We start from the raw sequence: 72,089 nt of genomic DNA on the forward strand, positions 1-72,089 counted from the left end.
TCATAAAAACAAAAAGTGGTGACAAATTTAGATATGAAGTAGTAAAAGATGTGTTGTATAGAATATTTGAGACGGTGAAAGGTGATTTAAAGTCTGAAACAAGACAAATAGTTTTTCCTAGTAAATATCACAAAAGAGTTATTAGCTCATGAATCTATAGTGGGTGGGCATTTGTATGCACGCAAGACTTAAGACGGGATACAATCTAGTTTTCACTTGCCATGTATTTCTAGTGATATTACTAGATTTTGTCGTTCCTGTGATATTTGTCAGAAGACGGTGCCGAGGGGTAGACTTCAGAAAACTCCTTTAGGTGAAATGCCTAATATTGACACTCAGTTCCAGAGAATTGCTGTTGATATGATAGGGCCGATAACGCCTATATCGAAAAAGGAAAATAGGTACATATTAACAGTAGTTGATTATGCTACACGTTATCCAGAAGCTGTTGCTTTACCAAGAATTGAGACTGAAAATATAGCTGAAGCATTGTTAGATATTTTTGCAAGAGTAGGTTTCCCATCGGAAATACTGAGTGATAGAGGTAGTCAGCTCACATCACAACTTATTGTAGACTTTTTCCCTGAAACAGTATTTAACTACCCCTTACAATCAAAAATGTAATGGTCTTTGTGAGAGAACGAATGATATTTTAAAAACCATGTTGAAGAAAATGTGCCAAGAAAGACCTAAGGGTTGGGACATATATTTGTCTGCGGTTTGCATACAGAGAAGTCCCTCAGTCAGGTACAGGGTTCTTACCATTTTAACTTCTATATGGAAGAACTTTTAGAGGTCCCATGCAATAGAATAGATGAATACAGAATCCCTAAAGAAAGCCCAACACGGCAAAATTGAAAATGTTGCAGGCTCGGTTTGATTGAGCCTGTTCATGGACGGTACTGGAAAGTGCAAGTTACCGTCCACGCCCCCTAGCACCGCCTTAAGCAGAATTCAACATTTAAACATGAAATAGTAAAATTTTGAATTTAGAAACGTGAGAAAGGGGACAAACTTTTATTGCTCCTGCCGTCAACTCACAATAAACTAATTCCCTCTAGATCATTGCAAACTGTTTGCAAAGTGACAAATGAAAGAAACGAACATAAATATTTCAAATTGTTTAATCTGTTGTAAGTGACTTTGGATATGCCGACTGTTTCACAATACTTTTACTTAAAGTACAAACATTTATAGAATACAAATGTAACGTCAAAATATAAGCGTTATCATCTTCATTTCCAACATCATTAACAACATAAACATATGTAATACAAAAATCTTATTAACTTGGCGCAACTTTATCTCTAACGATTAGTTATTAGCTAATAGAATTAGAATTTTCTTAACTCATTATCGTCGGCTGTCCTAGCGCTGAATGACCACGTTGTACATTATACCCGAAAAATTCGTGCGCTACACAGCGCCACCTATTGCAAACAATTACAACGAAACAGGGGGAAATAATTATCTTCTAATTCACTGCGTTCAAACGCAGAAAATTATATGTTACAATGGAAAGATCCATTTGTTGTAAGTGAAGCAGTTAACAAGTTTGACTACAAAGTTAAAGAAGGTGACAGAATTGGAATGTACCACATAAATCTTCTGAAGAAATACGAAGAACGAGAAGATAGAATTTGTGAAAGTGTAGCTGTAATAGAAGCTGAAAATAATGATGATACTGGGGTAGTTGAGGATGAAAGTCTTTTAGAACTAGTAGACACACAGGGTGAAGAGACGTACAAAGATGTTAATGTTAATGATCAATTAACACTTGAACAAAAATCAGAAGTAAATGCGTTGCTTCAAGAATTTGAGGATATTTTTACTGATGTTCCTGGAACTACAGATCTTGAATTTCACAAGATTGAGTTGACTGACAAAACACCGATTCGTGTTAGACAATATACGATACCCTATGCAAAATTAAGAAAATGCTTGGATATGGTATCATCGAACCAGCAAATTCTGATTATTATTCTCCAATTGGTTTGGTGAAGAAAAAGGATAATATAAAATTCTGGAAACAAAGTGATCCCTCGGAAGCATTAATCACAACAAAATTACATAAGAAATGCAGACTCGATTTTGTATTGGCTTCAGACGACTCAACTCTGTAACAAAGTTTGATACAGAACCAATGGGTAATGTTGAGGATGTGATGACGAAACTAGGAGTCAAAGAAGCAACTGATATTGGTTGTAAGCTGGATACTACAGAAAATTCATTGCTTCATTTTCAGAAATTGCTTCACCCTTGACTGATCTTACGAAGAAAGGACAGCCAAATAAATTCTTATTGAAACCATAACTAAACCAGAAATATGGAAAAAGCTCTTACGACATTGAAGCAAGTATTTACAAGATCACCAATACTACGACTTCCAGACTTTGCAAAGTCATTTGTTTTGCAATGTGGTGCTTCAGATATCGGAGTTGGGGCTGCATTTCTTCAAAAGTTTGATGATGGTCTGCTTCCAATAGCTTACGCGAGTAAGAAATTGCTGAATAGAGAAAGAAACTACCCGGTTATCGAAAGGGAATGGTATTTGGAATAAAGAAGTTCAACAAATATTTGTACGGGAAAGAATTTGAGCTGCATACAGACCATGCTCCTTTAATGTGTATTCAGAAATGTAAAGTTGAAAGTGGCCGCTTATGAGATGGGCATTATATCTACAGAACTATAAGTTTAGAATAGTAGCTGCGAAAGGAAAGGACAACGTGTGTGCAGATTACCTAAGTAGACTCGATACTTGAAAATAGACATTATAGATTATTCATTTTCTTTGAAAACAGTGGAGTGTTTTTTTGAGTAGGGGGCTGTCAGAATAATCATACAGTTTTACTGTAGATTTTTTTTTACAACGAGTCAGCGATACACGGAAGTGTATCAGATTTCAACGTACAGTTTCATTTATAAACCTGTTGCTGGGAGTAAAAAATATACCTACATTTAAAGGTCAAATCGTTTAAGCTTGCAAATATGCTAGGTTTAAGAGCGAGGTTTGGTGCACCATTAACCGGTTTAAACTCCCCAGCAGTCATTATTATGCTGCTGACCGTTCCAAGGCGGCGCCCCACTGTGTTCCTCAGATGTGTGTCTATATTGTTTCATACATTTTGGTGACACTTTTGCTTGTGTCCCTTGTTGTTTTCTCGTCTACGGTAAGTATCTTCCCCATTGCATTTAGTTTTTATTTCTTTGATTAACCCCGGTCTCCTGTCCACTTCCCCTTTGTGGGCCTATTATTATTTTCTTTGAATTCCTAATCAGTTACAAATTATTTATCATTTAATGATTAACCTGTCCGTGCTCTGTCTTTGCCCTGTCTTGTTTTTGTTTGGAGTCCGCCTGGGCTCCTTGCCATTGGATCTTGTTGCTGGGTCGTATGGGGGTTGTGTTCATTGAACGCCGCCTTTCCTTGTTGATCTTGTTTATCATATTTTGAGATTTTACATCAGTTAGTTTAGGAGAGACACGCTGATAGTGTGTAGCGTTTATTTATTATTTTGTTGAGAAGAGAATTTTGTTGTTTTGAAGGGAGTTTTGTTGACTTGTTGAAGTTGGTGGAATATAATTGTGGTGATCTTAATTGATCAGGGTTTATTGGTTGTAATTAGCTGTTTTGGTTGTTGAGTTATACTTGTTTGTGAAGATATAACTGGTTGATATTGGTTGAATGTTTGTCTGGTCAATATTATATTTGTTGATGCTTTTTTTCGGGGATATATGTAAATATTGGGTGCTTTAGTTTAATTTGTTTTCTGATGCTGATTAGATTGTGTGAAGTTAATATTGTTGGATGAATGTTTGTGGTCATTATTGTTGTGCTTGTAGCAACATTTACAGTTTTGTCGTGTTGGGCTTTCTTTAGGGATTCTGTATTTATCTATTTTATACTGTATCTTAGAGTTGTAAAAATATTCATTTTTGTGTTCTTCATTTTGTGGTGATTTTATTGTTTTGTTTGGTCATTAGTTGTTTAGAGCTTGGGCTCGCAAGATGTCTAGTATTGTTTCGTATAAAAGACGTATACGTGAAAAGATATTTCGTATAAGTGGCTGATAAATGATGTGTATTTGTTTTGGGTGTAAATAATGATCTGAGTTCTTTGTTTTTGGGTGTAAATAATAGTTGTTTGTTGTTTAAATGTATATATCGATTTGAGATAGAAAAAGATATAATACCTAAAATATAGTGTTAACTAAACAATTACATGCTAGTTTTCCAAATGAGAATATTTCAATTTTATGTCAGGTGGTGCTGCCCAGCCTCCATATCTTGGAAATTGGTTTTAGTGTTTATTACTAAATCTTTCCTTAGATTAAATAACATCAAGGCAGTCGTTTCTCCTGACAATTTTGCATTTGAGTGGTGTGACTAGTGGGAAAGATAAAACAGGTTGAAAGTTGAAAAAAGGATGTCAGTCATACAGTCACAAGAACACAAAATGATTTTGTTTTCATTTATGTATTTTTCACGGTTATGAAGCCTGCATATCACAGATAGGACGTCAAAAGACAAATTTAAAAAGGAGGCCACATATCCTAAGGTTGATTATACAGTATTCAAGTGAGGAATACTGGAAACACCAAACAAGAAAAAGCCGAATAGAAAGAACTAAATAACCACAAGCACAACAATAATGTCGTGCTGAACGATTTTTAAGGATCGGAAATATAACATCTCTGATTAAATGGAGGACCCCAAACAAAAACAGGAAAGGGCACAAGGCAGAGCACGGGCAGGCAAACCATTACATAAAAATAAATAACAAGAATTTGTAACAGAGTTACCAACGTACCCCGCCTCGGGGAAGTTTTATATGAAGCACAAAATTGTGCAACATTTAATTGTATTTCAAAAGATTGAGGTATAGATTTGAGGACTTTCAGTCAAAAAATATGATCTATGTTAGATCTGCCAATGCAACAATAAATTTATGAAAGAAATACTAGTTAAATGAAACACAGAATTTAAAATTCTATTATGTTAACCTTTGACCTCTAAGTGTGACCTTGACCTTAGAGGAAGGGGTGCAGGTGTTGTGCATGTCATATTGTCTTATTAATATTACTATTTGTGCCAAGTATTTTCAAAATCCCTTGAACTATGTAGAAGTTATAGACGGGACACAAAATAAACCATATAACAGACTCAGTGTTAACCTGTCACCTCTAAGTGTGACCTTGACCTTGCCGGTAGGGGTGCAGGTGTTGTACCTGACATATTGTCTTATTATTGTGACTATTTGTGCCTAGATATTTCAAAATCCTGAAGAAGTTCTAGATCAGAGACAAAATATACCCTTAAACGGACTTTGATAACTTTTGACCTCTAAGGGTGACCTTGAACTTGAAGGTAGGTGTTGCGCATGACACAATGTCTTATTATAGTGACTATTTGTGGCAAGTATTTACAAAATTCTTTGATCTATGAAAAAGTTATTGACTGGACACAAAATATACCCGGTAAAAGACTATGTTAATCTTTGACCTCCAAGTGTGACCTAGACCTTGGAGATAGGTGACTGGTTGTTGCGCAAGACACATCGTCTTATTATTGTGAACAATTGTGGCAAGTATTTACAAAATCCCTTCAAAGATAAGAAAGTTATGGACCGGACACAACATATACCATCAAATAGACAATGTTGACCTTGAATGAGAAAGTGCGACCTTGAACCTGGAGGTAGGAGTCTGGTTGTTGCGCATGACACATCGTCTTATTATAACAAACATTTGTGCCAAGTTATTTCAGATTCCTTTGATAAATGAAAAAGTTATGGACCGGACACAAAATATACCCTGTAATAGACTATGTTAATCTTTGACCTCCAAGTGTGACCTTGACCTTTGAGGTAGGTGACAGTTTGTTGTGCATGACACATCGTCTCATTATCGTGAACAATTGTGGCAAGTATTTACAAAATCCCTTCAAAGATAAGAAAGTTATGGACCGGAAATCATCAAATTTTAAACAACCTTCCTGACAAATTTCCAGAATATTTGGATGAAAACTGCAGCCATTAATGTGTTAACAAGCTTTTCTACTTTTAGTTCCTGTGACCTAGTTTTTGACCGGAGATGACCCATCTTCAACCTTGACTTAGAAATCATCAAAACAACCTTCTTGATAAAATTTCCAGAATATTTATATGAAAACTGCAGCCACTAGAGTGTTAACAAGCTTTTTCTGTTTTTAGCTCCTGTGACCTAGTTTTTGACCGGAGTTAACCCATCTTCGAACTTGACCTAGATATCATCGAAACAACCTTCCTGACAAATTTCCAGGATATTTGGATGAAACTGAAGCCACAAGAGTGTTTACAAGCTTTTTCTATTTTTAGCTCCCGTGACCTTGTTTTTGACCCGAGATAACCCATCTTCGAACTCGATCTGTATTTCATTCAGACAAACATTCTGACACAGTTTGATGATGATCCAATCAAAACTGTGACTGCTAGACTGTTAACAACCTTATTGTTAGAGTGTTAACAAGCTTTTTCTATTTTTAGCTCCTGTGACCTAGTTTTTGATTGGAGATGACCCATCTTCGAACTTGTCCTAGATATCATTAAAACAACCTTTCTGACAAATTTCTAGAATATTTGGATGAAAACTGCAGCCTCTAGAGTGTAAACAAGCTTTTTCTATTTTTAGCTCCTGTGACCTAGTTTTTGACCCGAGATAACCCATCTTCGAACTCGATCTGTATTTTATTAAGACAAACATTCTGACAAAGTTTGATGATGATCCAATCAAAACTGTGACTGCTAGACTGTTAACATCCCAATTGTTGACGACGCACGACGCCGGACATAGCCCCATCACTATACCTCACCTTGACCACTTCGTGGTCAGGTGAGCTAAAAACAAGAGCTGTCACGCAAAATTGACGAATATCCCCGGAAAGGTTTCTTAATCATTGCAGAACTGTACTACGAAAAGAAAAGAGAAATGCAAATTTCTTTGTTTGAGAGTTGCGAATAAGAAGAAAAATTAATTTCCCTGAATGTAATGGATGACTGCTAGGTGTAGCTATTTGTATACTTTTTGCACGTGCAAAATTTTTGATTCAATAGTCATTCAGTCAGACTGACCTGTAAGCTTATTTTAAAACCGGTTTTGTTTACAACGTGTTATAGCTTCGGGCGATGAAACTAACAGTACCAGTATTAGAAATACAGGTATACAGTTAAATGTCATATTGTCTGAGCTGTCTAGATTGAAGAAAGAAGTGCACAATAACAACGTTTCTGTTTCTTCAGAAGTAAAACATTTAAAAGCTGAACACGAGATAAAGTGGAAGTTCGAAGGTAATCAGCAGCAGTACTGTTTCAACTGTGAACTTGCGGACTTTGTCAAACAGGCCTTGTGGGCTATTGAACACGGCATATTTGAATATTGTGGTGACCATCTGAAAGAGTTGGCTGAGAAGCTGCAGACATAAGGATAGCAGATAGTTCCCCTGCTGGGTGGGATACGGTGTGCCAGTATAAGTGCAATCCTGTAGATATTGATGGCGACGACGAAGTCAAGATCAATGAAGCTGAAAATCGTCCACTTAAACGCAAACGTTCTTCTTTTAAAGAACGTTGTGCATGTGAGACTGTGCGTCCTGTTGGTCCTAGTTTTCAGCAGTCATAATCTTCAGTAAAAAGCGGGATGTCGGGCCGGGGGCGTAATTTTCGTCTCTCATTTGCTCCAGTTTTGCCATACGAATACGGCTCCCGCATCGCTTATGGTACCGGAAGTGGCTTCTACGGCGGTCCTGTCACCCCAGGGCCATGTTTTCATTGCGAAGAGAACACCAACTTCCGAAGAGATTGTCCACGAGCGCAGTCATCAGCAACTTCCGATAGCAAGCAACAGCAAGGAAGTAGTTGTCAAGATACAGACATTTCTGTGAAAGATATGAGTATGATTGTTTAAGGTTTACACATAAATACCACGAATATGAACAAGGTCAAAATAATATTATTGTTAAGGGCAGTTAAAAGGTCATATTGATTTTTGGAAGAAAATTGGTGTTAATGATTTCATTAATAGATATTATTGACGAAGGATATAATATTCCAATGTATTCTCAACCAGATAATTCCATATGCAAAAACAATGAATCAGCATTATAAGAGCAAAATTTTGTCTCTGAGGCGATAAATGATTTTCTTGATAGACATTTGATAAAAAAATGTTCGAAAATTCCCTATGTAGTTAATTCCCTTACCGTATCAGTTCAGAATTCAGGTAAAAAAGTTTTATTCTTGACCTGAGAGAGGTTAACAAGCACCTGTGGAAGCAAAGTGTTAAATACGAAGATACAAAAATTGCTCTTTCCTTCATTAAAAAATGGTGTTATATGATAAAATTCGATTTAGCAAGTGCATATCATTTTGTTCGCATACAGAGTATTTGGGTTTAAGATGGAAAGACAAAGATGACAATTTCATATATTACAAGTTTTTAGTAATTCCTTTTGGTTTATCGTCTGCCTGTTATTTTTTCACGAAATTGTGTAGACCTCTGATCAATTAGTGGCGTGGAGAGGGATTCCTTGTTACAATGTTTTTAGATGATGGATTAGGGTGCGCGTATTATTTTAATAATAATGTGAGGTTAAAATAGAGAAAATAAGAATCCCTAAAGAAAACCCAACAAAGTCATATTATAAAAACAGATTTACTTAATTCGGGTTCCGTACCTTATGCTACCAAATGTATTTGGGAACCTACACAGATATTAAAGTATTGGATTTGATTTGAATACAATCAATGGTACTATTTCCATTCCTAATCGTAGATTGTTAAAAGCACAAGAAACTATTGATTTTTTAATTGGCCTTATTGACAAGAAGGTTAAAATTCAAGTAAGAAAAGTTGCTATTGCAGTTGGTCAGTTAATTTCTATGGCGACAGTCATTGGCCATATATCTCAAATTATGACTAGATATTTAACTTTAGATGTATTAAATGCACGGTATTGGAATGAGAGCATTTCACTCAGTGCAGATAGTTATTCTGGAAAGGTTACTTGTCGTGTATAGACAAGAAAGATCTTGAACGATCTCATATCTTAAAAGTCAATGTGTTAAGTGGTTTACCGATTATCAAGGGGTTAAGGCGATAATTTTAAAGGGTTCTATGAGGCAAGAACTGCAAGAAATTGCCTTATGCATTTTTTCAGTATTGCATGAAGAATGCGTTTGCCTTAGAAGTAGAGTGGGTCTTCGGAACCCAAAATGAAAAGGCAGATTTGTAGTCGATGTTGTCTGATTTTGATGACTGGCGAATTTTGTTCGATATATAATAAATGATAACTGATCGTTTCGGTCAATTAAATGTTGATTGGTTTGCGTCATATTATAATGCTAAACAGACAAAATTTAATTCAACATTTTGGAACCCAGATTGTTTTGGGATTGACGCCTTTTCGGAAAGCTGGGAAGGACAGTTTGGGTTATTTGTATCTTCTATATCTGTTATTCATATAGTAATTATGAAATCGGCTTGTGTTCACGCGCATGGAGTATAAGTTATTCCTTGTTGGAAGTCGTTTATATCTCCGAATCGGTGTTACATAAAAGAAATTATAGATTTGTTTGATTTACCGACGGAAAGACATTTTTATATTAAGTGTGAAAATGGAAAAGGAATCTTTGGAAACACTGATTTAAACTTTAGAATGTTAGCATTAAAATTACAGATTACCCAAGGGAAAAAATTAAGTTTGTATTTCTATTAAGTAATATCCGGATGATCTCCCCTGCAAAAGTTAAGTTTATCTTAAAAATGTAGAGACGCTTACACAAATATAGAATTTGTATTGCAACAAGTTGTTGTTTTCTATTAAAACAGTTTTAGGTATAGTCATATTCTTATGTAAGGGAAGGAATAGTTTAAGGGAATAAAAGTAACTAATTGTTTAATATTGTTCTTGTGAAATGAAGTGCTATTTATAGCAATCTAACCACATCGGGAAATGGGTCTTAGATGCGGCACATCATCATAAAAATTATGTGGTAGATGTTTATGCCAAATTATTTTATAAGTTCTTAAATGCATGACAATGTTACAGTTTCGAAACTTATGGGTACCTTCAAACTCTTATGAGCATAAGTATCTTCAATATATTAGAGTGACCTTGACATTGGAGGTAGGGACATGGATCAACACGTCGTTTTATATGGTAGACATTTGTTCGATGCATGACAAAGTTTCAGACCGGACACGAATGTGTATCTTTAAACTCTTCTTGAGAAAATGAATACACTCTAAATGTCAGAGTGACCTTAAAGGTAGGAACATAGGTCTAAAAGGCGACATGTTGTCTTCATATGGTAGAAGTATATGCTACGCTTTTTAAAAATACTTCCATGTCTAAACAGTTACAGTCCAGACATAAATGTGTGAACCTTTCAACTCTACTTGTGAGAATGCGAAACCATAAAACTGTATATGTGACTTTGACCTTGGAGGTAGAGACATGAGTCTAAGACTCGACACGTCGTCTTGATGTAATAAATATTTATTCCAAGTTGTTTTAAGATCCTTTGATGCATGACAAAGTTACAGGCTGGACACGAATATGTGTACCTAGTATCTCTAATTGCAATAGCTTGAACCTTCAAAATGTAAGTGTGACCTTGACCTTTGAAGAAGGGATGTTGTCCTTGGACGCGACACATTGTCTTGATGTGATAGACATCTATGTCAAGTTTTTTAAAATCACCCGATGCGTGACATAGTTACAGTCTGGAAACGGATGTGTTTACCTATTAACTCTAATTGGGATAATGTGAAACTTCAAAATGTTAGTGTGACATTGACCTTTGAGGAAGAGACGTGATTCTTGGACGCGGCGCGTCGTGATGTGAAAGACATATGTGCCTAGCTATTTCAAAATCTCTCAATGTATGACACAATTACAGTCCGGATACGAATAAAATGGGGATGCACAGACGGACAGACAGACGAACGGTACCATTAATATGCGGCCATTCGGTGGCATAAAATCGAAATGGAGAAATTGCCATAAAGAACAGAAAGCAAAGGAAGAATTTGACAATTGTAGACTCGCTTTAATTGAGTCTGTATATGATTTTTAATATCAAGTGCAACATCTACCGTGCTAGCACTCGTTAACCTGATAGACAAACTTCAACACTAAAAAAAGTATTGGAATTAAATAAACCGGAAAGAACATACATTGAAACATAACACTACCTGCATAAAAATTTAGAATTGAAAGACTTACTTCTTTCACACTTATCTTCTTGATAACCTGGCTTGCATCCATAAGTACATTTGGCGTAATTGCAATAACCATTTTTGCAATTGAAAGAACAATTTTCCTTGCAATCTGCACCAAACGTCAACGCTTGACATTCTATTAGTAATAACATTTAATGAATACAATCACTTTGACTTATTTCTTTGTTCAAATTTAAATTACATGTGATTATACATTTTAAATTATCCTTAAAATAAACTGGAGTATGACATTATTAAAACGTTATGTAAAGATTATTTTTTTCCTAATGAGTGATACAGGAATAATGAAACATACACAATGTAACAGAAGACATTATTTTTCCTAATGGGTGAAAGCAAGCAGCTATAAAACTAGAAATGCAAAGTTTCAGCCGATGTATCTACTTCTTGTAGGCGTCACGGTACGCTAATTTGGGCACATAAATAAGGTACTGATGAATGGCAGATCCAAGTGCCTGTCGGGACTTGTATTTCCACCCAGCAAGGAAGGATTTCAATTTCGGAAACAAAAAGAAATCACATGGGGCAAGGTCTGGAGAATATGGGGGATGAGGCAAAACAGTTACTTTTAATTTTCCTAAAAACGACGAAACTATTGCGGAGGTATGAGCGGGGGCATTGTCATGTAGAAGACGGATATGCTTAAAACCAGTGACATGGCGTCGTGTCTTATAATAATTTTCCAGTTTCCAACGTACTACGTCTTTGTAGTTATTCCCAGTGATACTTTTGCCCTTTTTTACCGGCCCGTAAATTGCGACTCCTTCACAAGAGAAGAAAATTGCATTCAAAACCTTCTTTGCACTCAAAGACCGTTTGGCAATTATTGGGCGTTTGTTGTGTATAGCGGCTCAGACTTTGTTGCTAACTTTTCTGACGGGCTCAAAATAATGTACCTAAGTTTTACCATCTGTGACGACATTGGCAAACTGTTTTTTTTTTTTTGTCATATTTTGGAAGCATTTAAAGCAGCTTTTTGGCCATATTAACCCGTTGCCTCTTTTGCTCATCGGTCAACAGATGTGGCACCCATCTAGCAGAAATCTTTCTGACTTTCAAATGCTTCTTCAAAATAAAGTTAACCGTTGATAGTGATACGCCTACCTTTCGTGCAATATCAGGAACTGTAAATCTGGCATCTCCTTAGTGATGTCCTTTATTTCGGAGACGATTTCGTTACGAGATGCAGATTTTGCCCTACCTGATTTTGGTGCATTTTTGATGCACTCTACGCCAGACTCAAATTTCTTTTTTCATCGCCTTACTGTGTCATAACACAGAGAAGAAGGCCCATAATCAATCGAGAGTTCAGTCATCAACTTCTTCAAAGAGCAACCCAGTTTTGCGCGAACTTTGAGGTAAGCCCGTATTTCATACTTTTCGTCGACGCTTCTATAAACCATTTTTAGTACAGTGGTCAATGACTGCGTGTATTCAAATGGCAAATTGTATGTCTTACACTTAGTCTAACATGATCATTTATACACCGTTGTACAGGTATGTATTGGTTTTAATCGTGTCCCACGTGGATCACGAGATTGAGGACAATAAGCATTTTTTTCGAACAGCCCCCGTAGAAAACAATAGTCTGTCTTGAAAAATTCATTTGATGTCAAGCTTAGGGCTTTATCTTTTGAATCCCGAGTCAGGCCAGGCCTTCAGCTTAACTTTTTAATATTTACGCGACAAGTATTCTATTTCACATTTTAAGTGATGTTATATAACTTCTAAATGATGTTAAATAGAAAGTACGAATAACGAGATTAAATATAAAATTTGTAAAGTACATCGTGTATATCGTAAAAAGTAATTAGCAAATTAGGACACAGAGAATAAAATACGACGTAAAAAATAAAACTCCAGCTTTAATATTGTAAGCTTATAAAATAAGTATTAATCGTTTTGCGTTAATACATTTTGCATTCAGATTTGTAAGACAAATGAAATTTGCCATATTATCCATTTAATGTACATGCAAGAACAAGTTCTTTACATAAATATATTTCACTTAACAAAGAAAGAATATGTCATTTACATGAAAGGAATTTTATTCACAAACAAGAATAAGTTATTTGCATGAATGGCATTTTACTTAAATATCCTTCCATTGTGGCGGATATCTCCTTCCATAGGTCTCACCGTGTGTTTATTATTGTTTAGTAAAAAGGACGTATACGTGTGAAGATATTTTGTATGAATGGTAAATGAATGGTGTGTTTTGTTTTATGTATAATAATTATAAATAATAATCAGAGACGTTTGTATTTTCACTGTTTTTTATGGATTTGAGGTACGAATACCTAAAACAGGAGTCATCTACACATAGCAATTTAATCGGGAAAATATACAAAATATAGAAGTTTCAAAACTAGCTTGTATCTGCATAATTAAACAATTAAAAATACTTACTTTCTTGACACTGATATCCTTGATAGCCCGGCTTGCATCCACCGGTACATGCGCCGTTGACGTGGTTGCAATATATACTCTTGCAATTAGACGGACAATTATTCAGACATTCTGCACCAAACTTTCCAACGCTACATCCTATCAAGTATAAACTGATATGTTTATTCACATTGCAGAATCTTTTTTCGAAAAAGCAAACATTATATCAAATAAATTCCTTATACAAGACGTGTATGTGTTTAACACAAATGTTAAATAAAGTTTACATTACAATTAACCGTAGAATTAAATAATAAAAATAAGAGCTGTCATGCAAAAGTGATAAATGCCCCCGAAAACTTTCTTCAACATTGCAGAAAGGTTTATGAAAAGAGAAGAAAATGATAGTAACTAATTGCTTAATATTGTTCTTTTTTATCAAACTGTAGGTGTGACCTTGACCTTGGAGATAGGGAGATGAGTTATAGTAAACATTTTATTTCTGATGTAGTAAACATTTATTTGAAGTTGTTTAAAATTCCTTTGATGCATGACGAGTTACAGACTAGACACGAATGTGTGTACATGGTATCTTTCAAGTGTGACCTCGACTTTTAAAGAAGGATCGTGGTTCTTAAACATTGAACATTGTCTTGATGTGATATACATCTATGCTAAGTTATTCTTAAATCCTTCGATGCATGACAAAGATACAGTCTGGACACGAATCTGTGTACGTATTAACTCTAATTGTGATACTGTGAAAATTCAAAATGATACTGTGACCTTGACACTTAAGGTAGGGACGTGATTTTTTCTTAGACGTGACACATCACCTTGATATGGTAGATATTTATGCCAAGTTATTATTTTTAAAAAGTGATGCATAGCAAAGTTACAGTCCGGACATAAATGTGTGTATCTAGCACTTCTTATTGTGATAATGTAAAACTTCAAAATGTTAGTGTGACATTAACCTTTGAGGTAGGGACGTGATACTTAGACGCGACACATTGTCTAGATGTGGTAGACATTGTGCCTAGTTATTTTAAAATCGCTCAATGTATGACAAAGTTACAGTCCAGACACGAATGAAACGGGGACACACAGACAGACGGACAGGCAGGCAGACGGTGCTATTATAATATGCCGCCTTTTGGCGGCATAAAAAAGGTAATTGAGCAATTACCAAATAGAACAGAAAGCAAAGAAAGAAGTTGACAATTGTAGACCCGGTTTTTTTGAGTCAGTTTATGATTACCAAGCACCGGTTAACCTGATAGTCAATCTTCAACACTAAAAAGTATTGGAATTGAATGATCCTGAGGGAACATAAATTAAAAAAAAAACTTCTGAGATGAAGATATATTTTACGGCTGTCACACATCACTGGAAACCTAAAAGTCTAGCAAAAGGGAGCTCTCTTGTTGTCATTAACATTAAGCAGATTGCAGTTTGTATTTTTTTTGTAGTTATTATTGTATTGAACCATTTTATCATAATGTGTTGTTTCTTATCTCTACTTCTGGCCTTATTTTTGTGGAAATGTCATTTCATTGAAGTAATGACATACCACATGAAGCAAATAACATTATAACAAATATTAAAGTCTTCATTGCAGATGCCTTCACAAAGGTGGTGGTGTTCTACCGTTTACGCCAGAAAAGAGCAGCCAAGTTGTGTTAGCTTGTATGAGGCTGCACAACGTTTGTAAAACTACACGAGTACAAGAGTCTGAGGAAATCATCACACAAAATGATGATGAGAATGATTTTCTGACAGAAGTAATAATAATAAAAGACAGTAATTAATTAATTTATTTTGAAGAATTGTTTTAAGACATACAAATTAAAATATGATTACTTGCTCTGGGCACTTGAATTATAACATTTCGATCTATTAAAATATTTTTTTATCTCAATTTAGCACTTCGGTATTACTTAAAATAATTACTTTGTACTTCACATAAACCAAAATTAGCACAATAGTTTACTTATTGTCAGAGTCAATAATACCTTTGATAAGAAAAAATAATATTTGTAATGAATAATAATCATTATAGGGATTAAAGTATTACCATCCTTATGCATTACCTCCGCTTGTATCTGCATAATTAAACAATTAAAAATACTTACTTTCTTGACACTGATATCCTTGATAGCCCGGCTTGCATCCACCGATACATGCACCGTTGACGTGGTTGCAATATATATTTTTGCAATTAGACGGACAATTCTTCAGACATTCTGCACCAAACTTTCCAATGCTACATCCTATCAAGTATAAACTGTTATGTTTATTCACATTGCAGAATATATTTTCGAAAAAGCAAACATAATATCAAATAAATTCCTTATACAAGACGTGTATGTGTTAAACACAAATGTTAATAGAAGTTTACATTACAATTAACCGTAGATATAATAAAAATAAGAGCTGTCACGCAAAAGTGACAAATGCCCCCGAAAACTTTCTTCAGCATTGCAGAAAGGTATTATGAAAGAAAAGAAAATGAAAGTAACTAACTGCTTAATAATGTTCTTGTGAAATGATGTGCTATTTATAGCAAACTAACTATGTTTTATCAAACTGTAGGTGTGACCTTGACCTTGGAGGTAGGGAGATGAGTTAAAGTAAACATTTTACTTCTGACGTAGTAAACATTTATTTGGAGTTGTTTAAAAATCCTTTGATGCATGACAAAGTTACAGACTGGACACGAATGTGTGTACATGGTATCTTTTATTGTGATAGCTTGAACCTTCAAACTGTAAGTGTGACCTTGACTGTTAACGTAGAATCATGGTTCTTAAACATGGAACATTGTCTTGATGTGATATACTTCTATACCAAGTTATTCTTAAATCCTTCGATGCATGACAAAGTTACAGTCTGGACATGAGTCTGTGTACGTATTAACTCTAATTGTGATACTTTGAAAATTCAAAATGGACGCTTAAGGTAGGGACGTGATTCTTAGACGTGACACATCACTTTCATATGGTAGATATTTATGCCAAGTTATTTTTTTTTAAATGCTGCATAACAAAGTTACAGTCCGGACATAAATGTGTGTATCTATCAACTCTTATTGTGATAATGTGAAACTTCAAAATGTTAGTGTGACATTAACCTTTGAGGTAGGGACGTGATACTTAGACGCGACACATCGTCTACATGTCGTAGACATTTGAGCCTAGTTATTTTAAAATCCGTCAATGTATGACAAAGTTACAGTCCAGACACGAATTAAACGGGGACACACAGACATACGGACAGGCAGACAGACGGTGCTTTTATAATATGCCGCCTTTTGGCGGCATAAAAAAGGTCATTGAGCAATCACCAAATAGAACAGAAAGCAAAGAAAGAAGTTGATAATTGTAGACTCGGTTTTATTGAGTCAGTTTATGATTACCAAGCACCGGTTAACCTGATAGTCAATCTTCAACACTAAAAAGTATTGGAATTAAATGATCCTGAAGGAACATAAATTAAAAAAAAAACTTCTGAGATGGAGATATTCTACGACTGTCACACATCACTGGAAACCTAAAAGTCTAGCAAAAGGGAGATCTCTCATTGTCAATAACATTAAGCAGATTGCAGTTTGTATTTATTTTTGTAGTTATTATTGTATTGAACCATTTTATCATAGTGTGTTGTTTTTGATCTCTACTTCTGGCCTTATTTTTGTGGAAATGTCAATTTATTGAAGTAATGACATACCGCATGAAGCAAATAACATTATAACAAATATTTATGTCTTCATTGCAGATGCCTTCACAAAGGTCGTGGTGTTCTACCGTTTACGCCAGAAAAGAGCAGCCAAGTTGTGTTAGCTTGTATGAGGCTGCACAACGTTTGTAAAACTACTGGAGTACAAGAGTCTGAGGAAATCATCACACAAGATGATAATGATAATGACTTTCTGACAGAAGTAATAATAATAAAAGACAGGAATTAATTAATTTATTTTGAAGAATTATTTAAAGACATACAAATTAAAATAATTATGATTACTTGCTCTGGGCACTTGAATTATAACATTTCGATCAATTAAAACAATTACATCTATTTTTAATCTCAATTAAGCACCCATGTATTACTTAAAATAATTACTTTGTATTTCACATAAACCAAAATTAGCACAGTAGTTTACTTATTGTCAGAGTCAATAATACCTTTGATAAGAAAAAATAATATTTGTAATGAATAATAAACATTAAAGGAATGAAGGTATTACCATCCTAATGCATTACCTCCGCTTGTATTGCATAATTAAACAATTAAAAATACTTACTTTCTTGACACTGATATCCTTGATAGCCCGGCTTGCATCCACCGATACATGCACCGTTGACGTGGTTGCAATATTTATTTTTGCAATTAGACGGACAATTCTTCAGACATTCTGCACCAAACTTTCCAATGCTACATCCTATCAAGTATAAACTGTTATGTTTATTCACATTGCAGAATATATTTTCGAAAAAGCAAACATTATATCAAATAAATTCGTTATACAAGACGTGTATGTGTTAAACACAAATGTTAATAAAAGTTTATGTAACAGATAACCGTAGAAATATTAAAAATAAGAGCTGTCACGCAAAAGTGACAAATGCCCCCGAAAACTTTCTTCAGCATTGCAGAAAGGTATTATGAAAAGAAAAGAGAATGAAAGAAATTTATTGACGAATTGTTTTAAGACATACAAATTAAAATAATTACTTGCTCTGTGCACTTGAATTATAACATTTCGATCAATTAAAACAATTACATCTATTTTTTAATCTCAATTTAGCACCCAGGTATTACTTAAAATAATTACATTGTATTTCACATTAACCAAAATTAGCACAGTAGTTAACTTATTGTCAGAGTCAATAATACCTTTGATAAGAAAAAATAATATTTGTAATGAATAATAAACATTTAAGGGATTAAGGTATTACCATCCTAATGCATTACCTCCGCTTTGAAGAGTTTTCAAATAGGCTAGAACTTCTGTTAACTACATTGAAAATGAGGACCGTGGGTTCAATCCCCAGAAGGGTCAAGTTTTTCTATCTTTATTTTTTTTCTTTTAACATTCTTCATGTATCTCTCATGTCGCATTTGGAAAGAAAAAAGTATTAAAGTTTGATTTTTTTTATTTATATAGGTATTTATTGGCTAAATTATGCTAAATCTAGTAATAAATAAGGTACCTGATATAATAAATAAAATAAATAAAATAATAAAATCAAAACTAGACGGTAAAAGTATTTCATATTTTACAAGATCAACCAAATTGAATATACTTCTTAAAAGATGTAGGGAAACTTTGAAAACAGACACTCATTTGGGTAAAGTTTTAGGAGTTTTTAAATTAGGCTCCCTAAGTAGGAAAATGGTCAGACACGTGGTAAAAATGGGTGGGGTAGGGTAACAGTTTTATACAGATTTCATAAATTTTAAGTAGAAACCATGATTTTGCATTTGTGGATTGTTAGCTGAATAGTACTTTTTGTTTCTTACCAAAAATAATGGGAAAACATTTTTCATTAGACTGTTATTGCAAATTATTTAAAGGTTCCTCATTACTAAAAAAGGGCCCTCATAACATCCTAGCTTGAATTCAGAAAAGTGGGCATAACTTGATTTCCGTACGGTAAGTTTTGTTTAAATTTTGCATACAGGTGTACTTTAAGGTATATATCTGACCTATGATGTCAATTGTTTAGTTCCTTATAGTGCCCATTAGGGTGGTAATACCTTAAGTACTAGTACAAAATAATATTAGTAAACTACACATGTAAAAGATTTTCAGTTAATGTGATGAATATTAATTTGTCATTTCCTAAAATAAATTACTTTATTAATTTATTGATAACAATAATTTTGAAAAACAGGACATAAATTACTTCTAAAAATAAAGCTTTCAGAAATATGACATTGTTTTACAACTTTGCCTGTTAAATATCAAAAATTCAAATACTGCACATTTTCTCACATCATTTTTCATTGGATTATCATGATGTTTAAATTTATGATTGGTAAAATATTTCATTCCTCCACAAAAAAGTAATTTGCTGTTTTATGAAATTGTTACAACGATTCCTGACAAGTTATATGGCAATTTTAAAAAAATGTTTGCAATATAACGCTCATCTTGTGACTGGGTAAGCAAACAACCATTTAAGCAGGGTCATATAAACCTTTCAATATTCCAAGTTTAAAAAGGACTTATAACTCCTGCAACTATCATAATGGCTCAACTTTTACTTCAAAACAAATATCCTTAAATCAATTTTGATGTCAAAATACAGATAGGACAGGAGATGTTCATTATAAAATTAGCCACCAATACTATGTTAAAGAGGGTGGGTGCTTAAATTTAAATTTTCACAATTGTTTAAATTTTAGAATAACTATAAAATAATGATTACAAAATAATATATCGTTAATAGTTATTTTAGTGTTAAATGAAATCTCTGTTTGGAGTCCGGATGCAAGTAATCACATCGGCATGGCCGAGTTGATTTAATGATGCACATATGAAAGACAAACAGTGAGTTTAATTTATCAATCGATAAAATTACTGATTGAGATATATTATTTCGATCCTAACAAGTGTCAACTAATAAAGCTGTCAAATCTGATATTAAGAGCTAATTTGCGCCTGTTATGTTTCCACATTAATATTCAGCGCGTAAAAATGTTAATGGTTTTATCACATGTCTAAATTAAGAATGTCAACATCGACTTTATTGCCATAATAACACACATTTTCGGTCCTTCTGAGTTCAAAAGGGAAAAATACGGCTCTTGATAGAATTTTAAATAAGTTTGTCTAATAAGTTTTCAATGCCATCTAGAGACGGATTTATTGTTTATAATGTTGAATTCGATTCTGTCTGTTGTTCAACAAGTTGATATATGTAATTCTCTGTTTTCTCTGAAAATGAAATAAAAATAAGTCAGGTTAAAAAATTTAAGTCTGAACAATTTTCATGTACTTACATAGTGGAACAAGTTTAAGATAAGGTCAATTTGCAAAAAGTGCATTTATGTGACAAGAAATAACTTCAAAAACACACTGAATTATGTTAACAGTTTTTAATAGTTTATATCAGTTTTTTAAAATTCTGATTCAATGTGCAAGCACTGTATTTCAATGTACTAATTATGCCTCGAGTCAAGTTCTGGGGTATTTGTGTCTGAGTAGTTAAGGTTGTTGTCTTCAAATCACCTATCCCACACAACTTTCTTTCTATTTGAGGAAACAATATGTATCTACATCCTATGGGGCATCTGTGGTTTTACTCAAGTGCGGGCTTTTCAAGACCTCAGTCCTCAATCACTAGTATTTTGTATCATGTAAGTTAATAAATGAATAATAAAATAATTGATGTAATCCTTTGACAGAATAAAACTTACTGTCATAGTTTGCCTTCTTTGGCACTGGCTCATTATCACCCATGTGTATCATTCCATTAATTCTAGCTTGAATAAGAAAAAAAAACGGCAGTAATTTATGTTAATGACGATATATTTTCATTTATATATATGTATATGTTTCCAGAAGATTTTAGAAAGCTTTTCTTTTTGATTTTTGGACTATTTTGGTACACTTTACCTCAGTTTAATTAAATGCTACAATCCTATCATTTTTTATAAAATGCGACATTGTGTGACTATAAATAATTTCAACAATACATGTCAACATATATTATTGATTACACATTATATACTTTGTTAAATTGCTGAATAAACATTTTGTTATTCTTACTTTCAAATTCTATATCCTTCAAAATTTCCTTTCTTCCCAAAGCTTAAATAAGTAGTATGTATTAGGTAATACATAACTTACAGTACTAATACATAACTAATAGTACAAGTCACATGTCCATAAACTGCATATTTTGCTAAATCTTAAGAATGTAGCCTTCTGGTATATAAATTTATGTAGTCTATGGATTGCTGCATAATTCACAATATTTGTGTGACTTTTCTATGTATATCTTTGCTCTTGTCTGTCTACCCTATATGTATATAGATATGTATACATCTACCTAGAAATGAAAATGACAGCTTAGCTTATGTTACATTATAATATTAATATGCTTTAAATCAGAGAAAGACAGATACACTTATCAACTACCATCCATAATAAATATCAATATACATAATAGCATGACTGAAAACATTGACTGTTTATAGCTTTACTTGTTTTAGAGACACGAAAGATATGCAGGATACTTTAAGTGGACAAAAAGCAATGATGATGATGATGATATCTGTTTGTACACAAAATTTAAAAAAAGATAAAATAAAGGGAAAAATCTCACATAAATTATAGGGAAAATGTTTCCATACTAGCCATTCTACAACAATTTTCCTTAATACATTTTTAACTATTAATTAACTTTACATATGAAATATTTGTACAAAAGATAATGTTGATGTTAAGAAACTTTCAATATTAATGTCAGAACAGTGTTGCAGAAAAAAATGCAATTATTAGCAATAATTTTGCAATGGGAAATATTATAAAAACTGGAAAAACAGTTTATGTATCTTCAGACAATGTTTACGTTTTCTATTATGGTTACACCATACTAACTATAAAATCAATTCATACCTTGCTCTCCCATGCCTCCAGGTCTCAGATAGGGGCTGGGCCACCACCTGTTTTCTGGTTTCCGCAATATGCTGTATAGTTTTCTTCTTGGCTTGTGACTGAAAAGATTATTAATCATATGTATCAGCCTTAAATAAATTCCATTTGTGTCTGTAATGAAGACAGAGTTAAACTAAAAGTATCTAGAAACTGTCAATACCTAATCTCACCGTCCTGAGATCTTGTTCTTGTTGTGTAATATAAAGTCACAACTTCGTGAAAATATGTAGTAGGGCAGGGTATTTAGTACTATTTACTGGTAAAAGGGTGAAATAAATTGCCTGCTTTTTTAGAAACAAGGTACATTGTTACCCTTTAGTATGAAATGAATAGTAACTAATAAATTTGATGTTTGTTGAAAACATATTGATAACAGCATAAACATTAACAATTTTGCAACATCTAAATTTTCACAAAATTGGGGTCAAAATGTCATGCAAGGAAGGATCTGTAGGTGTTGTAAAAATCAGCTTGACAGAAAGGTTGACATTCAATAAAAATACTTTATTTTGGTAAAAAAAAATCTAGTTTTGGTTAAATATTCAGCTTAACGAAGCTTTCACATTACAATTTATTAGATTTTGCTCTTAATATAGAATTATTTTCACATGTAATTTAAAAATACATGACAGTAAAATGAATTTAAAAAAATGATAGTATTAAAACACAAACCTTCAAGTCAATCCATTTCTATTTGACTTGTTCAAGTGTTCTTCAATAGTAAATACAGAATCCCTAAAGAAAGCCCAACACGGCAAAATTGAAAATGTTGCAGGCTCGGTTTGATTGAGCCTGTTCATGGACGGTACTGGAAAGTGCAAGTTACTTTCAACGCCCCCTAGCACCGGCTTAAGCAGAATTCAACATTTAAAAATGAAATAGTAAAATTTTGAATTTAGAAACATCCGCAGATGTGTTCATACGGCGGTTATCATGGAACCTTCAATGTAACACTTCCGTGCCATTCCATGAAAAGCGGCGTATGGTCCCCAAGAAATAAAAAGCGTGTGCTCTAAACGAGAAAACAATGGGCAGAACTAAATTAAATGGAATTTTGAAAGGGGATCAGAGGTTATGAAGCCTGCGTATCACAGATAAGACGTCAAAAGACAAATTTAAAAAGCAGGCCTCGTATCCTAAGGGTGATTCAACATTATTCAAGTAGGAATATTGGAACCACCCAACTAAAAAATGCCGAAAAGTTGAAACTAAAAATACCACAAGCACAACAATAATGTCGTGCTGAACAATCTTCATGGATCGAAAATATAACATCATTTCAAATCCGCTTACACAGTTCACACTAAAACAAATCAAACTTAAAAAATATACTACAAAAGTTAAGATTAGAAAGGAGATTGATAGCTTAATGTCACATTAGGCATATATGTTAATTCTTTAGAAATGTCAAACGTTTGTTTAATTATGTTTTGATAATGATTCAGGAACCTGTAAGATGATTAACAACTGAAGACATTTTAACAGCACTAAATGTGAAGTGGTGTGTTGTTAAGGTAGTAAAATGTAAACAAAGTCGCATGTAGTATTTTAACTTCCTTACAAAATATCACAGGACCTTGAAATTATATTAATAAAGATGGGCTTTAATCGGACTTTACTGATTTTATTGAATGACATAATTCCAAGGACCTGTGCAAAATACCAATTCACTATAATTATACCAATTGCCATCATAAGTATTTTTTTACCCTGTAACAAGCATTTCTGAGGCATAATTAGCCTTAAAAAGAAGAATATTGAAAGAATAACTGGTTCATTTTAAAGATTATACAAAACAAAACAAAAAAAAACTTGTTCCTCAAAACAGAAGATGAGTTGACATGAACTGTACATGTTCTAGTCCTATGAAAAATATATGGTTGCTGTGTGATATGCTAAGCTTGCCAGTTATACATATTATTTAACATATTCAAAATTGTTACAGACCACGGCTGTAATTTATGGCTTTTAGATGTTTAAAAGCGGCATATAAAGTTTTGCAACTACAACACATGTAAAAATACTTTTAAGTATCGTAAATGATCTATTAATATATATTGCTGGTTACCTTTCTACTACATCCGCCCAAAACGGCCTTTGTCTGCGTCTGTAAGAGATTGGAAAAACTTGCCGGTGGCCACATCAGCATTCTCACATTTACAGATGAGCATATCACGCTTGTCAGACATGCTGATTTTAGGTTGAACGTACGACCGCTTTGATAGGACAGTCCTACGATCGAGCGTATGACAATCGTAGATCAAAATTGTACGATTAGATTTTCAAAATCGTACAATCGTTGATAAGGCAGGTCCCAGATATTATAATCATATACATTTACGTGAGTCTAACTAACTTAAATTAGTGAAAGTGGAACCCATAAGAAGGTCGTTTGTTTGTTGTATTTCTAACTGATAACGAGTATTAACTGCTTCATTAACGGTCTGTGAATGTGAATAAGCATTTTCGGGTGTCATCTGAAATTTCGTAGGAGAATTAGCAAAAGTGTATGCTAACAAGAAATATTTGCCAATAAATGTATGACATTTTACTAAATGCTAATTTATATTTAAATATTCTCTTAAACATGTTTTGAACTTTAGTCGTAATTGAGAGAAGGTGCACTGTTAATGGCAAAATGTCATTCTACTTCATCGTTTGACATAATCATTTGAAATTTAAACCAAATTCTATTAAAACAAATATCGTTTAAAACAAACGAAATGATGTTAACACCTCAATGAACATACTTTGCCATGTGCTTAAATATTCATAAACATGAAGGATAAATGAATAGGGTGTGTCGTAGTTTATTTTTGTGAATAAAACCATGCTTTGTATGAACGTCTGTGCGACAAATTTATTGGTTAATCAATCAAATTAACCTCTGTTACAATGTGGATCAGTCCTTCCTGGTTTACAACCTAATCGAAAATGTGCATGGATAGGATTGTAATTTCCTTGTAGGGGCGCGCTTATCCGAGTTGTTAAGGTCATTTACTTCAAACAACTTGCCCCTTACCGCTGTGGGTTCGAATTTTGACAAGAACTCTTTTGAGTCTTCCGTTAGGAAGCTATCAAGCTAGCTTACAGAACGTTAGTGATTCTATTCAGGTGCCAGTTTGTGGCTGAAATAATGTGCGGAATAGCGTCTGAGGTCTTCCTCCACCAGTAAAGATGTAACATCGTCATTTGACCTATACTGTATTTGTGCGACGTAAACCAAATCAAACAAACAAAATTTCCTTGTCCACCTGCGCAATGTTCACCACTTTTTACCATGCAGTTTTGACATTAAAAACCAGCATTACACTCTAAATTCAAAGATATACTTTTGGTATTCACCTTTCGTATGAAATATAACATATTGGCTTTCATTTAGGAGGCCTACATTTTAAGGACGCCTACGTGATTCATTAAATTTATGCATAATCATTTAATAAGATTTGTAATAACCAGGTCATAAAAGTGCTGCACACAGTCTTGACGTTGGCATAACCTAGTAACTATAAATAACCAGTATATAATTCCTATTGATTATTTGGCCACTAGGTCATAGTCAGGGCTGCCATTAGGGAGCATACATATTTTACAAGCATATCTTGTTATAACTGTTTCTATAAATATCGGTATCGTCTAAAGTGGGTGTTTTTGGGATCTACTGTTTATTCGTATTCTATGCTTTCTCGAGGTAATGTGTTCATTGTTACTCGTGCGTTATATTACAAAAAGAGTAAACATCATTTTGCTGTAATTTATTACTTGCTATATATTGCGATAATCCGCTGGGTGATTTAAATGACATATACAATAAATGAACTTGCAAATATAAATAGCATGTGTATATGAAACGTTTATGCGAATTATCCTTTAGATAATTAATTTAGTTAAACTCTGTCACAAAGTGGGCCAGTCCATCCTGGATTACAACCTGATCGACAATGTCCACTGATAGTATTGCAATTTCCGTGTCCACCTGCACAATGTTCACTGCACTTGTCCGTGCAGTTTGGACCATAGAAACTAGCATTACACTCTATTTTCAAAATTATGCTTTTAAGTAAATATATATTTGTTGACAAGTTATAGAAAAGATAAGAAGAAAAATATGACAATATATACATGCAAATGCTTGTATATAATAGATAAGTAATAAAGATTAAAAAAAAAACATCATCGGGTATCTACTTCTGGCAATATTATTGTAAATACATGCGTTAGTCTAACTATCTTAAATAAGTAAATGTGGAATTTTAGAATGGAACACCTACGAATGTGGGTTGCTAGAATTTGCTATTTTTATTTTAACTGCTTTTACTGCTTACAAGTAATATTAATTTAAGAAGCACCGCTCTTTTATCTTTTTGTGAAAAAAAAATAATAATCTTAATTAGTTACTTGAAATTTTACAGGACAAAGTAGCAATTTTTATAAATCCGTGTGCATGCTTTCGTGTAATTTTAAGCAATAATTGTATGACATTTTACTTAACGTAAATTTATATGAAAATGAACTGTTGATCATACATATTTTTTAACTAAGTCGTGATTGAAAGAACGAGAAATGTCTGATTGTTTTTGAATATCTACGACATCGTAGTGTTTTATTTCTTTTTGAAGCAATCATCTAAAATCATTCAATCCATATCTCCTTTGCGAAAACAAATAAATAAAATAGAAACCCGAAAATTGTTTAAAGGAATATAAAGTGCGTGTATCTTAGTTCATATATAAGAATAAACAAATGCTTTGTATGAAACGTCTGTGATAAATAATTAGAAAATCAATTAAATTAACCTTTGTCACAAAGTGTGCCAGTCCACCCTGGATTACAACCTGATCGACAATGTCCATTGATAGTATTGCAATTTCCGTGTCCACCTGCACAATGCACACTACACCTTTTCGAGCAGTTTTGACTATAGGAACCAGCATTACACTCTATTTTCAAAAAAAATGCTAATAAGTATATTTTTGTTGACAAGTTATAAAGAAGATAACAAGAACAATAAATGTATGACATTTTACTTAACGTTAATTTATATTTAAATGAACTGTTGATTATACATGTTTTTGAATGTAGTCATTATTGAAAGAACGTACACAGTAATTCGACAAATGTCTGATTGTTTTTAAATATCTACGACATCTTAGTGTTTTATTTCTTTTCGAAAAAAAACTTATAAAATCATTCAATCCATATCTCCTTTGCGAAAACAAATAAATAAAGTAAAAAAACTGACTAAGCATTTTTAAAGAATTATAAAGTGTGTTCATCTTAGTTCATATTTAAGAATAAACCAATGCTTTGTATGAAACGTCTGTGAATAAATATGAAGATAATCAATTAAATTAACCTTTGTCACAAAGTGTGCCAGTCCATCCTGGATAACAACCTGATCGACAATGTCCATTGATAGTATCGCAATTTCCGTGTCCACCTGCACAATGCTCACTACACGTTTTCAAGCAGTTTTGACCATAGGAACCAGCATTACATTCTATTGTCAAAGAATATGCTAATAAGTTTATTTTTGTTGACAAGTTATAAAGAAGATAATAAAAACAGTATATACATATAGATACTCGTATACTATAGGTTTGTTACAAAGTTTAAAAAAAACATATCACCGGGTATCTACTTCTAGCAATATAATCATATATACATGCGTTAGTCTAACTATCTTAAATGAGTGAATGTGGAATTTTAGAATGAAATACGAATGTCGGTTGCCAGATTTTTATTCGTTTTATTTTTACTGCTTACCAGTAATATTTCTTAAGAAGCATCGCTCTATTATCTTTTGTGAAAAAAATAAACATTTTCATGCGTTACTTGAAATTTTACAGGAAAAAAGTAGCAATTTTTGTAAATCCATGTGTATGCAATCGTGTAATATTAAGCAATAAATGTATGACATTTTACTTAACGTGAATTCATATTTAAATAAACTGTTGATTATACATGTCATTGACTTAAGTCGTAATTGAAAGAACGTACACAATAATTCGAGAAATGTCTGATTGCTTTTACATATCTACGGCATCGTAGTGTTTTATTTATTTTGAAGCAATCATCTAAAATCATCAATCCATATCTCCTTTGCGAAAGCAAATAAATAAAATAGAAATCCGAATAAACATTCTTAAAGGAATATAAAGTGGATGTGTCGCAGTTCATGTTTAAGAATAAACACATGCTTTGTATGAAACGTCTGTGAATAAATAATTAGAAAATCAATTAAATTAACCTCTGTCACAAAGTGTGCCAATCCACCCTGGATTACAACCTGATCGACAATGTCTATTGATAGGATTGCAATTTCTTTGTCCACCTGGACCGGGTTGTTCAAAACATTGGTTAAAATTAACCAATGGATAGCTTATCCACTGGCTAAATTCTTAACCAGCGGCCAGCTATCCAGTGGATAAAATTTCATTGTTCAATAGTTGGATAGTGTACTGGCTACCTAACCAGTGGATAGCGTATTTATCCACTGGTTAAGTACCACAATGCAACAGGGCTGGTTAGTGATTCTGGAAACAAAATGGCCGTTTTTTTAATGAATAATAAATTTATTAGAATCATGAAGCTCCTAAAGAAATAATTTTGCATGTTTTGTGCTTTCTTGTTTTTGGAATTAAACATAAAGTATATCAGAGGCCTTAAAGTATTGATAGTTTTATTTTTCCCTTAGACACACAAAAGAAAAAATTCAAAAACAACTTTTTTTCAAATTTTAAATTGAAATTACTTCCATTAGATGGGAAATGTTCTAACTAAGAAAATGAGTACTGATACTTGTATATTTTATTACAGAATAAGAAAGTTATGACTGTTTAACCGAATTTTCTGAACTACAACAACAACAAATTTAGATTGAAAAAGGTTTTTAAAAGCACTTTTTCAGAAATGTTTCAATTTAATCCTATGCATTTCTTATGAAATGTTCTAGTAAAGAAAAAATAAACATATATTTGTAAGAAAAATCTGGTTTCAAACAAGTTTTAATGCTTTTTACTGTTTTAATGAGGATGACTAACCACTGGTTAAGGGCATTATCCGGTGGTCATAGGACTGGTTAAAGTTAACCACTGGATAACGCATTTTATCCGTTGGATAAGTTTTGAGCAACAGAATTTATCCAACAGACAAAATTTAACCAGCGGATAATGAATTTAACCACTGGTTAACACTAACCAATGTTTTGAACAACCGGATCCTGCACAATGCTCACTACATGGTTTCAAGCAGTTTTGACCATAGGAACCAGCATTACATCCTTTTTTCAAAGATATATGCTAATAAGTTTATTTTTGTTGACAAAGTATCAAAAAGATAACAAGAACAATAAAAACTTATACATGTACAAACTCATATATTAGAGATTAGTTACAAATATTTAAAAAAAAAACTTCATATAATCGGGTATCTATTTTTGGCAATATTATCATATATACATGCGTTAGTCTAAATATCTTAAATGAGTGAATGTGGAATTTTAGAATGGAATACGAATGTCGGTTGCTAGAGTTTTACTCGTTTTATTTTTTACTGCTTACGAGTAATATTATTTTAAGAAGTATCGCTCTATTATGTTTTTGTGATTAAAAATACACATTTTCATGCGTTACTTAAAATTGTACAGGAAAATTTTAAGCAATTTTCGTGTAATATTAAGCAATAAATGTATGACATTTAACTTAACGTTAATTTATATTTAAATGAACTGTTGATTATACATGTTTTAAAATTAAGAGTCGTAATTGAAAGAACGTACACAGTAATTCGAGAAATGTCTGATTGTTTATATAAATATCTACGGCATCGTTACGTTATATTTCTTTTTGAAGCAATCATCTTAAATCATCAAATCCATATCTCCTTTGCGAAAACATATAAATAAAATAGAAACAAGAATAAGCATTTTTAAAGGAATATAAAGTGGTTGTATCGTAGTCCATATTAAAGAATAAACCCATGCTTTGTATGAAACGTCTGTGCAAATAAATAATTAGACAATCAATTAAGTTAACCTTTGTCACAAAGTCGGCCAGTCCATTCTGGATTACAACCCAATCGACAATTTCCATTGATAGTATCGCAATTTCCTTGTCCACCTTTACAATGTTCACTACACTTTTCCACACAGTTTTGACCATATGAACCAGCATTACACTCTATTTTCAAAAATATGCTCATAAGTAAATGTATATTCGTTGACAAGTTATGAAAAAATAACAAGAAAAATATGACAATATATACAATTAATTGCTTGTATATTATAGATAATAAACAAAGATTCAAAAAACCCATATATTCGGCTATCTATTTCTGGCAATATTAGCATATATACATACGTTAGTCTAACTATCTTAAATGAGTGAATGTGGAATTTTAGAATGGAATACGAATGTCGGTTGCTAGACGTTTACTCGTTTTATTTTTACTGCTTACGAGTAATATTATTTTAAGAAGTATCGCTCTATTAACTTTGTGTGTATAAAAATAAACAATTTTATGCGTTACTTGACATTTTACAAGACAAAGTAGCATTTTGATAAATCCATGTGTATGCTATCGTGTAATATTAAGCAATAATTGTATGACATTTTACGTAACCTTAATTTATATTTAAATGAACTGTTGATTATACATGTTTTGATTTTAAGTCGTAATTGACAGAACGTACACAGTAAATCGAGAAATGTCAGATAGATTGTTTTTAATATCAACGGCATCGCAGGATTTTATAATTTTTTGGAACAATCAACAAAACATTCAAACCATGTTTCCCTAATGCTAGTACGTAAATGAATTTTTGTTGCCAAGTTATAAAAAAGTAAAATATATTACAATATACACATGTATACATAATAACTCAACATTATCCTATTAATCATTTAAACGAATGCACGAGATGTAATTAAACTTATTCAAATATTAACACTATCATAATTATTACTTTTGGTTTTTATAATCGTTAGATATGACGTTAATGATCAATGTCATACATTAAGCATAGCAATAGTTGACCATTGTTACCAGCATTATCTCTCTATTTTCAAAAATATTGTAATAAGTCGATATCTTTTGGTTGACAAGTTACAACAACTTAACAACTTGTTTTTGTCGAAAATGTCGGACAAGTGGTCAAAAATGTGATTATTTACTTGTTTTATTAGATGGTTTATTACACTTCTGCAGCGCACACTGATTTAAGTGATTACTTTCATATCTATTCAAATCAGGAGAAATGTTTTAAGCATATAGTAAAACACATTTAAGTTTCATTGGGTGAATTAACAATGTTTAGAGCCTAGATATCTAGCATGCAAAATTGTTAGTGTAGCCCTGAAATCACTTAGTTACTATACTTTTGTGTAGAAATCGCATTTTAAGTCTTATTTTGTTGAAAATACAATACAATAGAGATATTTCACATGTAGCATTGCCTTGTTGCCCTATATGAAACATGTATAAATGTATTAGTCATGTCCCGTGGGTCAATGTTGGCCCCTGGGATTAATAAGGTGATGCAGTCTTGAATGAGAAACACATTTCAGTCATATTTTATGAAGTTTCAATACAACTAGCTCAGAAATTTAGCATTAAGTATTACTAGTACCATATGAACGTCTGTAAAATTGTTATTCATCGTCATCTTGGGTCAAAATTGGCCCGCCCGGGTCTCTTGATTATAGAAAAATTTGAATCAGTAATATATTCAAAAATGACTTATATCATGGTGATTTACCACATACTGATATTGAAAATTGTATATGTCACACTATCCAACGATCTTAGCTGTAAAAATAGTATTTTTGATAATAAAAAATTCCCGTCGGTTACATGGATTATTGATTTCTTTATTGTTAAATGTAAAATTGAATACAATTATGGCAAGTCAAGTAGCTTTGGTTTTCACCTGTTTATTGACCATTTACACTAGGTTTGACATTTAGTCACAAACTTTTTAAGAATTTATAAGAGCATTCAAAATGTACGTCGACATTCGTAGCAGTCATTTACAGGTATACAATTACATTTTATATTTATACCGAATAATTATAGTTGATAAAACACTTATTAATCGTAACAATCGTATCAAAATATTATATGTTTTATAACGCATTTTATGACAAGTACAGGATGATATAAGAAATCTTACTTTCTGTACACTTATCTCCTTGATAGCCCGGATTACATCCTTGATTACATTCCCCGTTGACATTATAGCATACACCTTGCTTGCAGTTTAATGGGCAGTCCTCCTGACATTGTGCACCAAACTTTCCAGCTTGACATTCTGTTTATGATAATAAAAGATGAAGTAACAGTTGTAGTTGTCTTGATTTTATAAATTGAAAAAAACGAAACCATAAAAACAAACAAATAACAGTTGTTCAGAAATTATCATTATATGCATGCTGTCAAATATGTTCAGATCGAAATAGTACAAAATGACGTCAATTACTATTCAATATCTTTATTTTAATAAAATATTTTATAAGTAACGAAGTGAAATAATAAACATATGAGACATGTAGATTCTAAAGCATAACACAACATAAAATTTAGTTCAAAATAAAACGTTTGCAAATGGTGTAACATTTCTCCCTACATTCTACCTCAAACGACATAGACTGACATTCTGATAAAGGATTACCAATGTGTTACATTTCTCATTTGTTGCCAACTTAATGTAAAATAATAAAAGAAAATAATCATAAGCAACTATCAATTAACGCGTTAATAGAAATATGACATTTTTCTTAGAAAGTATCTATTCTATTAATTATTTAGTACCATAGGACATCTCATCATAAAGAACTCGTCATATTTGGAGGAGGGTAATTCTTGAATTTTAGATGTGGATGGTCATGAAAATAATAACTAATTATATTTCCTTCAATGGTAATAATCAGACAAGCCACACAAACACGAACATTCAGTAATTAAATGTTATTGCAAACGTTTCGGCTATATGCCTTCATCAGTGCAAAACATAATAAAATTACCGGAAGCGACGTCATAACGGAACACACGTTAAACGCGCGAAAAAACGTTATGGCGTTTAGCGGCAAAACTATGATAACATGTAGAAACAAATATTTATGCTATAAAAAAGCTGGTACATGAATTAAAATGGATCAACAGTGATACATATGTCTATTAGACAGTGTTAATAAAAATAAGATAATAGACAAACATATTAATATATATGTAACGCATTATAAATCAAATAATACTTTATTATTTAGTCCATTTGGAATCATAGTATTTAATTTATGGATCCAAAAAGATTCTTTACATAACCGATCCATGTTGTTTTCTATAATTTCTATAGGTAAAAATGAAAAATCTGACAATGAACACTTATTATCGTTTGATCAGAAATGGATCGCAACATGTGAAACTGGATTTACGTCACAATTTCTTATATCAAATCTATGTTTATTCATTCTGCATGATACATTTTGATTAGTCTGACCTACGTATTGCTTTTTACATGTAATGAGGTAAATTACATTACGCGTAGTACAGTTAACATCATTGTGTAAATCAAAAGAACTACCTGTTATGCTGCTATTAAATTGGGAACCAACAATTATATTGTTACAATGTAAACATCTACTTCGTAAACATTGGCTAGATGAAAATGTGCGATCAAGTAAAGCACTTCTCATAAGATAATCTCGGATGTTTTTAGGACGTCTATATGCTAAAAAAGGTTTGAACTTGGTATGTATATTTTTAACGCTTACCTTATCAGACAAAAGTAATAGATCCCAATATTTATTTAAGATTTCACCAATATTAGGCAGAGATGTATAAAAACATACAGTTAAAGGTATTATTGAACTAGCATTTTTAACGACAGGACTAAGAGCATCATTTTGGGACATGCCTTCAATTTTAGAAAATGCTTTCTCAATAATAGATTTAGGATAATTTCTATCAGAAAAATATCTATTTAACGTATCTAAAGACTGCTTAAAAGTACCGTCATCGGAAATGACACGTTTATAACGTTTAGCTTGACTAAACGGGATACCACGCTTACATGATAAAGGTTGAGAGGATGTAAAATCTAAATACAAATGCATATTTGTAGGTTTGCAAAATATATCGGTAACAATTTTTCCTGTTTCGTCTTTAGATACAGAAACATCAAGAAAAGATACTGAACACTTAGAAATATTGTAAGTGAATTTAATATTCGGGTGGAAACTATTTAAGGAATCTATAAAAAAGTTAAGCGTTTCCAAAGAATCATTCCAAATCATAAAAGTATCATCTAAGAAACGTAACCAGACATCAGGTTTTACACAAGTAGAGTTAAGAAATTGCTCTTCTAGTCTACCCATGAATAATGAAGCATATGAAGGTGCCATAGGGCTTCCCATTGCTGTGCCCATTTTTTTTTTCTTCAATGGTAATGGCACTTTCGAAAAGAATAAACATGTTAGGAAATATATGCACAGAGAATTTTATTCTTGAAATTGAGAACTAGAGTAACAACACTTACCCTGTGATAATGGGGACACCCTACAATATTTCCTAAAGAATTACTATGCTCATCATATTGTAAAATATTTTATCACAGCAATTTATTGAAATTTATGTAATTCTTATACAAAATGTCCGATTTCAATACAAAAAAATGACTTAATTATATATTGGGAGCTGCGTTCCCTATTACAGCTCATGTAAAATTAGTCTTTTCTTAAAAAAATGCCAGTTTTTTATGACACTATATATTCATATTGAAAGCATCTAAAGTGTGTAGAATTTTAAACAAAAATATCTTCTTTGGGTGAAGTTAAAACATATTTATTTTATATTTGCAAAGATACTGTGTAACATTTATAAATAATTTCAAAAATGAAATTTGAGCTTAGTATATCATTAAAATATATTGTTCAAGGGGAGATACTTTTAGGTGCAGATTCAAAAATTATGAACGTTATCAAATTTGAATTTGAATATCGATTGTTCATTCGTAATTTATGCTTTCATTGTTACTAGAACGTTATAATACAGAAAGAGCGAACATCATTTTGCTGTTAGATCTATATTCTTTCTATATTTTGCGATAATATGGCGGGTGTTTTAAATGACACATACATTTAATGCACTTGCAAATATAAATACTATGTTTATATGAAACGTTTGTCATTAAGATAATTAAGTTAGCCTCTGTCACAAAGTGGGCCCGTCCATCCTGTATTACAACCTGATCGACAACGTCCACTGATAGAATCGCAATTTCCGTATGCACCTGCACAATGTACACTACACGTTATCGAACAGTTTTGACCATAGAAACCAGCATTACACTCTATTTTCAAAAATATTGTAATAAGTAAATGCATTTTTGTTCACAAGTTATAAAAACTTAACAAGAAAAATATGACATACTTCAGTATCTTATTATTCATTTAAGAGACATACGAGATATTTGAGATATAATCAAATTTATTCAAATATAAACATAATGATTATAATTATTGCACTCTCACAAATCATGTAACTATCTAAATTTAAGTATAAAACAATATTTTTTTAAAGTACATATTTAACGATTTTATGTAATAAGTCTGTCTGTCTGTCTGTCTGTCTGTCTGTCTGTCTCTCTCTCTCTCTCTCTCTCTCTCTCTCTCTCTCTCTCTCTCTCTCTCTGCGTCTCAACCTTGATAGTATGCAAACAATTAAATTAAAAACAAATACTAACTTTGGGTGCAGAACACTCCCTCCCATCCTGGTGTACAACCCTTAGTACATTCTCCGGATTTTGGATTGCAGTCATCTTCGAAACAATGTTTCCCACACTTTACGGCGCAGTCATAATAATTATTGTCGCAGGCTACGCAAAATAGATGATATTTGTGCACTAAATATTGCTTTACTTCTCATAATAAAATAAAAGTATAAAATATAAAACTTATGCTTACAAAATAAACAAAAACAACTATTAACGGATACACAAACATAAGAAAAAAAAAGTAAAACACATACGACATTAGTGTTTTATATGAAACTATAATAAAAACATATATATAACTACAAAACAAAAACATTTGATACACATGTATCATTTTTATGCTGTATAACGTAACATTGTGTTTACTTTGTAGTTGTTAATGTTTATATCGCGTATATGTTTCTTAACGGACATAATTCTAGAAATGTGACATAAGAAGTTCAAAAGAAATTTGTTCTCATCTGTAATAGTTGACAATCTTTTATTGGCAAGACAATGGTATTAATTTATATCTTAGTCAGAGTTAAAACTAATGTGAAAAATACACACCAAAAACAAAACAAAGACAACAGCAACAAGACCAAAGGTAACTAAGTAATATTCATTTTTTTATCTATAACTTTAAGTGATAATGGAGTTTTTATACATCTTTCCATTAAATATTAACTATTAATGAAAAGAATGGTATGGAATTATATTAAGAAATACATTAGAACTGGACGTTTAGCATCATCCGGGCACACTATTCAAATTCATAAAAAGATAACAAAAAAGTAAGACAACGTCAAAAAAAACGAATAAAACTGTTAATAGTAATGATAACTGGAAGAAAGACTCTCGGTACAGTTTATATATGAACATACACATTCATAAGTAGAATGAAAATATCATCAAAGAATTAATAACCACTTCATGATTTAAAAATATTACAGCAGAAATGTTAAAGCGAAAGAATACGGGGCCGTTGATCTCCATTTGTGTAATCTGTCCTTTAATTCAAGAAAATACGTTAATCTAACATGACTGTTACAACATTAAAAAAAAACATTTCTAAAATATTCTTTCAGATTTGACGCAAAATATTGTCATAATTTAATCAGAACAGAGTAGAACATAATCTGTATTAAATTATCAGTGTTGAAAACATATCTATCAGAATGCTGTATTATACATGCAGAAAAGTACGTGCACACCTAAATGAACATTCACTGGAAATTACGTCACATATTTCTTTTTTTTCTTGCAATTACACATAAAATCACAATTTCTAGCAAACATGTGAACGCTAATTAAATAAGCGTTTTATCGACCAAGAAAGTTGATAAATATTTTCCTATTTCTCAACAAAATGATTTATGAATTAATTATTTCTTTCTTTTGAAGTTAATCGTTTTATATTCATTTTTTTCACGTAACAATAACCTTTTGTCAACCTAAAAAACAAGGACAATGATATGTTGTATGTACATTATACCGAAACCCTAAAACAATAAAGGGATAACCCAAATTTATTTTGCGCTGTTTATTCTTTTATTTTCGTGTAGTCGTTTAAATACTAGTTCCAAAACATTTTTTGTCAAATCGGTTCACAATATATGATTTGATATATTTGTTATTGGTTAGGATGAACTTGATCAAAACCAGCTGTTCAAGCTCGTTCAATTCAGGTTATTTTATTCAAGTTCTAAGGTAACTTATATATCATCATGAAACAAGTATTACATAAGCCGTGAGTCACACTAATGTACCACACATAATGTAAGTTTGAAGACAAAAGCAATAAAAGAGTTGACATAACCCGTTTTTTTGGGTTTAAAACACAAACGAATTAAAGTTATCAGGCGACTTTCCAGTATTTCTTACCATAAAGAACACAAATTAAATAACTTGAAATACTGCATAAAAAACAAATAATAGTTACCGAATGTTTGTGGAATCAGAGGGAAACTTAGCAACAAACAAATAAAATCCATTTTACTAATCAGTTCCGACAATCGCGTCATAAATGAAGAAATGACAGCATAATTATACAAATAAAAATATCTTAAGGGTTTTCTACTCGACAGGGAGGAACAATATATATAAACAATGAAAACGGTTAAGTGAGAAATTAAACAAAAGCAACAAAACTATTGATCAATACTACTCAGACATAATGCCTCTTCTAATAAGGAAGATAAATCAAAATTGAAATTTGATTTTAAATATACACATTTTAATTATTCTTATATATTTAAACACAAGAGAGGTTTTACGCACGCATGGAATGATCAGATGTGCATTGTTAAGGCTGATTCGACTGCGAAGCAGCCGAGCTTTACAGTATTTTGAAAAAGACTGTGGAATGACACGATTACTTTGCGAGTCGTAAATAAAAAACAAAAGTACATAAAAATACATCAGCGTTATCATGTTTAGTTTCTCAGTGTAGGTTAGACCAAGATACCGTATCCGTTTTGCGTATTTTTACTGATGTGATTGAAGCCCTTTTCGAAGACTGACGGAAAGGGACAAAAATGTTACGATAGAATCAGTATCATCATTAGAATCGTTAATATTTCCAACTAGCATGTCATCTCTATTACAATTAATCATAGGTCATTTCAAAATGACTGCGACAAATGATGCGTTTCCTTTTTTAAATCGTATGAAAATAATGAATGTGAAATGGTAAAGTTACCGAAACGGACAAAAATGAAAATTGGGTTGCTCGGGGGGCACTTACCGTAGTGGTTCGTATTTTACATTTATCTATTGAAAATACTTTTTTTTAAAAGTATGACACATTATTATTTAGAATGCGATGCAAAATCGTTTCTTAATCAAAGTTCATTTGTATTTATTTCCTTGAAAATAAGAACATATGATAAAAAAGAAGAATAAAACTTTTATTTCCACCGCTAATATTTCCTTCTTTCAAAAGGTTTGTTTAATTCACACTGGATGTCTACATAATAAAACTATTAGATTTCAATAGTGTTTGCAAGTAACGTCTTGAGATATTTTAAGTATGTTTTTAAGAAAGCTATATTCAAAACAATTGTCGAGGGTTATTTCATTTCAGTGTTCTTAAGGGGAAAATATACTTTTTATTGATGAAGAGTTACAGTTTTTCGATTACACATTTTGTGCTCACTGATAATCATTTTTAGTCTACCAGTGAACTTTCTAGATTAGATTATAAGTACAATGTACTTATTTTTCTTTCGTGTTCTATGGATTCAGCTCAAGTGACTATGAGCTATTAATATTTTGTTCGAATTTTGGCCTTGTTGCACAGGTGCAATCACATGTTATGGTATGGTGAATATCGGGCGGCGGGCGGACGTCGTGCGGGCGAGCGAGAAAAAATAATTTATTTTCCCAGCAACTACGTAAGTTTTCGACATAACTGGCCAACGGTAAATTTTCGTAACAGTTTTCACATCGACTGCTTATTACAGCATTAACATGTGGTCGATTGACTTCAGGTCTGTCGCTCATCCACTTTCTGATTACCAACTTCGTTAAATTTTCTACATTAATGGTAGGACATTTTCTTTTTCCAAACAATATTAAAACAATGTGAATGCCTTAATCCTATGTTTGAATGGCTATCTTTTCCGTTCTTGAATTGAACGTCTTTAACTACATTGAGATAGTCATTTATTAAGTTTCGTTTAATCAAAGCAAAATCTTTCATTATTTAAGCATCGTGTAGTTATTTTTTCTGTTTGAATGCATGAATGAAAACATCAACTTTGTTATGACGTCAATAATTCTGTGAAAATATTGATACCTGTTTTTTTCTATCAAAAACAAATATTATTCTACTTTCAATATTTTATTTTAGTGGCATTATGCCAATGCGAACAGTTCAAAATTTACTGTAAATATTAATTGGAATATGTAATGTTTAATATGGGTATATTTTTATATTTTTGAGCATAATGTCACTTAAATATTTAAATTTATCATAAGCCAACTAATTCATTAAAAAACCAAAGGGGAAATTTAGCAATTATTTATGAATTTTATTTATTTTACTTGTATATTATCAAATATATTCAATATCAAGAAAGCTCTTACACTCAAACATAAAAGATATTTTTTTCTGATTTTTGACGTTCGACACGGAGAGGTCTTCACAATCAGTAATGTTCAGTAATTACTCAGTTTGGAACAAAAAATAAACGACAATGTTATTTTTATACATAAATAAATAAACAAAACAAACATTATCAATGAAATAAAAAATGGATTGGTGTGGATTGATAATTATCGCCGAATATGTCAGTTTCTTAGTGCATTAAAAGACTTCACCGATGCTTTAAGCGCTTCGATTAGTACATATTAATATATATATTTTCCAATTGCCTCCCTTTAAATTCTCCACCGTAAAAATTACAGGCATTTCAAACTAAGATTAATTTATTTAATCAATTTAAGGTGAGTTATTATCTCACATGTGTAGATGTAAGCACATGATTACAAGGCGCGTGCAATAAAGATCTATAGGTATATATCAACAGCACTATTTAATCATCATGAAAACAAAAACTATTTTACCATTTTATTTTGAAATGAATTTCCTGTCTCAACAACTTGTGTGATTTTTGTTTTTGTTATTTTAGTCACAAAAGGGAACAAAGACGGACACTTGACCTCCCGTTTGCTTTTAAGTGATCTATAGTACCTACTTAAGTTTTGAAATCTATTTTCTATTTTTTATTTCCTCATTCCAATAATTATTTCTTTATTTCAAACAAGTACTTATACAGAACGTACAACACACATGTATCAAAAACCTCATATTCACTATTAAGTGGCGGTACGTTCTGTTTAGTTCAATTGAATTGTTTTTATTTAGACATACATAAACATCCTTACATCAAGAAGATACAATTATTATCAATTTCAATTAAATATTTAGAAATTTATTTGAAAAGTGAGCTACAGCGATTGTTACTGAGCATACGATTAACAGGTAAAATATGGGCCTATCGGCGCTTGAACGGACTCTGTTTGATATTTTAGCTGTTTCTTTCCACACATCCAATGAAGATCAGTCAAAATGGTACTTTTTTACATACGATATCGTATATTAGAAATAGACAATAATATGTAATTTAAAATAAAAATAAAAAATACATTGTTGATGCTAATTACATTTTTTTCAATATGATTAATACCCGTACTATATGAAAATATATATAAATGACCTCAAGCGTGTCTTAAAGAAGTTTTGTATTGATGTGTATCTAATTTCTTCATAAGAAACAGTATCTAGAATTTCACAGAATTATACAATATAAAACAAAATGGCAACAAGCTAAATTATTTCACCAGTCATTTAAAATCATTCATCTAGCTATATATTACGGGATGTGACTGCATACGGAAGTCAATCACTGACGAATTACGTGCTGTGTCAAGCAAAGGCTTAAAATATTTCGAGTAGATACTTACAAAACAATTTAAATGACCTAATGTTATGTTTTATCACGTAGTTTATTTTAAAAATCAGAAAATATCAAGTATTAATCCGTGACATCTCACATCTCGAAACATTTAGCGATCTGTCGATATAAAGTGGTAAAGACAAAGAAACACTTTACATTGAATATTCAATTGAAAAAATGTGCCATACCTCACGAAGTAGTAAATGTACTAATAGATCACTGCAAAATGAGAAACCAATCCCTCGCCAACTCCCAATTCCTAAACACCCATACAGTGTATAAGTTAATACAGAAATACGTCGGGAGAAGTATGAAAAAAAGTTAAACTGGAAAATAGTGATGCTCGGAATCAACAACAAGATCACATGAAAATTGCAAACTAAATGGTAAAATGGTAAACCCTAGCACAGGCTTAAGGGAAGTGAATAATTTTGTACAACTGCCTTATGCCCCTTGATATCTGTTGGTTGGTAAAGTATAAATACCTTGAAAATGGGAGATTCCTCGGAAGCAATGAGCAGCAAAATTCATGAAAAATTGCAAACCCGTCTTGACTGAGTTCTTCGTGGACGATTATAGAAAGGTGCAACATCCCTAATATATTAAAATTTGTATCATAAAGTAATGTTTTACAATAATAAGGTTCATCACTGTCTGTTTGCTTTATGAAATCTACTTAGTTCAAGAGAAACAAGATCCACCGCCGGGCGGGGGGCAACGCTCGACTTTTTACTTTTTCTAAACGCAAACATAGAAAGGTTTGAACATATCTTAACGTTTCCTTTTTATAAATTTAGTTCGTCTGTCTTGTCACATTAGTTTTGTTTATCTATTTTGTATATATATATGAATAGAAACATGACGCATTTTCTAAAAATAGAAACATGACGCAATTTCTAAAAATAGAAACATGACGCAATTTCTAAAAATAGAAACATGACGCAATTTCTAAAAATAGAAACATGACGCAATTCTATAAATAGAAACATGACGCAATATACGCAATTTCTATAAATAGAAACATGACGCAATTGACGCATTTCTATAAATAGAAACATGACGCAATTGACGCATTTCTATAAATAGAAACATGACGCAATTGACGCAATTTCTATACATAGAAACATGACGCAATTTCTATAAATAGAAACATGACGCAATTTCTATAAATAGAAACATGACGCAATTCTATGAATAGAAACATGACGCAACTCTATAAATAGAAACATGACGCAATTCTATAAATAGAAACATGACGCAATTTCTATAAATATAGACATGACGCAATTTCTATAAATAGAAACATGACGCAATTTCTATAAATAGAAACATTACGCAATTTCTATAAAAAGAAACATGACGCAATTTCTATAAAAATAAACATGACGAAATTTCTATAAATAGAAACATGACGCAATTGTATAATAGAAACATGACGCAATTCTATAAATAGAAACATGACGCAATTCTATAAATAGAAACATGACCCAATTCTGTTGTTGTTGTTGTTGTTTCAGTCAGTTACCGCCAAAACAATGAAAATTTCAATAATTTGACCTTCAAAGACAATGTCATTAATGAGTGAAGGTCAAGGTCTTTCGGTATATTTTTAACAGTTATCTTTGAAAATTATTATGTTCAAGTTTCAAAACAATCCATTCAAAAATAACAAAGTTACAGCCAATAATAGCCAAAAAAATGAATATTTCAATAATTTGACCTTCAAAGTCAAGGTCATTTATGAGTGAAGGTCAAGGTCTGTCTAATTATTTTTAAGGGATATCCTTGAAAATTATTATGTTCAAGTTTGAAGACAATCCATTCAAAAAAAATAAAGTTACAACCAATAATAGCATGAACAAGCAAAAATTGGACTTTTAACCTTGAAGGTCAAGGTCATTTATGGATGAAGGTCAAGGTTAGTGTGGTCTACTGAAAGGTCTTGTCCAAAGGGTTGTTGTGGCCAAGTATGAAGACAATACACCAAGAAATAAAAAAGTTATGATCCAGGTACAAGTTTGCGGACGGCAACGACAACGCCGACCCGACTATAACAATACCTCTACTTTTTTTTTTCAAAAAAAAAAAAGTCGAGCTAAAAATGACAGATTCAGAGAAATTTAAGGAAATTATATACGCAAAAAGCTTCGAGATTTAACGTTAAACGTGTATCAAAACTCACAGCCTGATATTTTGTTGCTGTACATGCTGGAACAATTTTGTTAAAATTACAATTTATACCTATATTCGGCTACATTTTTTTTCTGAGAGTTGCACCTTTTTATAAAGTTCCAGAAAGTTGAATTAACCTTGTGTTGCAACCAGCATCCAAGACACTTGCATCCTGGTCGACGAAGTTTCATTATCTAAGTACCGAAACAATAATTACAATGGTTATTTGACTTTGTACAAAATATATTGCAATTTCAAGTTTTAGTTCAGGAGATACACACATTAAAAATCGGAGTACGTAGAACATTTCTTAAACGTGTAATGAAATATACTTCCTTCGTGACAATAATGAAAATACTTAAGATTTTTTGCACTTATTCTTTCATGATTTTATCAATAACTTACAATGTTTAATTGGACATAATTAAAGAGAATGAATCTTAATTATTTGTTGATTACTACAGTTCTGATTTTACAAACGAGCGGTAATTATTTATTTCTTCTTCGTTATTTTCCTTTTGAATATAAAACTGTCAATCGTTTCTTTCTTGGTCTTAATTGTACAAAGGATTAATAAATATAATACTATTGGTGCTCCTTAAAACGTTTTTGCTGACTGATTTTGTGAGACTGTGATGGATCGAGGGAATATATTATATTTGATTATCTTTGGCGGATTCTGTTTTTCTTTTATTTTATTGTATGTGTTTGGCATGACTTTATTCTGATGTTTATGTATCCGTTAATAAGCATTTAATAATAATTTGTTTCTAAGCATAAATGCTGTTTCATACAAAATGAATTTCTCTTTATAACTTTTCTGATCATCTTGAGTTTTTGTCTTTTATACTTCTATTTGCGTTTACTATTTTTGGTTATGAGCCCGGTTTTTATAAAAAAAAAAAAACAAAAAAACCCTTCGATTTACTGCAAAAAAATAAATTCGGATTCAAGAACTCCTTCCGATTTCTATTATGTAAAGTCATATATTGGTTTCCCCTTCGTTGATTTGTAGCATGTTATATATAAGCATGAGAACCGGAAAGCAGTACTGCTGTAGATGAATTTGAAAGCTATAAATAGCTAGATGACCTTAACAGAAAGTCCGAAAATCTGTTTTTAGAGGTTGTATTAGTCTAAACGAAATGGTCAGTCGCGTCGCGCTATGGTAATAAATAATGAACTGGAGAATTTTGCAGGAAATGAAATGAAAACATATTCAACAATAAATTGCATCTTTATAAATTTATCGAAAAAAATTTAAGTAGGCCATTTTTTACGAAATGTTATGTCATAGTATTATCAATTTGAAATTGTTTTTTCCGTAGGTTATTTCCGGTAGCCCGGGGTTCTATGATATCACGGTACTTAACGTTTTGCAGAAAATATTAAGATACAAGGTATAAAAATCATACATAAATGAGATTTTTTTTCTTTTTGATATTTTAACTTTTTCTAAAACTGTTTGTCGAAGATTTATTCAACAGATCAAATAAAAATGTCATTTTTCAAACTATTTCTATTGTTTGCCAATTTGGGTGATTTCAGAAGAGGTTACTATGGTATCACGGTAATTCCCGAAAAAGGAAAGTATGAAAGAATAGATGTGTCAAAGTCTTCAAATTAAGTTGTGAATATCTTCGTACTGCCAACTTACTTTAAAATTCCAGCTATATGAACAGTCAAAATGCCATAATATTGGATTATAACATATTTATATTGCCTGGGGGGAAACGATTCAGGGAAATGATTGTCAGATATGAAGGTTTTATAAAATAATTTTCTTACGAAAGTAAATTTATTGGCAGATTAAAGAATTTAGTATTCCAGTTTGAAAAATGTTAGCATCATTGTGTGTTTCTTTTACCAGCAATTACAGAAAATGTAAATACTGTGATATCATAGAACCCATGATATCATAGAACCCGTGATATCATAGAACCTGTGATATCATAGAACCTGTGATATCATAACACTCGTGATATCATAGAACCCGTGATATCATAGGAACCTAGTATATATAGCTCCTCCTTTAAATCGACTCTGATTTCTCGAAGAAGTTAATTCTATTTTATTTGAAGGCATTCGGTTTTATAGTGGTTTGAGAGTGGAATGTTGATTTGCCAAATACTGTAACATTTTAACAACAAAATTTTGTGTCTGCACTTTGAACATGAGGTGAAATGTTTATCTATGAACGTAAACACAGAGGGTTTTGAAGCAATTCAACAAAATGATATATTGATATCCCAAAAAATCAATAAACAATATCATTTTATATATCACCAATGTCAAGTAGCTTTTATATCTCGCACGAACATGATGTTAGTGAATTTCCTAATGCCTGCCTAATCTTCTATTATATTAACAAATAATGTTTCACCATGTAATGTTACACGTGTATGACGAACAAAATTCCTGAATTTGGTCTTTTTGAAATTCATACGACCTTTTTTCATTCCAGTGTGTGTTCTACTTTCAGTATTTATCTGGGACTTGAAATCTTAAATCCCAGGTATTAAAAGAAACCATTTAGTTTAATTTGGCATAAAAATGCATGTAATATTCATATATTGCAAAACAAGTATTGCTATTTGTATATTTGTTACAATTAATATAATAAAATACAGACTTTGTTGATTTTGACTACTGTTTTTTTATGTTCCAAAGAAAATACATTTAATTTTCTAATCTCTAGCAAACCTACCAAAGTTCCTAATAAACAATGTGTTTTGTCCTCCCATTAATCTATATGATATACAATTCTGATACAATCAGATTAACCGCTGAAAAGTTAAAAAGAATATCTAGTAATCAGATGCCTACTAGTTCATCGTCATTTGCTGCATTTCTTGCTTTGATGCTTTGCATCAATGTTTTTCTTGTTATATCAATTTTGGTTTATTAACATATGAATTTTTATGTTTCTTACCATGATTAGTTGTTTATATTTGTAAAATATGAGGAGGATTATAGGTACAAAGAAAATGTACATGCTTTGATATTTTTATCATCTTATGTTACTGACTACAGTAGTGACACAAACAGAACACTGTTGCACTACAGTCATATCACTATACATTAACAAATTGTGTAAGTCTCGTTTGTATTCAATGGAATTACTTTCCTTACCAGGCAGGCATCAGTGAAAGCATTTTTTTTGTTTAATATCTGGCCCCTCATTTACAGGACAGTGCATACGATAAGTATAAATATACAACAATGATTTTAAAAAACATTTTGGAAAAATGTACAATTGTACCTAATCTGAATATAACATGACCTGTGTGTAGGTATGATTTGGTAAGGTATCTGTACTGAGCGTTTTTTGCGTGGAGCTTCTAAATTAATGTATTGCAGCAACATTTGTACTTGTTTTATAATGACAAGTGTAGCAATATTTAGTGCATAAAAATAATCTTTTTATTAATAGCCTACAAAAATAATGATGACTGTGCCTTAAAGTGCGGAGAAAATTGTTTTGAAGATGACTGCAATCCTAAATCCAGAGAATGCAATAAAGGTTGTAAACCAGGATGGGTTGGAACGTTCTGCAACAGCAATAAGTACTTGTTTTATTTTTCCAAGCCTTTCATATCATTTAATAAAACATATAGTAAAGAGGAGGAGAACTGGGGTGCGGTTTTGGGTGTGTTGACAATGTATTCCTGTAGACAACAAAATCAACAGATAAAACTGTATTATTCTGACATAAATCTTGCGTTTATCGTTCTACTAAGCGCGACAGTTAATGTATCGGAATGAGCAAAACATTTTTATAACTAACAGAATGTCAGGCTTTGAAGTTTGGCACAGATTGCAAGGAAATTTGTTCTGTCAATTGGATACATGGTTATTGCAATAACGTCAACGGCAATTGTATGTATGGATGCAAGCCAGGTAATCAAGGAGATAAGTGTGAAAGAAGTAAGTCTATCAATTATTTAATTTTTTATGCAGGAAGGTTGATTGGATGAACAATGCCGATGATTCAACAACCTGAATTTTTTAATTATATAGTATGGTAATTTCATTTGTATGACTTTTGCAAATTTCTTATTCGGCAACATGATTTCTTAATCTAAAAAACACAATAATGAATAAAAAAATAGCATATAAATGACCTTCACATAATATATTGATGATGTCTTACTCGACGTTATTTTTAGAATAATCTATAGTGTACAATTATATGTAACTTAAAGCAGCACGCATCAGGATTCATCCTAATTTTCATGATAATTTTGAAAAGTATTTTTAAAAATTAAATATTGTGAAATGAACAAAACTGGTAATTGACACATTGCAATCGGCACTTATAATCCACGTAAATTATCGGAAAGAGGTCAAAATATGCAAAAAAGCCCTACTGCGTTACGAACGCAGTAGAAATATGGTGAAAAATACTACAAAAAAGTCATTTATTATCAATTGAATCTTTAATCTATTTACTTTTCTAGAAAATTAAGTACAGTTTAAAATTAATTTTCTTGAAATTTTTCGGCTCATCTGGAGGCATGCATCTTTAAACTTAAATACACACCATCAACACAGAAGTTAGTAATTGTAAATAATTATATTTGTTGATACCGCCCTGTATCTTTTGAACTTGATTAAGTTTTATAACTAATAGAATGTGAAGCATTGAAGTTTGGTATAGAATGCAAAGAAAGTTGTTCCTCAAATTGCAAGCATGGCCATTGCAATAACGTCAACGGCAATTGTACTTTTGGATGCAAGCCAGGTTATCAAGGAAATAAGTGTGAAAAAGGTAAGTCATTCTATTATTCAATTTTTTATGCAGGAAGGTTGATTGAATTAACAATGCCAATGATTCAACATTCTGATTGTTATAATTATACAGTATGGTTATTTCATTTCTATGACCTTTCTCCAATTTTGTAATTTGGTAACATGATTTCTTTACTTACAAAAACACAATAATGACTGAAAGAGTAGCATATAAAATGATCTTCACATAATGTTTTGATGGTGTCTTCCTCGACAACATTTGTAGGTTAATCAATAATGTACAATTATATGTAACCTAAATTTAAATACACATCATGAACACAGAAATAACTGAAAATATTTGTTGAAATCGCACAGTATCTTTTTAACCTGATTAAGTTTTATAAATAATAAAATGTGAAGCATTGAAGTTTGGTATAGAATGCAAAGAAAATTGTTCCTCCAATTGCAAGCATGGCCATTGCAATAACGTCAACGGCATTTGTATTTTTGGATGCAAGACAGGTTATCAAGGATATAGGTGTGAAAATAGTAAGTCTTTTGTGTTATCTTGCGGGTATGATCTTAGCATAAATATGTCTAAACGATTTCCCATCACTCGTATTGAACATGTACGATTCGATTTTAATATTTTATATGAAAATAAATCCTGTATATATTGTTCTTAAAAGTAAGCACAGGTCTGTTTTTAATTAACTTAATGATTCGATATTTAACTTTGTACGATACAGTTTTATATGCAGTTGCTGGGTCATGTGGGGGTTGCGTTCATTAAACGCCGCCTTTCCTTGTTGATCTGGTTTATCATATTCTATATAAGATAATTTTTTCTATGCCTGATTCAATTTAAAATGCAAAAAAGATCTAATTTGTAAGATCAATTTCTTACAATTCGTAACATGAAAAATTCGTGTTCAATGTGCTAACAACGTTTTCCATATCATGCCACTTCATTGAATAAATGAAAATAAAATGAGAAAAAAGACACGGGTTCATTTTCAAGACAACTTTTTTATCACTTTTATTTTATGTTAAATTGTGCTTATTTATTTTATTTGATTTTATTTACAAATCTGGTAGAATGTTTTATTATCTTGACTTTCTGTATTAGTTTGGATGATCAAAATTTATTCATTTTATTTGATTTTATTTATAAATCTAGTAGAATGTTTTATTATCTTGACTTTCTGTATTAGTTTGAATGATCAAAATTTGAAAGTGCGTTACCTTCTTCTTTGTAGTTTCCAACTAAAATCTGACAATCTAATAAAATTGCAAACGAATCATCCTTTTAACATATTTGTCTTCGACTGTATAAAAACGACGATCTGCCATGGGATTACATGTATATCTTATGTTAGAAATTAGTTTGTTATCATGTCTGCTGAGGCAGTCAAAGATTGATACTTGTCATATGAAATATGAAACATATTTTAAAATCGATAGAATGGATACAATGGCCCTAAAGTCATTTTGTTTTCTATGCCTGAGTGTTAATATTGATATATTACTTTTTGTTGGCAATAAAAAAAATGTAACACATCTGTGATCCTTTATCAGAATGTCGTTCTGGATCGTTTGGGACGGAATGTAGTGATAAATGTTTTACCACTTGCAAAAATGGTGTCTGCAATCATACGAAAGGCTATTGTATTAGTGGAAGCGAGGCTGGTAATCAAGGATATATGTGTGAAAGAAGTAAATTTTCAAAAATTGCATGATTACGTAGATAGTATGACAGTATACAATAAGTATAAAGGAACTTTACACTTTTTTGTACATCTACGACTCCTTAAGATAGTTTGCCTAAAACTTTTAAATTTCTTCTGACCATGGTATTGATTTTTCGTAAGATATTTTATATTTAAAATTTGTTATTACATACCTTAAATGATTACTCCAACTATCGACGTACATTTTCAATGCTTCTGCTGTCAGCTGTCTCAGCCAGTCAGGTAAATGTGAACATGAGTAAACAATATCAATATTGCTTTACATTCATAATTAAAACTATCTTGCTGCATTTGCCAGTCATGAAATTGCTAACAACAAAATGAAAGTGCCTGTGCTAGGGCCAACACAATTTACAGGAAGGTTGATCACCATGTTAAGTTGTGCAGCTGGGGTTTCGCGTGTGGATTAATTCACTTTTGTCAGAGTTATTGCCCTTGACTTTGTTTTGATATTCAAAAATTAAAAATAGCACTTTGGAATACGGCATTCGAGGTCAATACATATAAATCAAAATTCAAAACGGTGTTCATTAGCCGTTATTATTTCCTATATAAATTATAATAATCATAATAATAAGAAATAAATATACTGTAACATTTAATATCGTACCGGCAAATTTCGATTCACAAAAAGAAATCTTGTTAGAAATAAAATGTGCATTATATATTAAATCTTTCCTAGAACTTTCTGTTTCCTAAAATGAATGTTTACTAAATTTTATGTTGATAATGTGGTGCAGTGAATTATGTGTATTTGGTCAGTATTTATTTTTATACATAATTCAATTTTTGCACAGAAAAATGTAACGGTGCTGCTAATTTATGTAATCATTGTGTTAGGATTGATTTTGTAATAAAATCAAAGAAGGATTTTTGATACTCAATAGAAATAATTTCCGCCATACTTTTCCTTATTATTTCTCTAGGATGAAATAAATAAATGGATACTGGAATTCTTTTTCATTCTTTATAATTATATCTGATTTCTTCTCAATATATAAGTCGGACTATTCTGTGATGGTTTGAAAAATATTTTGTTAATACACATGCATTTTTTTTTCAAAATAATATTAACAATGTACGGTCGGCACCTTTGGCGTACATTTTGGATTTAATTTGAAAGTTTGTGAAATTATGCCCATAATACATGTATGTATAAACGTATACAGTTCCGTAAGTAATTTGAAACTAGGTGGTGCATTATGCCCATCCAAGTCTGAATGGTCAGTTAAAATCAATACAACTTAGCAATTGTGCCATTATCGTGTTCAATTTTATATTTACAATGAAAATAATCAATAATCCACGTGGCCGACAGAAATGTTTATAAATATCGTTAAAAATCTGCAACGGTCAAGTTTTAAAAGAAAGGGCATTTTTTATAACTTATGTCGTTTTATATTATATCATAAACATTTTTCACTATCAATTACTTGATAGTTGCCATTATATTAGACATTTTTTTAAATTTAAATATACTACTAATTAAGCTTAATTTGAAATAAAAATAATGAGCATAATATCTATTTACACAGCACAGCAAAATCAGTCATTGATTGCACATAACATATAAACTATTTCTTAAATCTTGATACTGTTTTTTTTTTAAAGGCAGATATTGTGCATAAGGACTGTTTATATTTGTCGACCAAGATTTTTAGAATTGGAAATTATTTTATTTACTTTTTATTGTTTTTAATGTCTTAAAACTTATATTTAGAATGCAATTATGGCCACTATGGTGATAAGTGCGCCCATCAATGTAATGTTCATTGTATAAAAGGAAACATAATATGTAGACATACAGATGGAGAATGTGTGAATGGTTGTCAGGCAGGGTGGATTGGTCAAAGACGTGATTCAAGTAAGTAAATGAAGTTATAAGATATATTTTTGTTGTGACGATCAGGACTGTTTTATCATTATAATTATTTTATTGATCCAATTAAAACGGAAGTTAAATGTCTTTCTTTTTTTTCTAACATCACTGCAGAAGCCTGCATATCTCACATAAAAATAATCGTATTTCTAGGTGCTTTTATTCAAACTTTATTATTCATCAACAAACGTCATTCTTACTGACTACTCTTGTATGTTGGTTTTGTTTTGCTTCCAGAGTTCTTTAAAGAAATCATTTAATAAAAGAATTATTTTAACACATTAATACAAATATATAGCTTTCGTCCATTCTTTAATTGCAAACAATCACTATCAAATTTTAAATCAAACTATTTCATATTTTTATTGTGATCAGCGTATTTACATTATTTATTCATAAATATCAATATCTGAACAACGTGAACATTTTATCAAATAATTGAACTATAAATAAACTTGTGTTGTGCGTAGTTGATCGCCTCAGCGTATTCAAACAACATTATCCTATGAATTCTAAATGACAATCGCTTTATATTATTTTGTTATAAATAGAATGTATGCTCGGGAAGTTCGGTCAAGTGGTGAGAATTGTCAATCAAATTGTAAAGCCGATGTATGTGACTACATCAATGGCAATTGTGTTGAAGGTTGCAAGCCAGGCTTTCAAGGAAACAAGTGCAAAGAAAGTAAGTGTATCGCCGTAATATTTGTAGTCCACCAAGTGCATTGATTCTAACAGTTTTTGTGCCAGCACAATGGGGGTATTTTTGTTTGCTATTGTATGTCCGTCTGCTGTCCATCCGCTTTACTTGTCCGGGACATAACTGTAAGAGGTATCAACATGAAACTTTATAGGTAGATAGATCTCATTAGGTGATGCGCAAGAAGTGTAACTCTTCCTTGTCTAATTATGGAGTCATTGCCCTTAGTTCATATTTACATTTTGAACTTTGTCCGGGACATAACTCTGACACTTTAAGAGATATGAACAAGAAACGTTGTAGATAGATAGGCCTCATTGGGTAGATTTGCAGTGCATAGAACAATAACTCAGTTTTGAATTATTGCACATTGAACTTTGTCCGGGATATAACTCTGAAACTACATTAGGTATATTTTTCTGTGTCCAAAACCTATTTGGGAAGCATCACCGGGGTTCAACCGGTTCTTGCTACGTCTATTGTAACCATGACCATTTATTAGCATTTACTTGGTGGGCTTCATTTTATTTACACTGTCTTGTCATATAGGAATATATTGGGGTTAAGAGAGGTATGGCGTGTCTAAAACCGGTTGAAACTCCCCAGTGGTGTAACTAACCGATCGAAGGCGCTACCCCTCTGTGTTCCTTCCCGTGTTCCACATGTGTGAATTGTGTTTTGAATGTTTGCATGTTTCGTGATGTCTACCTTGTTAAATTGTCGTTAACGGTAAGTATTTTCTTTCGACCCCCCCCCCCCCCATTCGCCAAGATTTCCGTATCATTTCCCCCTGTCTTTCCCCTTGCACCACTTATTCCTTTAATTCCCATTATTTCGGCGCCCTTTGTTTTTGTTTTTTTTTTACTTATTGCGTTTCCCTCCCCTCATTATGCAGCCCTTGTGTCCTCTGCTAATTCTGGTTCAGTGCCTTTTGAGTGTCCTGCTGTTGTGACTGGGGTATGACAGGGACTGCGTCCTGTGAACGTTGCCTTTGCCTTGTTGATCTTAATTTTCATTTTAGCAAGATTACCGAATTAAAACGAATTCTTAAATACACAAGTAAGAAGTAGTTATGTCTTTATATGTTAATGCAACAACGTTTTACATGTCACAAATCACTGATTTACTAATTGCCTTAAATAAAAGCAAACAATCAGACAGATAAAAAGCTACAATTAATATTATATCATATATAGATATAAATGTGTTTTTCTATTTAACTGTTTTCAAAATATTGTGTGGTTTTTATTTTTTTATTACAGTATTCAATATAAAAAGTCTTATCAATCTTAAAAAAATCAGTTATTAATTATACATATTAAAAATAGGAATAACTTGAAATGGCAGATTTACTATATATAGACACAAACCAATGAGTTCTTGGGAGATTAGGTTATTTTTAACAATTTATCCGTGTGCAAAATTAAGTTTATTTGTAGGTCTGTTTTCATTTTTAAAAAAAGTAGCAACCTGAAGATGGTTATATTTCACAAACTATAATCTGTCATGTAATGTCTAACCTAAGGTTCAACAATAATTAATTTAATTAGAAATCAGTATAAACATGTCACCTAATATACAACAACTCACATAAAGAACTATCATATTGGAACACTCAAGTGATGTGCTTAATCGATAGCTAGCAGCAAATATTATTATTGTAAAATCAAATAAAATACAGCAATGATAGTTTTATATTCATACGTTAATGTAGCATCGTACTATTGTAAGTTAATTTCCGATAAAAGTATGACAAATTATGTTAAAGAATTATCAATTTTACACTATTAGATTGTAAAACACAATCATTGATAACATTGTTTGAAGTAGAGATAAGGTCATAGTACTTACACTAAAACACATAATTATGACTATTGTTTGATTCAATAATTGAGATAATACGATTAACTTTTTTTACAGTTTCAGACAAGGTTTTAAGTGACACAAAACCGTGCACACGATATCACGAAACACTTAAGCTGAAAATAGTTTTGATATGTGTCGGAATCCTTTGTGCCATTCTTGTTGTGTACGCTTCAGTTATAACGATCTTGTTTAAACGTAAGACGAAGCATAATTGTGAGATGTTTTTAAGAATTTATTTACTCATTTAAATAGCTTCGCTTCTAATCTTTGAGCTAATATAAAATATGACAGAAAACTTAGGAAAAACTCATGCATAATCAATGAACAAAAAACCTTACGGAATAAAATCCAAAGATTATTTTTAAAATGTTTTGGGGACCAATTCATCAATGAACATCCAGAAATCAACATTTTTTATCAATTTAAAGGCGGCAAATACATGAACAGATATGAACCTTTAGGTTATTCACAATATTCATTCCTCTGATTTATTGATTTCATGTTAAAGAAAAAGATGGGACTGATGGCATTTGCAGTGGAAGGTAAAAGTATTGTACCTTATTTCATATATGTTAATATGTTATTTAAATATAAATATCTTTATACCGATATCCAGTATGATTTGCTCCTGGATTTAACATCTTACAAGATCTTAGGTAAATTATTGGTCTAATATAACATAAGTATTAAATAATATATTGTCGAATGGGTAAAATGTAATGAATATGCAACTCTATCAATGTAATGAAAAGAAATTTGTTGTCGTTCCCAAACACCCATGTCGCGATTTCTTTTTATGTGACTTCATCTTGTTAACTCATGGATCTATCGTCAACAGACATAAGTTTGCTTAAATCCAGTATTAAATTAAAACCTTGATCTTGCATTAAAAATCTATTAAATCAATACTTAATCCAATAATTTCCTTTCATTTGAGTTTAATGGTCCTTGAGAAATGTTGTATTCTATTTTAGGAGCTATGGTGATGCTGATGCAAATGAAACAAATAAAACAGAAACTGTAACAACTGGAGCAGCAACAGAAGCAGCAACTGAAATAGCAAAAGTTCAGATAGATGCCATTGAAAATGAATCTCATCAATATACAGATCTGAGTCCCGATACGAAAGATGAAGCAACATATGAAACTATACATGAATGACCATAACTATAATAGTCTTTTTTCAAGGTAGTTTAATGTGCTCCTTTACAACTCAATTAATTATTAAAACCTTTAAATTTGAAGACAATGATACGTCGTTTAATAGGACTTTGTTCATTAAACAATTATGTACGTTGCGTTGAAAATTATGTTAAACAAGCATTATGGCACACTTCACTACCATTTAAAAGTATGTTAAACATTAATGAATCATTTCACATGATTTTTGATTTAGGGTTAATTATGATTAATTGATTTAAAACTACGCACAATTTATTTATTTTTATTTTTAACAATTCCAATCGGATTATTTACAAACATTACATCTTTTTCCGATCGGATTTTCTTATTTTCTGAGATTGCGGGAAGTATGTGTTCAATATGTATTTTAAAGATAATTATGCTATGCTCAAATTTGATATCAGAAACATTGATAATTGCTACACAGTCTCTTTGTAAATATAGAATAAATATGTTTTGACTTCACACAAAGTAGATATGTCATGTTTAATACTCCACACTCTATGGGTGGTCACAATATGAATATATAGTGTCGTAGAAAACTGGCAGTCTTTTTTAAAGAAAAGACCATCTTTATATATCTGTCCTGTAATAGGAAACATAGTTTCCAATACATAGTTTATTCATGTTTTTTATTTAAATTACTCATATTCAAAAAGAATTTCATAGATTTTAATAAATTGCTTCGATAAAAATTATTTACTCAAGGATGAGCATAGTATATCTTTAATGCTTTTTCTTGTTGAATCAATTTAAACATGGTTCGAAAAATTGATAGGAGCTTTTCTATATATTGTAACTGGCAAAATTATTGACTGGAATTAACCCCAAATGGATATTTTTCCTATTGGATTTTTTCAATAATTTTATGGGAAATATATCATATCGTAATTAATTATATTGAAAATTAATCCATTTCGAATTTTTTATAAAATATATTTTTTAAGGTAGGTGTATGTATCTTCAAGACTAGATAAAGATGAAACCATAAAAACGACTGTTTCACAGCATTTTTGCAGTCTTTATGCTGAGGGGGGGGGGTCCGTAGCCGAGTGGTTAACGTCGTTGAATTCAAACCACTTGCTTCTTACCGCGAATCCTGCCAGGGACTTTGGCCTCTTTCATTTGAGGAAGCTATCAGGCTAGCTTACGGAGCATCAGTTGTTCTACTCAGGTGCCCGTTCGTTCCTGAGTAATGCACGAAAGAAAAACAACATTATGCTGATTAAAATAATACTAATGAGAATTATCACATTATGGACTTTTACGTTATCCTGTAGTACAATCAAAAATATCATAAACTTCAGACTGAGATTTAACAAAACTTTTAAATTATACATAGATTAAAGTTGTGTTGTATAAACAACCAGTTTTGATATGTTCTTTGCTTAGGACATCAATCAATGATATCGGTCTATAATCATTAGGGTTAAACAAACTACCTTTTTTATGGACAGGTATAATTACACATTGACACCATTTTTCTGGGAATGTTCCAGAATTAAATATCTTATTAAAGACGTTTTCGGTAGTTTTCTGTGCGCATCGTTATGCGCTTCCAAGAAAGATAATCACGGATAATTACTCTTCAAATGAAGGTCTAGTTGAATAGTATTCGGATAAGTGTTAAAATTTCGGCTATAACCAAATAATGAGTAAATAATACAGAATAGATATTTTTAAATGTTCAAAAGGAGATCGGTTCAAAAGAATAAGAGGTCGTTTAGACAACATCACATAAAGGATTTCTCCAAGCATTAGTACGACAGCATTGATGATAATTCTGCACGCGTTACCCCACCCACTTGTGGTATAGTGACGAAAGTGCGTCGCGACTTGATTACTGGCAGACAACTGGGCAAAGAAGTTTAAAATGATATATTTTAAAAGTGTTGAATAAAAAAACAAAATTCATATCTAAGAAATGTTCCGAGTTTCATTATTTTCTTTGTAAATTTCTGAATACTTGCTTACTTTTCGGTATGTTAGTCGAGTTAAAAAAATAATATGGCCCTAGATATGTTTTAAAAAGATATTCAGTATTATTTACTTAATATAACATCAAAAGAAAAAGAAATTTTTGATTACAACATGTTTTTGTTGTATATTTGACAATACATTTTGTATAACACTGATATTTCTTAAGAAAGCGTGGTAATTTTGACATTTGGCATATGCGGTAACCATGGAAACTGCCCGTTTACAAAAAACTTACACGTCAACATATATATTTTATTTCTATTTTTGAATCCACTATCAAATGTTACTTGATAAATCAATAATGTAGAAAATTCTATGAAAGAAATTTCTTGATGGCTTTAATTTTTTTACATAATTCATGTTTATTTTTCTCATTTTTTGTTTAGTTAAAAAGCATGAAAACTTATTTTTTAAAGAAATATGTTCCAATTATCGTTTATTTTATACAGAACCCTAAGATAAAGGAAGCTTTGTATAAAATTATGTTTATTGTGAGTGTAATAAGCTATTTTATACATTATTATAACACAGTTTGGCTATTTTGACAATTTTGAGATATACGGTTACCATGGAAACTGCCATTTTTCAAAAAATCCAACACGCCAACATATATTTTTCTTTTTCTTTTTGAATTTGTCATTAAATTTTACACAACATACAAAAAAATTAGAAAATCCTATGAGACACTTTTTTCAATTATTCTCAGAATTCATGTTTATTTTTCTCACTTTTTGTTCAGTTGAGGAACATGGAAAACTCATTTTTTAAAGAAATATGTTCAGATTATCATTTGTTTCATACAGAATCATTAGATAAGATTATCTTTGCATAAAACAATGCTCGTTGTGTGTTTTAAGCTATCTTATACATTTTCTATTCGTTATAACACAGTTAGGCTATTTTGACAGTTTTTAGATATACGGTTACCATGGAAACTGCCATTTTACAAGAAATCCAACACGCCAACATATATTTTTCTTTTTATTTTTAAATTCTTCATAAAATTTTACTCATCATACAAAAAATTTAGAAAATTCTATGAAAGGATTATTTTTTCATAAAACTGTAGAAAATGTCTTTTATTAATTTGTACATATAAGCGACAACAAATGACTGGTGAAGGTACTGGTGTGTCACCTGTTGCATTGTTAAACTTTAATTTCCTAACAGCTTCGTTTATTTTACCCTAGATATTAGACTATTAAAGAGAAAGTTCTCAATCTCATCTAAATAATCTATTCATCTAAATTAAAATCTTTTCATACTGTTGCCTGTAAATGTTCACAAATTGCCCCATCAATATCAGCTCCAGAAAACAACTGGCTAAAGTGAGTAGACCAGGTATCTTTACTTATCTACTGTTAAGTGAATGTCTGTTACATGTTTTTTATATATTATTTATTTTCTTCCGAAATTCTTTGGAGTTATCAATGCTTTAATCAATATCAGCTTTAAAGTTTGTTGGCAGATTTGTGCCATTCGTGTTTTTTCCCGCGACCCCGCCAATCGAAAAGTCGAGAGTTAAAAAGTTAAGGACACAGAGCAAAAACAAGCAGGTGCACTAACTGTTTTCGCTCCGCATCCCCGCAGTTTTATTTCTTAAATCTTGCTCCGCGCTCTCGCCATTTTAACATATCAATTTCCCGAATTTGCGCTTAGCGGGCTTGCATGACAAAAACACGAAAGGCACAAATCAGCAACAAAAATAAACTGATTTTCATATGCATATATTCTGTCTACATATATTTTACATGAATGCTTAGTGTCAATATAAATAATTAAATAATCCAAACTTTGACATTATCTGAATTTTTATAATGCAAACCTCAAAACTTTACAGACAGTTTTACATTCAACACCAAACCATGCCCTATTTTGTGGTCTAGGTTTTTTGTGACCATACAACAGAGGTTTACTACAAAAACTGACACTCTTCTCAAATTATCAACAAGTATATTTACATCATTACAGTGTTCATACAGTAAGTTTTACCTTTCAGACAGATCTGGCATCTTCGCATTACAAAATGTAGATGAATAGACAGATTTCCCATTATCATTAAAATAAGTACACTTTCAAACTTTCTAACCAAGTAAATACTAGGTCGTCCTGGCCTTCTTTCCGCTAGGTCGTGTTGTTCAATGAACGCCAGCCTTCCTTGTTGATCTTATTTACCATATTGTAGTTTGAATTATCAAATACAAAAGGAAATGAGTACTTTCAGTCACATCTAAAACTTTAAATTCTGAAGTTAAATTATATTTATTAATATTTTGTGGATGCCAAACAATAGTCTACAACACTGCATCCATCCTGGTTAGCAAATATTAAGTTTCCTTAAGATCCATGAGTATTTTCAGGTAACCAACATAACGTTATAGATTGGCGTGTATGAATCTGCTGTTGGTATCTCTTTTTATTATTTATTAGTTATGAATATGGTTAACAAAAACAGTAATAATAACAATAGTATGTAACAGTATATAATAAAGTTTCATGCTTCAGAAAATTACTATTCTTATTTATTCAGATGCTTTTGAATATGTTTTAATACTTGTAGAAACCATCTCAATACGTTGTCTGTTCATCAAAATAGTGTATATCTTATAGGATATTTGTGATGTAGTGGTTTGCGTTCAGACGTTGAATATAAGCTATGATCGCATTGGTATATAATGAATAGAATATTTTCTATTTCGAAAAATATGTTACATAGAAACTTTGCTTGTTTGTTTGTTTGTTTGTATAAGTATATGTATAAAAATTTCGGTCTCATATTATAAATTTTGTGCCGTGGTTTTGGTTTTCATATACAGATAGCATCAGATTATTGCAATGAATATTTGAATCATTTTAGTTTTATTAACAGACGTTGTTTTAGGTGCCAGTTAATCTAGCCAGTCGCAACAACTGCCAGATGGAGTTAAACAATCTTTGAAAAAAGAATAATGTATGATTTTTGTTCAATGTTTTGTGTATCTTCTCTCAATTACCAGTTATTTGTCTTGGTTTGATTGCTCTCGAGGAGAGTTTCCCCATTTTCAGGATTTTCATTTAAGAGTATTAAAGAGTAAGACCCATTTCAAACACCATCACTTAAATATGCTGACACATTTTTCATGTTTAATTTGTTATATTCAACAACGTATCATTATGAAGAATAATTATAGTTATTCAATATACATTTTTGAATGTACAATACATATAAATGCAATCTCAAAACTGATTTCAAAGTGCTGCCACTTTCAATAGGTTGAGATGGAGTAAAAGGCTTTTCAACGTTCGATTTACGTTTAGCCTGTCACATGCCCAAAGTTTTCTTGGTGATGTGGTGATACCACCCCCTTAGAATTACAAAAAGAGAAGAGGACACATTCCCCCTGATGTACCTTTTTCATAGGGGCGGCCTCGAAAATGTGATCACTTTTTTAACAACATGTCTCAAACAAAAAATAGTGATGGGGGCCTAAATAGGCATTTTTTCCTTAACTGATGAAAAAAGATTCCTGATAGGTAATATGGTCCTATATAAGCGTTTATCATTTACTTACATAACCCGAGTCGCTATGCGAGGGTTATATTGAAAAACAACTGTTTATATACGGTCATATTACCCGTCAGGAATCTTTGTAAAGCATTTGTAAAACAGCAAACTTGCATTTTAGCACAACTTTTCGATAAGAATAAGTAGAGCTATTCGAGTCGCCCGAGCGTCGGCGTTACCATTATGTTAAAGTTTTTGTAACACCTCAAATATTTGCAAAGCCCATTTACATATGGCTTTGAAACTTATCACATTTGTTCACTATCATGCCCCTAACCTGTAGACAGGAGGAGGTAACTCACTCTTTCAAGTATTTTGACATAATTATGCCCCATTTTTGACTTAAAATAAAGTTTGGGTACCACCTCAAATATTTTCAAAGTCCATTGACATATGGCTTTGAAACTTTGCACCCTTGTTCAACATCATAACCAAAACTTGAAGACAGTAGGTGGTACCTCTATCAAGCATTTTGACAGAATTATGCCCCTTTTCCGACTTAGAATTTACATTTAAGTTTGCGTACCACCTCAAATATTTACAAAGTCCCGTGATACATGGCTTTGACACTTTGCACACTTGTTAACAATTATAACCCAAATCTGAAGTTAGCTCTATCAAGCATTTTGACAGAATTAAGCCTATTTGTCGACTAAGAATTTACGTTAAAGTTTGTATATCACCTCAAATATATCTTGTACCGTGGGTGTAATTGTAAGCTGAAAGCTTAAATAAAGTTATTATCATAACGTATTTTCGGCCAATATACACTTTGACTTTTTTCTACAAATTAAAGTCATATGTTTGTGTCAATTGTTTTATTTAGGTAAAATTGATAATATCTGTCATATGTTTGTGCCAATTGTTTTATTCATGTAAAAAGAATAAAATATTATGGAATATGGTAGATTATGCAAGAACAAATGTTTAACATTTGTTTGCGGTTTAGATCGGAATATCCGTCCCTAGGGAACCCGCCAATGGGCGGATCCCCTCGGATCGTATATTCCGATCCGAACCGCAACATATGACAGATATTATCAATTTGTTTATTTAAGCTTTCAGCTTACAAATACACCCACGGTACAAGACAGCACTTTTCTGACGCAGAATAGATATGTAGAGCTGCAAAATTTGGCTGTTTGCGAAAAATTGAAAGATCTTGTAGAAGCAAAATAAATTGGAAAACAAGTAGAATTTAAATGATTGGTCGATTTAAAATAAATCTTAGACATAGACAGATGTAAAAAAAATAGTTCCATTGCGCCGAGAATATGTCCATATAAATATTGGTGGGAATCGCACTGTTTGAATGATTTTGAGGACGAACTGTTCTGTTATTTTACAAATAGCAAAAGTATGTCTGTAATATCAAATAATAGTTATGAATAAATTGTTAAATATAATCAATTTCTAGTTAAAGAAAAAACTACCTAATTTAACAAAAGATTGCAAATTTGCATTGTAGGTCTTCTGTAACTTAATGGTTAAGCTAAGCGTACTTTTCTTTTACGATTGAGAGAGAACCGCCTCTCTGATAGAATGCGTGGTTAAGGCTTTGTAACTGGTAATTTAATGATTCGTTCTTATGTCGCAGGGAAGTGATATTGATCATAGTTGTCCTGGTTCCCTTTCCCCCGTCAACGAAGACTTAATGCTAGCATACAGAGTAAGCATCATATTACATTTGGTGTATTTAAACAGAAGCTGAGCAAATGAAGTAAGTGACCTCAATCGTTACCTCTCTCAACTGTTTAAGAACGATCTACTATAGACTAGCTCTTTGGCACGTTATTTATTAGGTAAATACAATTAGATAATGATAAAAAGAATATGACATACAGACATGACACTATCACTTCTCTTAAACGTTATTTTTAATTCCTTAAAGCTCGGTGACATGTTGTACATCAGAAAAGCTTTTTATAAGAAAATTTGAAAACAGTGTTATTTTGTTAAAATAAAAAAAAAGATACACAAAATCAAGTCTAAATTCTCCCCATTGCTAAATAGACAAATGCATATCAACAAGACTACCAGACGCCGCTTTAGTATTTAGACTCTCTAAAAGGATAACTACACGGGTCGTGACAGGCTGTAAAATTCGTTTGCTGCGAAACTTGTGGTTAATGGGTGATTAAAATCAGAAATATTTCCGGACTGACATACAAATTATTTTGAATATTGATCGAACTGACAGGTTTAGTTGTCCCTGAATGTATCAAAAGCGTTAGTTCACAAATGTTGATAATTTCTTGTCGTCAAGAAAATTTCTCGTCGAACGGTACAAATAATATGCAGTCGTCAAGTAGAAAATAATATTTATATTAAACAATTGATGAAAGTATAAAATTAATATGTCTGTCCCATGAATTCAACCTTAATTCTTTTAGGCCTTATATATGTCGTTGAATTTTATTAAAACTCCTAGTTTTGAGAACTTGATTTGCATTTCCACATCTAAAAAGCGTTCATTAAACTATAATAAACCCTCATCGGCTTGATAAAATTATCCTTGGAATTGTTAAAATATTCAAAATATTGCGCAAAATTACCAGCAAGTATACCTGTTTATCTTTATGAGTAACATATTTTCATACTTTCCAGTATATTTCAGCATAATGATTATGAAGACAAGCCTCGGACATTTCTTGAGAGTGTTTTCTCTTCTATATACTCGTATATATACTTTCTGTTTGAAGCAGATTTATTTTGTAAATTCCGCCGTAGTTTTACATAGTTCTTATCAATTACTATGGTTTCATTTCGGTTTACCATATACTCATTATTACCAGCATCAAATTGTTTTCCTTACGTGTTAAAATCGTTTGAAAATTATAAGACGCCGCGTTCGCGCGACAGCTAGTAGATATACATTTGTCTTTTCAGCAATAAGGATTTTTTTTTATTTTATTTTATTTTCTTGTTTTAACAAAATGACACTGTTTGCAAATTCTCTAATAAAATACAACATGTTACCGAGCTTGAAGCATTAAAATTAACGTTTAACTAAAGTGATAGGGTCATGTTTGAATATTATATTTTTTTATAATTATCTAATTTGTTTTACCTTATAAATAACGTGTCAATGAGCCAGTCTTTATTCTAATGACAGGAAAAAAATTCTGTCAGGAATCAAAAGGTTTGACTAAAATACGCCACGGAGATTTTTTTGGCGCTACGGGCGTAACGGTAATGTTTTTTTGCAAAACAAGCAAAACGTGTGCTTATTCGTGAAAATAATTAACATTAAAGTCATAAAACAGAAATTATTAAGTGAAAAAGTAAGTTTGGTTTTAAAATGTATCACAATTATTTGTGGATTTAAAAAACTATCGAACATATTTATAAGCGATTGACTACCAAACATATAATTAATTAAGCTACAGCCATAACTACCAATATAAGTGTAATTGCAGGCGGCGGCATTCTGTCCGATTCGACCATTCATATTATATAGGCCTCTATCTCTGCAAATTTCTATAAGATGTTTACCGTTCTAATCAATAACTGTGTCTTAGAATGATCTAAAATTAACTTGCACATTATCTTCAGCAAGTTATTAATGTAAAATAAGCATGCATACGACTCATTTTGCACATTGAACAATTTTTTAAAAATTCAAGCCATAATAGATCCGACACTGTCACTTTCCTTATGCCTCTTAACCTTCATCGGGAGGCATACAGATTTTGCGCCGTCCTTCTCTCCAAATTTGTGTCCGCACCGTAACTTTGTCATTTATAGGTGGATTTTACCAGCAAGTACACCAGTATTAAAAGGGGTTATGACCCTACTATTTTAAGATATACCGCTTCCTTAGTGTTCACACCATTTACAGTTGGACAGCTTTCCTCTTTTGAATACATCTGACGGACCAAGTGAGAGACTCTATGATGGACAGTTCTTAAAGCCCTTTGGGACCCTTAATGTTCGTCTTCTGTCTTGCTTTGTCGGGCCCTTATAGGTGATAGTCTTGTTGCTCTGTCTTCCTTTAAGACATTGAGTACTTTTGTTATGGTCATTGGATTTTCTTTTGTATGTTTCTACGTGAGCATTTCCATGTTTTACTTATTTCACCTTTTGTAACCATGACAACTGTTAGAATTTCACTTAGCGGGGATTCATTTTATTTATACTGTCTCGTTTATAGGAACATGGTGGGGCTAAGAGTGAGGTTTTGTGCACCATTAACCGTTGTAAACTCCCAAGCAGTATTTATGCTGCTGACCGATCCAAGGCGGCAACCCTCTGTGTTCCTCAGATGTTTGTCTATGCTGTTTTATACTGTTTTGGTGACACTTTTGTGTCTATTGCTGTTTTCTCGTCTGCGGTAAGTATCTTCCCCTTTGCCCCTAGATTTTATTTATACTATTCCCTCCTCCTTCCCTGTGTCTCGTCCCCTTCCCCTGTGTCTTTTGACTTTATGAGCCTAATATTCAATCATTTATTTGTTTTCTTTTAGTTCCTTATCAGTTACGTATTATTTATTCTTAGGTAGTGGTTGCTTGCCCGTGCTCTGCCATGTGCCCTTTCATGTTTTTGTTTGCAGTCCATCTGGGCTCCTTGCCGCTGGCTCTTGTTGCTGGGTCGGGTGGGGGCTGCGTTCATTGAACGCCGCCTTTCCTTGATGATATTGTTTTTCATATTTTAAATGACTTTGTATCAATGTGTAGCGCAGGATTAAGCCCTGTTGTTCAATGATCAATGACCTCAAATGACATATTCCATAGATATACAATGATGTTTGCGTCCGGTCAACAATTCTGCCTGGATTGATTAAAAAAAACTAAATATAAATGTTTTAAACATTATCATGAGGTGTCACGTGCAAGAATTAGTTCCCTAGCTAAAGGATTATGGTCACGGTTGAAGACCAAAAGTCATGATACGAATTTTATAATTCTTTCATTCCTGGATATATTGAAAGTTACAAAGCATAAATGTGTTAATTATTAAGACAGCGTGCTGTGCGCAATAATCAGATACCGAGCTCAAAATTAAAGGTCACACTTGTATTCATTACGTGTGTTTTTTTCTTAACGTTCACTGATAGCTATAATTTATGTCAAAATAGTACACCGATGGTTATGTCAGATCATATCTTTGTCATTCATTCATGGGTGCAGATTTTAAATAATTGGGCACACTGAAAATATTAGAAAGTATTTGATAATGTTTCTTTATTCCTGTTGCACTCGTTTTATAGAAACAAAGGTCATGGTTCATCTAATGGGCGCTGCTTGATGAAGGCATTTGTTTCTTTCGGACGACAGATTTTTATTTAATAATATTTACGTTTTTGTAACAGTATATACCGCTAGAGTTGCGTAATTTAACTTTGCGGTGTAAATTTCAATTTATAGAACTAGGATAGTTTTTTTCGACACATCTCCCATCAAGTCTCCGTCAAAAATACAAAATCATGTTCTTTAAAATGTCTTAAAGTTGTTTTATTTGTTGACGATAATTTTACAAAAGAGAATATCAGAATCCCTTAAGAAAGCCCAACACGGCAAAATTGAAAATGCAGACTCGGTTTGATTGAGCCTGTTTATGGAGGTACTGTTAAGCAGAATTTTGAATTTTGAAACATCAGCAGATGTGTTCATATGGCTGTTATCATGCAACATTCAATGTGAGACACGTAAGTGCCATTCCATGAAAAGCGGCATATGGTCCCCAAATAAAAAACATTCGTGTGTCTTAAACGAGAAAACAATGGGTGGAAATAAATAAAATGGGTGGAAATAAATAAAATGGAATTTTGAAAGGGGTTCAGAGATTATGAAGCCTGCATAACACAGATAAGTTGTTAAAAGACAAATTTAAAAAGGCAGGCCACATATCCTCAGGGTGATTCAAAAATATTCCAGTGAGGAATTCTGGAACCACCCAACAAGAAAATAGCCGAAAAAAAGAACTAAATTACAACAAGTACAACAATAATGTCGTGCTGAACGACCATTTAGGATCGGAAATATAACATCTCTGACTCGGAGTTCAACAATTTAATCGCATGATATAAAATTTGTCGCTCCAAGATGTCCTTTCTAAACACTGCAGTGTCGGCTCTCCTATAACAAGCTAAGTGCGTAAGAAATAGGAAAACAAAGAGAGTTCGGTGAACGACTGCGTATAATTCATACCGTTGGGCGATGCATGGGACGGTGAATGTTATCTACATTTGTGTTAACTTAAAAAGACTTCTTCACATTCAAGGCAATTAAAGCTGTCACTTTAACGTTTATTCAAAATGTTATGCCAGTCCGAAAATTCGTCTGCTTTAACTGTGACATTCGCAAGAGACCCGACGCGTGCAGCTATCTTTTTGAAGATTCCAAAATATTATTTTCTAGGCTGAGATATTTTCCTGTCTTGATTGACCCCATAGCATGTACAATACAGATTGTACGCTTTTTAATGATCTTTTCTACGTTACCCTGATCACGGATATGTTTTCTTAGCAACTGTGTGTACGATCTTTTCATTGATAATGACCCCAGTCGATGAACTTAGTGTACATAAAACTCATCAAATATCCAAACAAAAATCCTTTCAATAAAGTATTCTCTTTTCTATGATCTCACAACCTATGAAAAAAATGTAGACCATCTAGATCTATGCTTTGAAATGCGAACTGTTTCATGAATTAATTGTGATCATTTAATGTCTGTTTTACCCAATCTACTAGATGATCTTTGTTATTTATTTTTGAAGTTATTCTTTACGTGAGCATTACCAACACATGGATCATGTTTGTCTTATTTATTGCATTTTTAGCTTGTCGACTGCAAATATAGTTGAAAAACTATAAAATTATTTTTCTGGTGATATGTTCGCGACGAAAATCCGATAATGCACCGTTTTGCGCTTTGTCGTGCTTTCGCTAGCAACAACACAACGCACAAAAGTGTTCAAAATCAGACACCATATCAAATAGTTTCAATTTACATTTCATTTGTTCACCAATACATTTTTATGCTAAACAATCGCAAAGATTTACTTACCATCAAGCAATATCGATACTATGTTATCTGTGTAACAGAAACTATTTGATGACAATTTTATTATTTCCAAATTGTAACAAACTACTCATACAATGTACATTTTATAATTTCTTTATTTAGTAAAAGTAGAATATCAAACACCAAAAATACCAAAGGTAATAAATTATTATATACAAATGTGTAAAGAAAAGCTTACTACATATTACATTATAAAGAACACAAAGCAAAGTACCCCCCCCCTATTTGTTTGTTAATGTTCAATAGAAGCTAAAATGATTTTATAACCAAATCAACGGTTGTTGTGTTGTGTTAATATTCTGTTGATAAGAGATTCACGACTCAATGGAGCCGGAAAGTGATAATCGGCCCGCTATATAAATGATGGCTCAAGGGGCATCAGCTCGAGAATCATAATTTATTCAGGTCCGATTATCACTTTTTGATACGTATCTGACATATATTAAGTCTTTAATACATTTGTTAATACATAAAAAAGATTTTGTAATTATTTTAATATTTCTGTCGTTTCAATCCATAACTTTCTGTAAAACAGAGTTGCAAATCAACTCGCATTTCTAACTACAACTTTTGTGCCTTTTTGCCTTTTTTCGACTGTGTTTAAGTAACAATATCATAAAGTCAATGCATCCTTTCTTTAACACTGCCAAGTCTGTTTTGATAACGTCAAATGTGACGTTTTTGCACATGTTTATATTCAGACTGTGTATTATTATGAAATTTCTGCCCCGTGCCACAAACTCATGATACATTTATAACTTGTTGAAATCATCAAAGCGTTCGTTAATTTTTATACATGTGAATAAATAAAGGATTAAAGGATATTGAATGAGAGAAGGATACCGAATTCATTTAACGAGTGAATATACTTTTATTATGTGTGACTCTGGTGAGAGCAAAATTTTACCCAAAGGGCTAAACAAAATAAGTAATAAAGCTATACGAATGTACTTTTATATTTATCACATAGCCACAATATATAAAAGTTTACAATAAAATAAGAATAATTTATGATCATTGATACCATTATACTATTATGCTTATATTAAGCTTACGTTAACGCTATGTTTGTATAACACAAATGACGTCACGTCAAAATTTCTTTACATATCTATACAGTCGGAAAAGCGATACGGGTATGTGGTTTAAACATATTTTTATTCAGATAATATATACATGTTAATAATTTACAATTTAAGCAGAAAGGAATTGGACCGAGAGCTACAATAGCTCATAGTAGTCCTCTCCTTTAACAAAAGCAATTTGTTTACATAATATATGGCTTATTATAATTTTAATTAAACCCTTTAAAGAAAAAAAACGAAGAAAGAATAAAAAAATAATTACAAATACATGTATGCAATTGAAAGAAAATAATAAAGAGAAAGATGGAGAAAAGAGGAGTTTGCGGATGTTTCTATATCATTTGTCGTTTTGGTACGAACATCATTTATGGAAAAAAAAACTTGTGTGAACACTATGTTCACACAATACGGGTATGTGATATAGTGTTTCAAAATTATACGTTCGGTTTGTTCCTTTTTTTATTCTAGTTGTATCAAACTTAACTTATTGTGCAGCTGTCAGAGAAAATGTCAGGTTTCTTGTTAGAACGTTATTCTGTTGGCTTAAAAGATATTACATTATGGTAATATTAGATATAGAATTAACATGTAAAATTGATATTCTTGAGAATGTAATCATGATGAGCGTCTGCAGCTTTAAAGCAGCATAGTACAATTAGCTAAAGAAGAACAACAACTTTCAAGAACAAAAGCAGCAATAGCAGCCTTTTTTAAAAAAAGGCTTGTAAAAACAGTTTTTACCTTCATTATCCTTATTTTTTTATCAACATGATGTATTTCACAAAAGAAATGTTACTCTTTCATTTCTAAGGTGTGTATACGTTTACCTCACATAAAGCCATAGTAGATGCTAGTCCGTGCTGGATTTTCAAAAACTTTCCAAAAATTGTACGTTCACAATTAATTGTTACACTGTATGGTGCTTTGCTAATGGCAGGACCAAGGTAGGGGCCGCAAACTTGCCCTGTGTCATTCGTGATGTCATAACGGTTGTTAGCAACAGATACCGTGAAATTTGTCTGGGTATGATTTGAAAAGAAATTAAAATATTTGATATATATTGGAAAGCATGACATAATTAGTTTTACATAGCTTATCAATAAAAGCTTAACAGAGAAGACCAAGACTCAATATATAATACGATTCTCAACTTATAACATGTACAATTTCATTTAATGAATATTTTAAGATTAATAACAAAACGTTAGATTTACGAGAAATTATTTATTTTAATAATTTAAATTTATAAATATAAAAACTTTTTATCATACAACAACAATCTGAACGTGACTTTATTTTCACTGAATTAACAGGACCTGCAGTTCTCAACAGCCCAGTATGAAAAATAAGAATCAGTGTGAGCACAGTCGTTAACGATGTTGCTTGATCGTCCATCTAGAGCTTTGCCTGCACCTAAACGTTTTCCACTTCGAGAAACCATCGTGGACGATTGCCATGGTTTACCTCCTACTAAATGATTTATTCCTGTAGATGTAACACGTTGTAAAAAATGATCATAAAATGTCTGAATTTTCAAGAAAAAGAAAAGTAACATGCAAGGTAAGTATATTTTACACTTAATCTCAATTATTGTTGTCAAAATAAAGTATTGGCATATTCAATTATGATTAATATCATGATATTGATTTTTGACATAATAACTGATTGCAACATCCGAATTGATCAAATAAACATATTTTCAAGATACAGAGTCGCTCTATCACTTTAGTCTCAATTTTGATAAAAATGAATATCTTTATTTTTATATAATACTGAAACCTGTGTAATTTTATATATTGTTTTATTAATTGTTTTCAAAATTGCCGAGGTTGTAAACAAGGCGATTAACTTTCCCCGTATATATCTTCATTTTATGTGCAGAGGTTTTAGCAGTTAAAATAAGACACTATAAACATGTTAAAGACATAATTATAGATGGTGAGGAATATAGAATTAAAAGATTTGCTGATGATACCTCCCTTTCCCTAAATGGTTCGGAAAAGTCACTTACTACTGCTATAAAGTTATAAAATGTGTTTTCAGAGGTTTCAGGATAAAAAGTAGAATTTGATAGGGTAAAAGATCAACTAAGACAAAATTGAAACTAACATTGGGGTAAAACATATTTTAAATTTTAGGATTGATATTTGATTGAGGGAAAATAGATATTCTATATTTGCTTTGTTTTGTCCTGAACAATCATCTTGATTTTCATTATTTCCATTCACCAGTCTAACTGTACGCGTATTGTGCTACCCTTTGATCTACTTTGACTTCCTTCCGTTAAACTGATGGGCTATTAACTATCCGATTCCGGATAGATATTCCATGTGCTCTGTTATACATAAGTTATGATACATATTAAAGTATTTGACTTTTTATTTTTGTGTGTGCGACAGAAATGATTAAATAACATTGTAATGAAAAATGTTTTTATATTTTAAATTATTTACATTAATGACTGCTTCAGAATCTCGTCGATGTTTTGTCCGTTATATAAAACAGGTGTCACAAAAATGTTTTAGAACGTAAAAATCAAAACACTCACCAAATTTCTTCGAAAGAAAATAGTCCAGACGTTGCTTGGTATCCCTGACTTTATATTATCTAACGGATAATAGTAAG

General features: G+C 31.7%; 3 protein-coding genes across 3 annotated transcripts; 1 reads left to right on the plus strand and 2 right to left on the minus strand.

Annotated features, from left to right (window-relative positions):
* Positions 1-13,604: 13,604 nt before the first annotated feature.
* LOC132721518 (multiple epidermal growth factor-like domains protein 11) lies at positions 13,605-24,523 on the minus strand. Its single transcript, XM_060705835.1, has 6 exons — positions 24,414-24,523; positions 22,296-22,393; positions 21,092-21,157; positions 17,970-18,161; positions 15,802-15,939; positions 13,605-13,825 (listed from the first exon to the last, which is right to left on the minus strand). Exons 1-6 carry the CDS (start codon positions 24,521-24,523, stop codon positions 13,674-13,676), a joined length of 756 nt encoding a protein of 251 aa, XP_060561818.1. The 3' UTR covers positions 13,605-13,673.
* Positions 24,524-26,018: 1,495 nt separating this feature from the next.
* Positions 26,019-43,906, minus strand: LOC132721519 (uncharacterized). Its single transcript, XM_060705836.1, has 5 exons — positions 43,853-43,906; positions 40,877-40,919; positions 35,742-35,767; positions 27,131-27,274; positions 26,019-26,518 (listed from the first exon to the last, which is right to left on the minus strand). Exons 1-5 carry the CDS (start codon positions 43,904-43,906, stop codon positions 26,222-26,224), a joined length of 564 nt encoding a protein of 187 aa, XP_060561819.1. The 3' UTR covers positions 26,019-26,221.
* Positions 43,907-47,202: 3,296 nt separating this feature from the next.
* On the plus strand, positions 47,203-55,806 carry LOC132721521 (scavenger receptor class F member 2-like). Its single transcript, XM_060705837.1, has 6 exons — positions 47,203-47,281; positions 47,505-47,642; positions 48,349-48,486; positions 51,921-52,064; positions 52,631-52,778; positions 55,620-55,806. The coding sequence occupies exons 1-6, from the start codon at positions 47,203-47,205 to the stop codon at positions 55,804-55,806; spliced, it is 834 nt and encodes a 277-aa protein (XP_060561820.1).
* The last annotated feature ends 16,283 nt before the right edge of the window (positions 55,807-72,089 follow it).

Source organism: Ruditapes philippinarum, unplaced genomic scaffold (assembly GCF_026571515.1).
Source record: "Ruditapes philippinarum isolate M1 unplaced genomic scaffold, ASM2657151v2 ctg990_1_1_1_1, whole genome shotgun sequence".
Taxonomy (NCBI): Eukaryota; Metazoa; Mollusca; class Bivalvia; order Venerida; family Veneridae; genus Ruditapes; species Ruditapes philippinarum.

Excerpts from the sequence above, each read along its gene's own strand:
- LOC132721519 (XM_060705836.1), bottom strand. The coding sequence starts at position 43,906 with ATGAAACTTCGTCGACCAGGATGCAAGTGTCTTGGATGCTGGTTGCAA. Across the intron at positions 40,920-43,852 it reads GATGCTGGTTGCAACACAAG|AACGTACCGCCACTTAATAG; the intron begins GTTAATTCAACT and ends TGAACTAAACAG. Across the intron at positions 27,275-35,741 it reads AAGTATGTCATATTTTTCTT|AGTGTAATGCTGGTTCCTAT; the intron begins GTTAAGTTTTTA and ends TTTTGAAAATAG.
- LOC132721518 (XM_060705835.1), bottom strand. The coding sequence starts at position 24,523 with ATGTCTGACAAGCGTGATATGCTCATCTGTAAATGTGAGAATGCTGAT. Across the intron at positions 21,158-22,295 it reads TGGAGGCATGGGAGAGCAAG|CTAGAATTAATGGAATGATA; the intron begins GTATGAATTGAT and ends TTCTTATTCAAG. Across the intron at positions 13,826-15,801 it reads AGGATATCAGTGTCAAGAAA|GATGTAGCGTTGGAAAGTTT; the intron begins GTAAGTATTTTT and ends TATACTTGATAG.
- LOC132721521 (XM_060705837.1), top strand. The coding sequence starts at position 47,203 with ATGACTGCAATCCTAAATCCAGAGAATGCAATAAAGGTTGTAAACCAG. Across the intron at positions 47,643-48,348 it reads AGGAGATAAGTGTGAAAGAA|AATGTGAAGCATTGAAGTTT; the intron begins GTAAGTCTATCA and ends TATAACTAATAG. Across the intron at positions 52,065-52,630 it reads TGGTCAAAGACGTGATTCAA|AATGTATGCTCGGGAAGTTC; the intron begins GTAAGTAAATGA and ends TGTTATAAATAG.